This window comes from Coturnix japonica, chromosome 4, assembly GCF_001577835.2.
Source record: "Coturnix japonica isolate 7356 chromosome 4, Coturnix japonica 2.1, whole genome shotgun sequence".
Lineage (NCBI taxonomy): Eukaryota > Metazoa > Chordata > Aves > Galliformes > Phasianidae > Coturnix > Coturnix japonica.
In genome coordinates, this window is record NC_029519.1 from 823,266 (window position 1) to 894,637 (window position 71,372).

The window sequence follows — 71,372 nt, forward strand, 5'->3', positions numbered from 1 at the left end:
GCCACATGTCTGCGGCTGGCTGCCGGCCACCGCCTTGCAGGCAGCGAGTGCAGCTGGGCTTCCAGCCCTGGTGCTGCCAAGTGTCTGCCTGGAGCCAGGCTCTTCCTGCCAACAGCAGGATGCCACACTGCCCGGTGCTGCATGACCAAGCGGCTTTTGGGCCCATGATGCATTTCTTTCCTGCTCATCTCTTTTCTCCCCCTTCGTACAGTCATATATTGAACCTTTTAAAGGTTCCTTCTCGTTGTCTGGAAGGTTCCTCAGTGCTGTGTCCCCATTTGATTTCCACAGGCGGTGCAGCCTCTGACTGTCGTTTGAATTTACAAGGCATCCCGGCACACGAGCGCTCGCATCCATCTCTTGTCCATGTTTTTGAAATTGAGATTCTGCCTCCCTGCATGATCAGATCTTTTCTTTCTGATTAAAGCTGTCAAAGGAACAGATTTCTGCCTGCTGAAAATTCAGATTAAAAAGAAAAAAAACAAACCACATCGGGCAAAGAAGTAACAACACCATTTTCATTGAGCTAAGGAAAGGAAAGGAAAACACCATCAGCAGCCCCAGTTCTTTATCTTTGCCTTTCCTCCTGCTACTCTCCTTTTTGCTGTGATGAGCACTTTTTGGAGGCACAGCCCCACATCAAGTTCTTCCCAAAGGGGAATCTTCATTTTCCAAGTATTCAAGAAAAAAAAACCCTCCTGGAAAATTCAAAGGCAGATTTCTCCTGTAACGTTTGCAACAACTGCCGCCCATCCAGACCCATCCCATCACAGGGAATAAATAAATAAACGTTTCTGGTTTGATCGTGTTGTATTTTCCAGAACCATCAAAAATCATCATAAAATTCCCAGCTAGCTTCCCATTGCTCAGGCTATCAATTACCGACACCTTGGCAGACAGCACCCTCCTGCTTTGCACATTCTTAGTAGTACAAGCTTCTCTGCAAACAATAGGACTAAAAGGGAAAGAGGAAAGGACAAATTAAAAAAGCATGCTGTGAGCTTAAACTGGAGGCTTGACACTGTCAGCACAGCCCATATGGAAAAAATAGACCTTTTCCACGGCATAGCAACATGTTTCTTCATAAAGGGGATTGCACACACATGTAAAATATATGTGAGGATGAGAAAAGCGCACATGTAATAGATGCTGCATCACCACAGTGCCAGGTAGTTCCAAGATTACGAAAGCTGGGCAATTTGGTGCAGATATTTTATAGGCTGTTACTTCGAATGGCTTAAATATATTGTGTAAGAGAAGATGGCCAAGGCAGCGGTGTTTGCGGCCAATCTTATTAAGGTAATGAGGAGGGTAACTGAATCTGCAGTCTACAAGGGGCAAGTTGTTTGTCACAGGTTGGGAAGGGGGAGATTTTCCAATGACACCTGGCACAGGTAGCCGAGGGAGTTATGGGGTGGGAATGGTTGGCTTCAGTAGGGATGTAGGAGTTGGCCACTGCTGGTGGAGGCAATCAGCAGCTGTGGTGTAACAGTCTGACTGGGAAACACAGTAAATCCTGTGCTCTTGGTGAGAATTTATGGCATCTGAAGCTGTGGTCATCTGTAGGGCAGGTTTGTCACCTCTAAGACACATGGTGGTTCATCTCTGGTAGAGGTGGCTCACCTCCACAGTTTCTTGTGTTTCATCTCCAGGAAAAGCATCCTGTATAGCCACATTCACCCTCACTCTGGTCATGGAGGACAGGAGGCTGCACAAACCATCTGCACCAAAGTAGGACCCAGCCTGTTCCATTGGAATGGTCCTGCTGGCTGCTTAGAGCTACCTACTTCTATACCAATGCAAACAGAAAGTGGTGATAACTCACTGTCACCAATCCTATTGCTTGTTTACAGAGAAGGGGACAATTCCCATTCTGATCCTTTGTGGCACTGGAAGTCAAGCAATGGGGTGTTCAGAAGTGCTGGAGCTGCAGCAGGGATGGCCCCAGAGGATGCTCCAGCCCTGCACTCTCTGTCAGAGCAGGAAGGACCCATCCTGACCATCACAGACCCCAGAGCAGCACTCCTGACAGGTTCCTTGACCCAGGTGACCACAGGGCAACATTCACAGCTTCTGGGTTTAATATATGTATTTATAGTACATGTGCATTTATTTAACAGGTCTGGACCAAGCAGGCAGCATTTGCCAAGAAGAGACAATCATCTTTCATTTCACAGCTGTGACATCATTAGGTCATATTTCACGGATATGATGTCACTACTGCGCAATACGACTTCTTATTTTCAAAAGGTTTTTATTAATGCTGAGGTTTTTTGTTTCTTTTCCTCTGGTCTGGCCAGAACATCTGGAGCCGGGAAACTTCAGAGTCCAGAAATATTCACAAGATGTAGCAGACAGAATTACAACCCACAATATTTCTTTTGAGAAAAAGAGAACAGATAACAGTGTGGGGAAGCAGAAGTCACAACCAACTGCTACAAGTCCCAGGTCTGTGCAACGTGGGAAGGAGCAGTAGGTGCAGGGCCAAGGGTGATCCCATTCCTTCAGATGGCTGCTCTGCCACAGGGGGCTGCTTGCTCGTCAGTGATGTGGAACTGTGGCCATGAGATCGTGGGCCCTTCAGTGTGGACACCCAACACCACAGTAGAGACAGCACCAGGATATCAACATGGGACAGTATTTGTTTCTCAGCACCTGGGGACAGTGGTGGCACCTGAGGTCTGTCCCTCTCCTTGGTGTTGGTCCCGTCTGTATCCAGCCCAGGAATGTGGGACAATGTCCTGCCGCTCTCCTGAGGTGGATGCAGGAACATGAGGGTCATCGGTGTGGTATGGAGGTTATCCAGGGAGCTCAATGGGGCTGGGACCAGGGCACCCGGCCACCAAAAAGACAACACAGGGCATACTGGTGCCTCTGGAGATGAGAGGTCTGTCCCTCTGCCTCCAAATTAAAGCATCAGTCCCTCCAGAAGACCAGGGGAAAGGGAATGGGAAGCATGCTGGGGACAAGGCAAAGGAGGGGAGATGGTGCCCCTGGTAGGCAGGGGGGATTAGGGGCACTTCTGGAAGAAGCAGGGCAGCATCTGTGTGCATAGCTGCTCCACAGGGCTCAGGGGTCCCTGGGTGGTCAGGGCTCATTTGGGCCAGCCCCATGGGCATGGCTTCCCTGTGGGGCTGCGAAGCACAAGGTGGGAGAAGGGCTTGGGTAAGCATTTATCTGAAATCTCTAATTAATATATTCCAGCTGCATCCCTTTTGGGTTCCCTTTCCAACACTGCTCATGCAAGTGAGCACAAAGAGTCCCAGACAATAGGTTTTAAAGGCTTTTTCCATAACCCTGCACAGCAGAAGCAGGAACTCAAAAGCGTTACTGTCAAGGGAAAAGACCACATCTCTGATGCAACCATGCACAGCCCTTTTCAGGCTCCAAGCAGCGGGTCACCTACTGAGTGCCAGTGCTGATAAATGTCACTGCCTAATTCTGAACAATGAAAAATGGCCTGAGAGCTGCAGCCTTTGTGGCATGCAGCTGTGCTATGCCAGCTCCAAGCACGCTGTCACCCAGCACCGGCTGGGCAGAAACTTGCCACCTTGGGAAAGAAGATGCCCTGGGATGCAGAGCGGGTTGAGTGCAGCCCGGGCAGCTCAGGTGGCTGCCGTATGCTGGGAGAGGAGATCAAGGCTGAGGAATTAAGACTGACAAGCTGACGAGATAAACTGGTCAGATAAAAGGATGACAGAAATAATTTTACACGACATTACTGTGAAAAGCTAATTTATACACAGATGAGTCCATGACAGGCTCAGTGGAGGGTGGCAGACGAGTGGGGAATGAAGAGCACTTCATTTATTGCCTGGAACAGGAGGGGGAGTGTGAGGAGTTAGCTGCCTGGGACATCTCTCTCTCTTCCTCTTTCTTTTTCTCTTTGCTGAGTTATCAAACTTTATCTGGGTGATTTTCTGCAAATTAGGGAAAGAAAACCGCTGCATCTGTCAGTGATCCTTCTCTGTCCAGGCCCACTGGTGAGAGCTTGGGTTAGCTGCAAAACACAGTCCTGATTTCCCCTGCAAAATACAACCAAAAACCAAAAGCCAAGCAGAAAGGCAGCCGTATTTCTGCACAGCGTGAAGCTTCTTCTTTGCTTTCGAACTGAGCCAAAGTCACCATTCTCCTTCAGCTTTTTTTTTTTCAGCTGTGTGGTGTGACCAAGCACTGAGTGCTTCCCTTCTCCCGGGCACAGCAAACCTCCCTCTGGATCCCCACCTCCTTACCCTTCCCCAGCACTGCAATCCTCACCACGCTCTGGGGGAACCCTCAGCCCCTTGTTTGGGGCTGCACATCCTGGAGATGCTGCAGCCAGCCCAGCCCAGGCACCAGCTGTCCCACAGCCCCAGCCGCCTTCTCTCACCTTGCTCTTGGAACCAACGTTCAGTGCCGCACTTCATATTTTATGCAGACCTGACAGCCTCAGCCCTCTTGCTTTTCTCCCAGACAGCAAAGCCGTGCCCAGCCCTAGCCTGCTGCACAAAACAGGCAGAGTGGGATTGCTGCTGGGGATACTGTGTGCCCATCCCCTCCCATCACTGTCCCTGTAGCCTCCTGGCAAACAGAGCAGCTCTGTTGTGCCCCGCACACTCTCTCAGCCATCCCTGAGCAAGCTTGCTGCTCTGCAGCTGCCAGAACAATAGTAATAATACTAATAAACATCCTTCGTGCCGAATACTGCAGGCTGTTGGCAGGTCCTTCTCACACAATTAGCATTTCTCGTCAATCAGGGGGCTCACAGATTGCACATGCTGGTTAGTGTTTTGCAGAACAGACTGAAACCAATATGGCCCTCCCTGCGCCATCAGCTGAAAGTGGCTTCCCACTGGGCCTGGCCCAGCACGCCGTCCCCCAGCACAGCCCCAAGCTCTAGGGACAAGGCAGCTCTCCCAGCTCCCCAGATGCTCCTCTCATGCTTGCACCTTCCCCAGCGTGCACAGGCTACAAACAGCAAGCGGAATGCTCAGTCTGCATGGCTGCAATAAGTGATGTTGCAGGACTGGCTTCTGTCACTGCAGGGGCAAAGATGGCCATACAGGCAGAGAGAACTCCACCAGTACTTCACTGGGCTCGGGGACTGCCCTGTCCTTGCTCAGAAAAGAGTGTTCTGGTGGACTGCAGGGCTTGGAAGTAGCACTGTGACTGTGGAGATCTTGGGTTTGGATCCCCAGCACATCTCCATGGGTTGCAAGACTGCAGGACGCATCTTTGCAAACCACTGCTTGCCATCTTGCTGCTGATCGCCTTGGTGATGACAACAAGTACTGAGCAGGCTCTGAGCCTGCTGCAAGTGTGGGATCAGGCAGGTAAGATAAGTCTCATGTTGGGGCCTTTGAGTGCTGTCGTGGCTCAGCTTGTGCACAGTCTGCTGGTGCAGCTCAGCAGATGCACAGTAGCTCTTTAAACCAGAATAACCCCAGCTCCATCCTCAAAGTGACACTTGAAAAAAGCCTTAAACTTCTGTCTGCCTGCGTAGGCTGGACCTGTAAATCTCACAGTAGATGCTGGACTTCTCTCCACACTGCTAAACCAATGTAAGCCCATCCAGACAGCAGCATGCACCATGATTAATTGCTTTGCTTTAAAACTCCTATTTATAGACAAGCACTGTGAGCCCAGTGCCAGTGATAAGGGACTGGCCAGGCTCCTCCCTCTCAGAGCAGCCAAACCCCATTGCTAATCCATGGCTTCAGGCTGTCCTCTTGGCTCCTCAGCTCCTGCTTCTGCCACAGGCTGAGGGTGACAGGGACAGCATCAAACCCCCACAGGGCAAGGAGCTTTAGAGCTCAGCACTTGCAGGAGCCAGGAGAAGGATCCAAGGGTACGTGTGATCTCTGAGCTCACATCATTTACCAGCACTGGGATCCCATAAGGCTCACACAGCAGCTCTGGGTTTTGCATGCAGCTGCTTCTGGGGCCATGTGCTCGCAGGGATGTCCCAGGCCCGTGGCAGACCCGGGCTGCAGTAGGCAGCTGGGCATGCTGCTCTGGGAGCAATGTGTTTGGGGAGTGATGCTCCACATCAAACAGGTTCCTACCCTACAAACATTTTTTCTTTACCCTGCATTATTCTTTTAAAAGAAAAGTCGGAAGAAGAAGAAAGAAATCCATTCCACCCTCCGCTTTTATTTTCTCAAAAGCTCCAGATCTTATCAACAAAGCCTCCTTCCTTTCTGACCGGCCTGCGGCTGCTGACTGACAACACGGGGGATGAAAAGGACAGATCCCTTTGAATGCCAGCAGCTGGAAGAGCCGCAGCCACTCCCAGGGCTGATTCCTACAGGACGGGTTTCTTCCTCCTTCCCACTGGGGCGGATCCCTCCCCGTGGGTTCGCTGGGAGCGAGGGATGTGGGCATTGCTGTCCAGGAGAATCGCATGCTCTGTTCCTTCTCCCATTCTTAGGGCAGCAAAGCAGCCCCAGCACCGGGATATCCCTGGGGCAGGGGAGAGGGCGAGCAATATTTCCACCCCGTGAGCTCGTGGTGAATAAATAGCTGTGCTTGTGCTGGTTGGCTTGGGAGGGATGAGGACATGTTCAGTGGGGAGCAATGCCCTGTGCACGTGCATGCACACACACACACACACACACACACAGGCTGGGGGAACAAAGAGGGAGGGAGGCATTTACACACACACACACACACACACACACATACACACACGAAACAATCCCTATTTGTCTCTGAAGACAGACCCCACTGTTGGGTTTCCTGGGGTCATGCAGCTGCACGAACATGTGGAAAAGAAATGTATCTCTCCTAAGTACTGGACATACATGTAATTCAATACATTGCTCCCATGTGCAAGAAATCCACCAAACCGGACCCATTTCAAGTCACAGGGAAATACAGACTATCAAACAAGGAGGCAAACACACTCTTAATTCAACTCTTCATTTCACTTTAATTGGGTTGGACCTGCAGCGTGGTGTCAGAGGCTCTTGGGATGCTGCCCCAAAGGGGTGCCCCCAGACCCTGCCTGTGTCCCACTGCAGGCAAACCTCAAGGGTCCCCCCCCGGCTCCATCATTGTCTCTTGGGTGCACCACAAAGCCCTGGGGGGGGTCCCTGCCCCACAGTCCCACACCCCAGCCCCACACCTGCTCCCAAGCCACAGCACAAGAAGAACCCATCTGACTTCCACTAACGATGCGGTGAGGACATGAACTGCAGTTACCTCATCTGAGCGTTAAATGGATTTTTCCATTAAGAGGGGATTTTTTTTTTTTTTTTTTTTTTTTTTTTTTTGTTCTTGTTTTATTGAAAAGGAATTTGCTGTAATTAGCTCTTACGGGGGATTTCACTGTTCTCTCTCCTCCTCTAAAGCATAAAACACTTATTACAACACATTGTTTAACATGATATCCACTCCCAGAGATTTCTCTTTCCTCATGCGACGATCAAGCCCTGCTTTTGGACTTCAAGGCCCTAAATCTTCCTGCAGACTCAAGCCATGCTCTGCTCCCCTCTGCCTGGATCCACATTTATCTTTCCCCTGCAGTCCTCTGTGAGGCTCAAAATGAATGAGCTTGCAAAATGAGGTGCTTTCTTTTTAATTTCCCTCTGCTTTGCTGGATTATTGTTGGTACGGACTATCCCTGCCCTCTTCCACTGTCACCGACGGAGCAGCCGCCCATGTGGTGGCACAGGACAAATTCTCCCTGTGGCCATTTACCCCTCCCAGAGCTTTTGCCTTTGTTCCATTGTCCTATATTTAGACCACTGGGCTTCAGCTTCCTCATGGGAGAGCACTGGGAGTGGAGCAATAAATCACTGCCCTGGTTCCCATTGCTGCAGGGGGGAGGGATGTGGTGGCACAGCTTGGGTACGTGCTGTTCTCTGTGATGGGGCACTCTAATACCATGGAAAAACCCATCTCCATGTCACTGCTGTGTCACCACCACTGCAGGACACCATCAGGTCCTCATTCACCCCTCTTTCCCTGCTGCAGGCCAGGTTTTCCTGATGCTCATCCTACATTTGTCTTCTCTCATTACTATGCCTGTATGCTGCTCTCCACAGCCCCTTGGGCCAACCTCACCCACTCCCCTGCTCTGTGACACTTGGGCTTTGAGGTGCCTTGCAGATGGTTCTCATGTCCCTCTTACAATCAGCAGGCTGAGCTAGATGCAGTTAAGTTGTTAATGCAGTTGGGCATAGTACAAGTTAGCTTTGTTCGAGTGCAAAGATGAAAACCACTATGTGCTGTGAGCGCTTATTATTGTTGCTATTATGCAGCCCTTTTAAACTTGCCATATAAATCATGCCCTCCAGCTTCTTGATTACGTTCCCAGGTCTCCTCTGAACTCTCTCCAATCCATCAGCATCGTTCAAGCCCTGAATGCAATATTGCAGGTGCAGGTAGGGAAGCTGAGAGCCCCCCATCCTCAAGGGTACCCATGCAGGGTCCCTGTGCCCCCAGGGAACGTGCACTGCCAGAGCTGCTGCAGACAGTGCTGTGCCTTAACGGCTGCTCTGGTTGTGCTGTCATTTCCCATTAGAGGCCTTGGTAACTGGTGCTTCATGAGGCTTTGCAGAATAATTTGTATGTTTAATACACCTCAAAAGCCCATGTTGGGCTGCAATTAAGGCAAGGGGGAGGGATAAGTGAGACGAGGAAAAGCCACCTCCTGCTGGCTGCAAAGAACCTACCGCTTTCTGTGGAGAGCTGCTGCCATAGAGGATGCCAGGCAAGCTGGAATTAGAGGCAGAAACATAATCTGTCATTTGGAAAGCCTGGGCTTGTGGGAAGAGAAATGAGGGGCTTGGGAGCTCCTATGGGCAGGTCACCATGTGAAGAGATGCACTGCTGTGGGGGTCCAGAGCCCAGAACATGGGGGGCAGCAGGGCATAGGGCTTGACACTGATCCTTGCAGAGGGGATGCTGCTGCAGGTGGAGCTGGAAACCACACCAGGGATGGGAAATTCATCTTCCTGAGCACCGCTGGGCATCTTTCCTCTGGTTCATTTTTGCTTCTGTTATACACAAATGTTTGAGAAAATAAACAGCAGCAAATACGAGTGCCCCCTCAGCCAGCCAGCTGTCGGGTTCGGAGCGCACCCCGGCACTGAGTAATTCATCCAGGCGGCAAATAGAGAAACTCCTGGGGACTCAGGCAAGGGGAAGCTGCACAGCTCTCCTTATTTCTGCAAATGCAAACACTGCTCCACATGAAGAATTATGAACTGCCTGGAGTAGAAAAGTCTCAAGTGAATTTTTCAGTGTGAATTACTCCTTTAGCCTTATGCCGCTGCAGCATGCACTGCCAATCGAAGGGAGTTTCCTCTCATTTCAGCTAGTGTGGGTCAGGTGCCTTGGCTGGAAGATGGCAAAAGGCAGAACAATGGGCACATGACCATGGGCAGCACTGAGCCCTTGTCTGCTCCCTGCCTCCAGCTGGTCCCAACCTGCAGCTCCCGGCACAAGCTGCTGGAGCTCAGCATACATAGGGAAGCTGGGTGAGGTGCTGGGGCACTGCGAGGACAGGGACAGGGGGCTGCAGCTCAGTCACACACCAGGCAGGAATGGAGCTGAAACCTTGCTATAGAAAGACTGCAGATTAAATATTCCTAAAACCTGATCAAGTGTAGCAGTGTGTGGGAGCTGAGCATTACTTGAAACCATCAGAAATATTCCCTATATTTGCCAGGTACTGCATCTATGGGTGCTTCCTCAGCATCCCTGTCCAGCTCTGTGGGAATTCATCTTGGACAGAGACATGACACTGCTGTTTGAGGAGTGCACAGAGTCCATCAGGAACCCTCATCCCCAGCAGCTCAAGCGGCTCCAGAGCAGCAGAGCCACAAGGCCGTGCCAAGACAGTTTGCCAGCGAACCTCACAAAATCACTTGAGCTTTACCCTCTGGTTCTCCAGCCTAGGGATGCTCCCTGCATGAAGGCAGCTCTGCCATCATCTCCTGGATGCAGTTGGACATCATCAGCCAGAGATGTGATCCCCCTGCAGCAGCCCTGAGCCACCTGAAGAGTTGACATATGCTGCTCTTACTCAGTGGGACATGCTCAGGTTGTCCCATTGGCTCTGAGGTGCTTGTGTGAGTGGCACTGCTCTATGAGATCAAGGGGAACGAATCAGCTTTTGGTGTTGGCTGCATCATGGAAAATCCCAGTGAGCTTTTTAACAAGCTTCCATCAGGCCTCACATCTTGTACCTAGCACCAGGCTGTGGAAAATCCAGTTTCCACAGCTGGTATTTTCTTTTGCTTTGCTGCAGATCACAGCACATGGGGAGCTGCGCCATCCCTGCTGAGATGGGCACGTGTCCCTATCTGCCCATAGCATGGCACTCTTCTTCAAGGCTGCACTTAACTGACAGAGGCTTAAGCCCCTCAATTGCAAGCATCTCAGCCTGTGTTCCCAGGAGCTGGAGGGATTCTTAACTCATTGCTGGTGCTGCTTCAGGGCTGGATGTGGGTTCTGTCCCTGTCTCTCCAGCCCAGCAGCTCTCAACAGATCTCTCTTAGATGATGCTTTTTCCTGTGCTCCACTTACAGCTGTTGCTGCCAGTAATCTCACAGGGCTGCCCCCCACCAGTCCCCCAAGCTGTGATTTACGCACCTCATATCCTTGTAGATAGTTATCAGATCTCGCCACGGATGTTGGGTAGCCTAGCTAGACATATTTAGCTCTTTTAATCTCTCCTCATAAATCAATCCCTCCAGCCCCTTAATCATTTTTGTTGCTCTCCTCCAAATTCCCAATGAGATGGTTTGTCTTCCAAACTCCTGGTGCATGGCCGTATATTTACCAAAACTTCAGCAGCTTAACATAGAAATACCATTGAGCAGAGCAGATTTCTGACTCACCTGCACCCCAAGGAGCAGATGAGCTCCTGCTGAGGTGCTGAGCAGATCCATGCACTACTGGCACAGCCCCCAGCATGCAAGTTGGGGATTGGCTGCAAGAGCACAGACAGGGGATGGAGTTTGGTGTGTTCAGGGGCTGTTGGGGGACACACAGCCAAGAGGCTCTTAGCTCTGCCTCACACACAGTATTTGATGACTGCAAAACGACCATCACTGCCAAATCCAGGTCCCTGTGGTGGTAAGGATGTGGTGCAGAGACACAGGGATGGTACAGTGAAGCTGAGTGGCTGCCACTTACGTGCTGAGCCCTGTACTACATGCACCAGGTTTGTCCCTGTGCTCACTTTGGGACCCCTGGTGAGAAGGTGTGATAAGGGACTTGCATCCTAATTGCTCCACCAGTCCCACTTTACTGTGTTCCTTTCAGAGATGGGAGACCTGCAGGCAGTGTCTGAAGGCTGGCAGCATCCACCCGGCCCAGGAGCCCATCCTAGAGCAGCAGGGCAGATGCAGAGGACTCAGGCTGGCTTTGATCCTGAGGAGCTGCCATGAGGACAGGCAGTGGTGGGAGTAGCACGAGCCGGAGGGAGCACAGAGCTGCCCCCGTCCTCAATCCCAAACCTCCAAAAGTGTACTTATAGCTTCCTGAGCAAAACATTCCTCCTGCCCCCGCTGCTCCTCAATTCTCCAGTCAGCAACATGCTCGTGCTTGAAATTACAGCTGGGAGCCCATGGGATGTGAGCTGACCGCACATGCACCTGCTGCTTGAGTGGGAAAGCTTTCCCTGTTCTTTTCCACCTCTGAAAGGCAGAGAGGAAACCGCCTGCTCCTAGCAGGGGGTCATGAACAGTCCATGGACATGGGAAGAGTCAGTCCTGAGCTGGGGATGGCCCAACCTGCAGGCATGGGGCTCAGGGATTGTCCAGAGTGCTAAAGATGGTTGTTGGTCTCCACATGACCCTCCTCACTGAACAAACAATTTTAATGGGTGCTGAGAGGTCTCAGAAGTGGCACATTACTGCTGGAAGGGGAAAAGAGAAGACTGTGGCTATGCAAAGGGATTTGGGGCAGTGATTTAGACCCTACACAGCTACCCTGGCAGCCTCAGCCCCAGAGAGCTGCAGCCCCAGCTCCTGGAATTCGCCTGTGTTTCGGGCAAGGGTGATTGCTTCAGCAGAGCAGGGTTAGGGTTTCACTGAGCCCCAGCAACACAGGGCTGGTGGATGGCAGAGTTCACATTTTTTGTCCATATCTCCCTCCCTCTTCCTTCCCTGTTCCCTGATATTTATTGTTTCCCCTCATAATGCTTTTTTCATTACGCAATCAAAATCTCTCCCACCCCCCTAATTGGAAACAACAGCAAAGCTGGGGGCTCAGCCACAAGGAGCTCCCACGGTGGCCATGTCCCACACTCGAGATGCCCCCACAGAGGCCCAGCTCCTCCATCAGCCCGGAGAGGCAAATTATACCCAAAGGAATTACAAACCTGTCAGTCTGGGGCTCTTCACAGCGAAGCTGCAAAGGATGGGCAATTTCCTCTGTTCCAGAGAAACCAGAGCTAATTTAGAATGGAAAAACTTTGAGGCACAGTATGCCCGCTGCCCCAAACCCTTACCTAATGGAAACCCCATCTCTGCACACATTTGCTCCCTTTACATCTCTCTTCTATTTCCCCCCCTTTTTAAGAGACCTTTGAGGAGAGGGAAGAGGAGAGGGCTGGCACCTCCCCCTCCTCCTTGTCCGAAATAAAGGGATGCAGCTGGAGAGGCAGCGGTTCCTGCTACAGTATGGATGGGGTGAGAAAGTCATTACCTGCCTTGGGTTTCACTGTGAGAATGGCTGCAGCTTCCACTGGGAAACACTGTATCTGAGGGGGTTCAGAGGGGGGCAGGAGGGAATGGGGGCAGTGGAGGTATGGGGCAAAAAATGCCTGTCAATAAAAAGGGGAAGAAAGAAAAAAAAAGAGGTTGTTTTTTTAATTTTTTATATATATTTTTTGCATGCAGACATGTAGAATCTGAAATAAATTACCTGTCTCCAAAAACACTGCATTAGGAGGAATAATCGATTGAACACGCCACAAACTCTGTTTTATGGCACTGTAAGGTTGAGTGGGGCTGGGAGCTGCGGAAGGGAGAAGCTGTCAGACACAGTGAGGGGATACTTCAGGGGAGGAGGGCTTTGTCCTTTCCTTTCTTCTTTCTTTTTGTTCCTCTCCTCTCGTTTTGTGTTTTTTTTTATTTTTTTATTTTTAATCTCCCCTTGGGGACTTTCTCTTTTGTTCTGTTGTGGGGGGAGAGAACTGGATTGTGTTTCTCCTGCTCCTGACTAAAAGAGATGACATCAGCTCAGTGCATGTTAGCATCTCTTCCCTCTGTGTTCCTTACCCCCTCATGCCCTGTACTCTTCAGTAACTCAGAATTTAGCTCAACAGGAGGGATGGGCTGAAGGACAAAGGCAGGAGTGCAGCACCCCTCTGTAACTGGAGCCTTGCTGGGTGGGACAGCAGCAAACAGAGCCCTGAGGTGGTTCAATGGCTTGGATTCTTCATCCATTTGGGAACAAGGAAACAACCTGAGCCATGCTGAGTTATGTTATTGAGCCTTGCTCAGCCATGTTGAGTTATGTTGAGCCATGCCAAGCCATGATGAGACATACTGAGCTACGCTAAGCTGTGCCAAGCCATGATGAGCTGACACTGATGACCCAGAGCCACCTTTGCCACCCCCTGGTCCTACAGAAGCCTCACATCACCCGAACTCTGCTCCACAGAGGGCACTGCTAACCTCAGCAGCATGGCCGCCTCAATCCCTGCTTTGCATTATCCATAATTAAAGTCACACGAAGGAAATAAATCTTGCTCCCCACTAATATGACAGAGAAGCATGTTAAATTATGGTGCCGTTTATCAAATGATTGCTCAATGCAGCTACCTTCTCCAGTAACTTATGATAAAACATGTCATAAACTGATTTGGGAATTAATACCTACTGGATGATGTGGTGACAAATGGCTGTAATATGCTCTGCTACAGAAAGAAGTGAGTTCTTGTTTTATTTAGGAAGCTGCAAGTGGATTGTGTATTCACGAAATAGGGGGCTGATCATTGGGGTTTTCAGAGAGCAGGGGAGTGATATTGGCACTGCCCGTGCTGCCTTCCCCTGTTGCCTTCTGCTGCTCCCATGCTGCACTGCACCCTGTTGGGTCCTTCTGCATCCCTTCCTTCCATACTCACCAATCTCTGATAACCTCTGGGCCCACAGCAGCCATTCCCACCATTTTATTAGTGATAAGGAGATGAGGACAGCCAGGCTCAGCTCCCTGCCCTGCTCCCCAGCCATGCTCCTGCCTGCAGCAAGGCGCTGTGCTTCCCACCTCCTTCCTCCTCGCTTATAAGAGTTTACAAGTGGTTGGAGAATCCGCATCAAAATGCACAGGCTGGGAACTGCCGCCAACGCCAAATGGAACTGGAGAGAGAGAAGGAAACAAAATGAAAAGAAAAAGGAAAGAAAAACATCCTGTAAAAATACCGCTCTGTTACACAGGTCACATCTGATTATCTCCTACAGAAACTGAGTTCTCAACAGGAGACGTAGATTTGTCACAGTGGAAATCCACTGTTGGGCTCAGTGGGGATGGAGCCCAGCTGGCAGCATGCTCCCACCCTGTGATAAGGCTGCATGCAGCCCCTGGGTTCTAGGAGCAGTGCTCACCCTGCCAAGCAGTGCCCCCATGCAGAGAACCCCATGCCCATCACTGCCAGCAGCACAGCTATCCAGCTGCAGAGCAGCGCTTAGAATCAGCCCCTGCTTTCCCGCCCTCATAAATGTCCAGACCGTTTGTATTGAAGGCTAAAATTCCCCGGGTTTAATCTCTGCCCAAAGGGGAATGCCTGCGGGAAAGTCTGAGCAAATTTCCTTCATCCATTTGCAATTGATCAGCAAAAATAAAAGAAAAAGCAAAAAAAAAAAGGGGGGGGGGGGGGGGGGAGTCACTCTTATGCTCAAGTAAAAATAGCCTAACCACACGTTTATAGGAAAATCGTGGCTGAAGTAGAGCAGTAAAAGTCTGTAACTGGAATCCTGGATCCCAGATAGACCCACAAGCTTTAAAAGGTTTAGGGGTGGGATTGGGGGAGGGGTGGTTAAAAATAGATAAATAAAAATCCCCACGTTGTAAACTAAATCAGATGAATACTGTAAAACAAACATTGCATGTACTTGAGCCTTCAGATGATCAGTTCCGACCCTGCCCAGCACCCTGTTTTGTCTCTGTTAGCCATGGAAATCCCAATAAGTGTGTTCTCTGCCAGCAGCCCCCAGCAGAAGCAGCTCAATTTAAGTAAATATTGCAGAACATCCATAGGAAATGCATTTCAAGTAAATACACACACACAGAACCAACCTCACTCAGCAACCTGTGCCACTTATATGCCCTGCGAAGCGAAATACATGGGGCAATCCCTAATGAACGTGCCCTAAACAGATCCATGTTGCTCATTACAAACACTCAGAGAAGAAACAAATTTAAAAACAATTACTTAAAGTCACACCACAGGCAGTTTCTGTACAAGGAATAACCCTTCAGCCTGTGGTTGTTGAATGCATTGTATGAGCAATTGGTGGCTGCATGTCCAGAGAGGGGCAACCAAGCTGTGAGGGGTCTGCAGCACCAGTCTTGTGGGGTGCAGCTGAAGGAATGGGACAGGTCAGTCTGGAGGCTCTGGGAGACCTCATCACTCTCTACAGCTGCCTGGAAAGAGTTCAGAGTGAGGCATGGTGGGTTTCTGTTCCCAGATAACTATGATCGGATGAGAGGTGCTGGCCTCAAGTTGTGCCAGGGGATGGTCAGGTTGGATGTTGGGAATAAATTATTAGTCAAATGAGCGGTAATGCAGTGGCACAACTGCCCAGAGAGTGGTGGGATCATTGTCCCCAGTGGTGTTGCAGAGCTGTGGGGATGTGGCACTGAGGGACATGGGGATGGGCATGGCGGGTTGGGGTGGGCTGAGCAGGGTCTGGGTTCAGGGGTGCTTCAGCCCTCCCTGTGACACACCTGGTGCCCCACCTGGTGAGCACCGCTGCAGGGATCCATGTGGCTGTGACAGCGCAACTAGAGCTCGGTGTGATTCGCTAAGCTAAATATCAGGAAGAAAATCAGGACCATATATTTACAACTTCACATGCCATAAAACCTTCTCCCCTCTGTTTTTCATCTGGGGAAAGTTTTGAATTTCCCTGTACTCATTTCCTCTCCGCATTCCGGGCTCTTCTCCCCACTTTGCAGTGATGCTCACTACCCAGATGCCAGCAGCTCATCTGACACAGGGATGTCATCCATGGGGACACCACAGGGCCACCTGCCCCATGGCCATCCCTTATCCATCCCATGGAGCTGTGCTGGGGGCTGCCACTCACCTGAGAGCTGGGAGTGAGATAAGGGGGGTGAGTAGAGAGCTGTGCCTTGCCTTGCCTGCATCATCAGCTCCAAAAACAGCTCATGTCACAAGAGGATACCTGAGCACTGCCTAAGTCCACTTAAAACCTGATATGATCCCATAAACTCTGCCTACCTTAACTCGTATTAAACGGAATTGGCTGAAACTGTGTTGTAACTGAGCTGTAAGTCAGCTCATCTAACTCCTTCCCCATCTCTCCTAAATGGGGGCTTAGGGGAAAAAGAGCCATCAAGGAGCTCGAACCAGTTATAACGGTGTTATGTTGCAGTAGAGAAAATTAAAGTTAAACATTAGGGAAACCTTTGTAACTCTAACTAGAGTTCAGACACAGAACAAGCTGCTCAGGGAGGTTGCTGAATTGCTTTTCCCAGAGACATTCAAGGATAAGGCTAAGTACACCTCTGACAAGGATGGTTTGCCAGCCTGATGCAGGGGATGAAGCGGAACAGGTGAGCTGGTGGCAGTGCCTTCCAGCCGCAGCAGCTCATATTCAGAGTGATCGATGCTGGGCCCCGTGCACCAGAACACCGTAACACACAGCCTCGTTTTAGCATTGCCTTGTTTCTCACAGCATAGCAACGCGCCCTCAGAGCTCTCCCAGTGCTCAGTGACACAGAAACACAGATCAGGCTCTGCAACCATTAAGTGGCCAGTGCTCAGGAGCTCAAGAGGGCTGCAGGAAATATAAAAGCTTGGAATAAAGAAATCCACAGTCAAGTGTGTCTGGGGGAACGTCTGGGATGGGAATGCCTCCAGGAGGACTCTCAACCTCTCCATCCAGAAGGCTGCACTGCTGGGATGGCGGAAGCACAACTCAGCATTCAGAGCAGCCAGAGCTTTCCTCATGAAAGCACTTCAACAAATACACAGCCCATCTGCCTTCCTGTCTCTCCATTTATAAGCTGCAAATACAGAGTGCTGCTGGGGCTGCTTGCTACAGGCGGTGTGTGGAAGCCCTGGGTGCCAGCAGAGGGGCTGCTGGGCACCGAACCCTGATCCGTCTGCATTAGCCCCAAAAAGTCTTTCTGAGGGAGAGGACAGGAAAACAGAGAGCTTCTGGGCATCACAGCAGATTTGGTGGCACTAGGAGGGTTCCCCATCCGGAGACAGAGCTCCAGGGGGGGGGGGGGGGGGGGTTGGTGGAGGTGATGGAATCCCGGGGCAGCAGATATCTCCCAGTCAACCCTAGCTCATTTGCAAGGCATTACTGAAATGTCAACTGTACATATGTTAGTGTTAAGTCAAGTGGAAGGTATGCTCAAAATGTGATAAAGTAGTTGCTCAAGGAAAGAGGAGGAACATGGGAGATAAGGAGCAGGACCCAGAGCCAGGCTGTGGCTGCAAGTACCTACTGATGGCATGATGGGGGATCTGGCCCAGGGACTCCATGCGGTGTCCTGGGATGAAGTGCCTCATTGCTCTGCTGTTCCTGGCATGGACAGACCCCTCAAAGGGTGCTTTATCCAGGTTCTCCCAGCCTTGCACCACTGGGCAATCCATGCCCTAGGCTCAGGAGCATGGTGTGGGCTCCTCTTCCCCACAGCAGTGCAGAAGCCCTCTCCTTGGATGCATCCCAGTGCTGCAGCTTTGAAATTCTGGGATAGAGGAGAGAAAGATTGGCCCGGCCAGCAGATCTCTCCCAGGACTTCAAAGCCTCTTGGATCCATCCCAAAACAAAATAAGATTTCTTTAATTTTCCAGCAGGATGAGGGGCGACCTCCCTGCCAACCCCTGCCGAGCACTGTGCACAGCCAGCACTGAGCAGCCGCCTGCATCCCTCCCCACAGCCCAGGAGGGGAGAGCACATCGCCTCCTCCCCTGGCTCAGAGCAGGCGCTCAGATGCCGGAAAGATTGGCAGCAGGAAACTGGATTTCTTCTTCATTCCAGCAATTTGATATATACACGTGCAGGCTGACTTCGATTTCAGTAGCTTTGGGCTCCAGAGGTGGGTGTAAAGCCCAACTCCCAGCTGCTGCAGAGGCAGAGAGCGCTTGTGTTTAATGGCTGTCATATTAGCAGTTGCTATTTAATATTTGATGTTTAGTCTGGTTTGTCTGCTTTTCCCTTTAGATTCAGGTCTATTCCAAACAAACAGAGCCAAAACAGGCTTAGGGAGGGATCGGGTTCAAAGATAGACACAAACTGGCTTCAATCTGGGCTGCTCTTTCTTGCCCCACCAGTTGCAGCTTCTGTTGAGCCCTTTGTTCCTGTGCCCAGGAGCTGTGTGTGGGACCCAGAACACTTTGAAGGCTCATGATCCTGGCGGACACCAGGTGCCACCTGCCCTGTCCCACCCTTGGGTGCGTGGTGAGGAATGGGAGATTGGACCCCACCAGCAGCAACAGCCACAGTCCTACAGAAGTACCCCCAGTGTCAGATATTTCCCACAGCTTTTGGAAACCTGTGTTTCCAAAATTTCCTTTAAGAAGGAGAATGAAAAAACCCAACAGAGTGTCACTGGCATCTCCTTCGCAAGGTGTGGAGGTGTAACATTAGTGTGTTTTACAGTTCATGAGCTGCAGACAGCTGGAAAAATAGTTAACGTTCCTGTTTTACGTGCTCTTGCCTGGCGTTCACAGGGAGCAGGTCTCACAGCTGAGCTCTGCCAAAACAGGCAACTGCGGGTATTTAGCTTAGGGATGGGGTTTGGACCACGATGCAATGAGGCCTCGGAGGTTTCTTGGCATAGTGGAAATGACAGAGTGGGTCTGGCCTGAGTAGGCTCAGCCTTAAGGAATAGAGGAATCCAGTGTGTCATGGTTTAGAGTATGGCACGGGAACCAGCAAGGGTAGGAGTACATGTACATGATCCTTGAGGTCCCTTCCAACCCAGGTCATTCTGTGATTCTGTGATTCTGTGATGAGGAGCAAATGCATCGGTTTTAGAGGGCCATGGGCTAGGATAACGACACTGCTTCCTCCCTCCCAGCTGCCCTCAACCTGCAATGCTGTGGGAATGCAATGCTGTGAAATGCAGTGGCTGTTTGCAGACCTGCATTGCCCAACCTCTATACCTTACCCCTGCCTCCCTGGACCTCAGGGGAGGAGCAAAGCATTTAGATTTTCTCTCCTAAATGAAGAACAGGGTAACCCTTTGGTGACCCCAGATGCCTGTGCTGACCTCCTCACCCAGCAGGCCTTCCCAAGCTGTGTTAACCAGCAGCTCCCCAGCCCAGCCAGACACTCAGGAGCCACCAGTGGCCAGGGGAGGATTAGGAGCCAAAGTGTTCCCATTGCTGCAGGGTGAGCATGCAGCAGGGATGTGGTCAAGCAGCCCCTGGCTGTACAACACTCAGCTGCTGCAATCAGCACCATGCTGAATGTTCAGCAAGCATCATCCTCAACCCTCTGGAATGCCAAACCAGCCAGTACTTGGCACTTAGGACAGAGTGGGGAGTGTGGGAAAGTCATGTTTTGTCCAAACCAAGTGCCCTTTGGTGCCAACAAAGAGTGTACAGACCCTAGTGGCACAAGACTCACCCTCTCTCCATGTCCATATGAGATTTATGTACCTGGGCCAATGCCTGCAGCAAAGCAGGATGACAGCTGTGCATGTTGGGTGGCACTCAGAGCAGCTCCATGTGGTCCACGAAGCAGTGATGCTGCGCTCTGCTGTCTGTTCTCCCAAGCTTCCCCAGGAACCAGGCTGGGAGCTCACCCAGCTGAAGTCGGCCTGGTAAAGAAATAAAAACAAAAAGATAAGGGATTTGATCATTCACTCAGCTCAGGCTCACAAAGCAGCTCACTGCTTTTCTACATACAGCAAAGGAGATGGCACATGGGGGTGACTTTAATTGACACCAAGCACGCAGGCAGTGTTCCTCAAGCAGTGCCACAGGATAAACCCACAGTGTGGCAAAGCACTGCAAAGATCCCTATAATGCTTCACAACCTGGTATAACATACAATTTTAACTAGGAAGCAACAGCATGAATCATGGTGCATTTCAAACAAGGAGAGGATATATTTAATTTCCAGTTTATGCCGCCAGTTTTATTTATTTATGATTACGCTCTAGCGTTTAGCTCATGTACAAAGTAATGACTCACTGCTGAGGAAACTACAAGTCATCTTCAGAATGGTACATTTCCTCCATAAGGAAATGAACAAAACAGTAGTTCTCCCAGCCCCATCATCTGAGCATCACAGGGAATGGCTTGACTTTCACATCACAAGATTTCCCTTCCCACATATCTCCTCACTGTGGAAGCCTCCTGTCCTCTGGGTAGGGAACTCCTGTTGTTAATACTGCACCAGGGAGAGCAGCAGCAGGGAAACAGGCTTCTACAGAACATTCCTTACGTAGCATCAGCTGAGTTATCCACACAGGGTAACATGCTGGAGCCAAGCTGAGTGCACACAGGATGGGACACAACTTTTCATTGTGAGAAATAATATCAAAGTGAAGAAAGTAGGTCCAATGCAGCTGGTGAGGCAATGGGATTCACCGAGCCCTCCTCTCTGCCTTGTACACATCACTTCTGCCCTTCAGGAAGAGTCTTCTCACTGCTTTTGCCCTTTACCGGCTGTTTGCAGGGCTCTGAGGAGGCTCACTTGGGAACAGCAGCGTGGGGGCGTTGGGAGCTGTGATGGCATGGGGTGACAGAGGAACACCACCTTGGGGAACATCACCATGAGGAGCAGAGTGCTTTGCTTTGCTCCTACAAGCAAGGGATCCAGCAGCATTGGAGCAGTATCCAACCAGGGCAGGGCGGAGGGCTTGGGAACCCCAAACACAACCATTCCACTGCACACCCAGAGCTGCACCAGGGGCTGCAGGAACGTCCATGTCCCCACCTCACCTTGGCCCATCGTGGGGTCTAAGCCCAAGTCCCGGCACTGTTGCAGACCCGGCAGGCTGCTATTTCAGGCTCATTATCTCAGCACAGCTCCAGGCTTCTTGATAATTCCCTGAATTAGCTGGGCAGCTTTGTTCTCGAGTGTTTGTGTCAGAGAGATTGGACGGCACCTCGGGGAGGGGGTGGGACGGGACGGCGAAGGTGGGGGGAAGGGGACGACAGCACCGCTGCTGCATGTTTACAAGTTCCCAGGCAGGAACTACAACGCTAATTAATTTCTCATTAAGGAAGAAGTTGAAGGATAAAGAAGCATAAAACCAGAGCTCTGGGAGATGCTGCGGAGCCCAAAGACGTGCACACACTGCTTTGCCTTTCATCCGAGAGAGTAAGGTTCTTTCTGTATTGAAAACACCTTGCTGGCTGCTGCTCCCTTTTATCACTAACTTTGCTTTCCCAAAGACCTTGTCTTCTTGCGACGTGGCTCAGAGAAAACGGTGAATCAGCACAGCCTGGGGGCCGGGCAAAAGCAGAGGGTTGCTGCAAAAAGCTCAGCTCCAACCCCAGGGTGACACAGTGGCAGGAACTGCTAGCAGTGGCTCAGGTGCTGTTCAGCATCACCCAGACCTGGCCTTCCTTCCCCACTGCATCACTTGGGAGAGGCTGTAGTGCTGCTCACACCCTACAGAGAGCCAAGAGCAGCCCAGGTGACCCAACTCCTGCTGTGCTTGGACGAACCCTTGCTTGGGTGTGCCCATACCATGGGCATCTCCTGGATGCTGACCCCTGAGCATTCTTCTGCAAGCAGGGTGTAATGCAGAACCACAGGCAAATGGGCTGAGAAATAACTCAGGTAATTTTATTTCCCCTTTCTGTGGCCTTTTTTGCAACTCTCTCACCAGCAGTACAGGATCTCATCTCCTCTCAATATAATCAGAGCCATGGGGTGACCTGAGTCACTCAGCAAGGTGTCATTCTAGATCAGGTTTGTGTCATGCAACAGGTTTTAAGTACTTTGAAAACTGTCCCATTTCACAGTGCCCAACAGACTACGTGCTTTATAAGTTACCTTGTCTCAAACATATTAATTATGTAAACAATATGTTTCATCAAGCAAATAGTGAATGAATGTGAGGAGGCTGGATATGTATTTCCTACCTACATTTCTAAGCACACAAAAGGGGAAATGGGTTTCTTTGCTGAAGGTGGCTGGGGTCTGCAGGGCCATGATGGGTGCAGGGGGACATCGTAACCCACTGCACTGTTGAGACTCTGGCTGCTCATAAGGAAGGAGCAGCATCCTTCTGTGCATCTGTGTGATGAGGAAGGGTGCAGCCAGCAGGGATAAGGAGGGAGGAGGTGCAGCCTTTCTCCTCCCCACCATCCCAGCCCCAAAGCACATACGCAGAGCTCATGAAATGATTTCTCCTCTCATTTATAGAAGGTTTTTCCCAGCTTGGAATTCAGTTAGCTGCAGTTTTCATGCACAAAGTGCCAGAGTTGGCCGGAGTTGGGGAGGTGCAGCCCTCCCTGCTCCCCAGGTGTGGAGGGAAATCACGCAGTTCATTTTTTCTGGCTGCAGAATGCCTTTTCCTTTGCATTCTTCATCCCTCAGGTACTTAATCACCGTGCTTCCTATTCACATGTCTGGTCATTTCACTTGTGTCAGGGCTCCTTAACTAGGAAATATCAAGATGTTTTCACCCTAGAAAGCTGAGAAGCATATAATTAGCCACCCAGGTAATAAATTACCTGCGCTGGCGACAGCCCACTGGGGGAACCTTTATTCTCCATCTCATCCTATTATGCTGAGCCAATTTAGCACATCTGTAGTTGTTTTAAAATAGTAATTTAGATGGAATCATAGCAAGGGGAAGCTTATTAACAACTTAGCTGCCAAGAGAAGGATGGAAAGGACAGTGGATGTGGGCAGGATGAGGCTCATGCAGGGCTGGGGACAGTGCAGAGAGGGGCAGGGAGCTCCCACACTGGCTTAGCACAAAGCTGTGCAAGCCCTTTGGTCAGTGTTTGCCACCAGAGTGCATTCTACAGGTTCCTCCAGGCAGCCTCATAGCACTGCTGAAGGGTGTTGAGCAGAACCAGCCACACTCTGCCAGGCAATGGGTCAGCCCACAGCTGAACCTACCATGTCACGAGCGGGAGCCAAGGAGAGCCACTCTTAAGTGCTCCATCACCAGCAACAGGAGCTCTGCCTGGCAGCAGCTGGGGCTCCCAGTGCTGGCCAACGATGTCAAGTGTGAAGCCCAAGGGCTCCATGACTTGGCACCAGCTGCTGAATAGACAAATAGTGTGTTTTGCCAAATGAGCCTCTCCTCCTTCCTCCCTGCTCATATCCACCACCTGAACACTGCACAGCAGCCTCCTTTGTTGCCGTGGCCAGTGCTGTTCCATTGCCTGCAAGATCATTCCACTCTGGCCAGGAACAAGCCAGCTGTTAGGAAACCTCCTGCCCAACCCCTGCCAAAACCCAACTCCTCCTCCCCATGCTGCTGGTGGGGGCACTGCATGGCTACAGCAAGGCATGAGGAGCACTGGTTGTTCTGTAGCCCAGAATGAAGGGGCTGCTGATGGACTGGGACATGCTGAGCTCTAGGTCTGGTGGTGCTCTGGGAGGCAGTGAGCAACAGCTCATCCAGAAGCAGTGGGATGCATTCCTGACCCTCTCCCAGCTCCCTGACCTCATGCTGCTGGCCCCAGCCCGGCCCCAGTAGGAGAGCCCAGGCACCCGCAGGAGGCTGCAGGCCTGGCTCTCTTCCAGCAGGACAACTAATCCTAGCCTGGCTCCTCACAACAAGGAGCAAAACCCACATGAAAGACACTCTTTTTCCAATTTCCTTCCCTGTCTGGCAGCCTGGAGAGCATATCTACTTCGAATAAAACACCCTGGCATTTCCCCTGCCATCAACCTAACCTCTGCACACTGGGAGCTCAGCTGTGCAGTGACCTGAACTTGGGGCATCAACTCAAGGCCTTACACTGGTTTGCTTTTTTAATTCAAAACCAGTCATTAGAATGATCTTTTTTCGTTGTCTGTTTTCTTTTCTTTCCATAAATAAATAAGGATTTGCAAAATATGTCACCATAGCCCTCTCCAGAGCACTGCTATACACGAGTACAGCAGCAGATTACCATCAGAACAGGTCCCCATGTCACAAAACAGGACTGTGCCCAGGTCAAACCTCAGCCCCCATACAAGGGGCAGCTCCTGGTATGGGGATGCTGCAGCTCGGAGGGAGCTCAAGGGCTCTATGAACGAGTAGCAGATTTGACTAAAAAAGGAAGAGCAAAGCAGATGAAGGGAAGCTGTTCCCTGCGGCTTTATTTTTCCTTTCTTATTTCTTATTTACACAGGTTTTTTGAGCTCCGCTCTCATATTTTTGCTCTTTGCAAATGGAAAAGTGCAACACAACATACCAAAATCCTGACCCTGAATAGCTGTCTGCAATAACCCTCTGCTTCAGTCCCACCAAGCTCACATTCGCTTTATCAGCTCCCAGAAAACCAGGTCAAACTGAGCATCCCCTCTCTGAGCTCCAAAGAGGATATTTCATAGTTCAGAGGCCAGCCAAGGCCCCTCTTCCTCATAATCCTAATGCGATGCATGGCTATGGAACAGGCACAGCCCCCCACAGCCCACCTCACACATCTTAAACCCCAGCACTCCCTTTCTCCCATCCAGATGGCTCAGCACAGGCTGTTGTCAAATTACTGAGCTCTGGAGCTGCTCAATATATCATTTGCCTTATGCTTTCATTGAACGGATCGTTGACCCCACTTCTCCTCATTGTCTTTGATTATCTGAGGACATCCCATTCACTGTCTCAATTATAGTTCCCAAGAGGATTCCAGTCCATTCCACGCATAAAACCAAAGTGAATATTCTCCCATCCCTGCTGAATCACCATCTCTCCACACCCACATTGCACTGAAGGGAATACGGAGCTATGGCTGTGGGTTCAGCCAACTGGATTCAGGAAAGCAGGAGAAGAATCTACTTTACTCAAACATTAGTTAGCAAATCCGATTACTCTCCACTTAATCTATATTATTTAGGCTTAATTGTATTACTGGGGCTGTAATACAGTGAAAATGCAATTATTGTCGGAGAGATTGCAAGAATGGCATCTCCAGGAAGGCAGGAGGAAGGGTGTGTGGCTGAGGCTGATGAGGAGGGAGCTGAATCTACCCTGTGCTGAGACAAGGGCTTTTCTCCTTCAGGAATCCCAGCTTCTCTTCTAAGCCAGGTTGGAGCTGATGAGCAGAGGGCTTCTCCTGGACACCTGACTGCAGAAGGGAGCAGAGCAGGACAGGGCTCCCCTTGCCCAGAGGCTTACCCATAAACCATGCTGCCCGTAACCATCCGACTGTCTTGCAACCTGCCAGGGCCATGGGATGCACCAGCACTCTTTCATGCAGTTTTGCATGTACCTTTGGTTTTGGCATCCCAAGCAGCATCACACAGCCCCTCATGGCAGCACAGCCATTACCACAGCACTCCAAGGCTGTATTCCCCTCTTACTCTCATTAGGGAGTGGCAAATTCCACTCAGCATGAGCAAAAAAAGCCTTCTTTCTAGGAGCAGCCCAGATTTGCCATGGGAAGGGGCCTGGCCACCAGCCCAAGTCAGTGCTGTGGCAGCACCTGTGAGACTGCTGCTGCCAGGGGAGAATTTCTGCTTCAGAAGTTTAAAGACAAGACTCCAAATAATTAAAATCCCTTCTGCAATGCCATTAAATATAAATACAAATGGTGTTAATAACTCTGGTTACTACAAGAGCATTCCCAAGCACCCTCTAATTGTCTAATTAAATCACTAAGGGCTTAGGTTAGTGACAAGGTAATCCTTAATGGTGCCTTGCTTGTACATTTATATAAGGTACAGTACAAGATTGTTGTTTATCTAATTAATCCCCAAGGTCAGATTCAGAGCTGGTGTGCAAGGTAATGTAATTTAGGTCCCTTGTATTTTGTCAGGCTTGCTCAGACCTACTTACACCCAATGGCTGCACAGAAGGAGGCAAAGCAACTCAGCAGGCATGTCAAGGAGAAGGAAAGCAGACCAACACCATGCAGGTGGAGGCGGCACCTGCATTGCCCCACTCTCATCCAGGTGCTCCCCTTTTCCCACTTGTCACAGTTCTTGCACTGGACAATGTTGGGTTGGTGCAAGGGGATTGAGGAGCAGCACCTGAGATGCATATTCTAAGCCAAAGGAGGGGTTGAGGAGTCACAGGCCCAGCTTGAGAGTGGTGGGACCTTATGCATTGATGCGATTTGGATTGGATATTAGGAAAACTTTCTCCTCAAGAAGAGTGGTAACGCACTGGATCAGGCTGCCCAGGGAACTAGTGGACTTCTCCAAGAAAAGGGAAGATGCAGCAATTAGGAACACAGTTAGGTGGGTGTGGTGGGAATAGGTTGGCAATTGAACTCAAGTCCAATGACCTTGGAGGTCTTTTCCAATCTTAACAATGCTATGATTATATTGACAGTGTACCATGTTTGCTCCTTTTTTGCCACTGTCTGGTACAGATGAAAATCCTCCATCCAGCAGGGGAGGTTAGAGCAGGAGCAGATGTGTTCTTGCAGCTGGGGGGGCTGAAGCCCCTCTTCCCCACCTCCCTCACAGCTTTGAAGCCTACCAGCTCCCATTGCTCCTTCTGCAAACACCCTCTCTTGTCAACTAAAGAGAGGCCTTAATGCCACTCACAACAAGCATAAAAGGAAAGAGGGAAAAAAAAGCAACTTTTCTTCTATTTCCCTCTCTTTGAAATTATGAGCTACCCCCTCCCTGCTTCTAATATAGGATCAGCCAACTCTGATGGCTTCGGATAGTAACCGCTCGGTCTGAATTCCTGGGCAGGCTGTCAAGTTGTCACAGCCCGACCATGTGCAGCCAGTGGATGGTGCTCCATTGTCCACAAATCAGGAACAGATGTGAACATCCTGACAGCCACAGGCTCCCGCGGCAGCCTGCCTCAGAGGAAATAAAAGAGCAGCCGAGCTCCCAGCGATGCGGCGACTGCTTCCCCCCTTCCCGCCCCATTTCTCACAATGAAATATGCAAAATATTCAGAACAATGGGCAAGTTATGAATAAAGATGTGCAGCTGGGCAAATAATAACCCCTTCCCAATTGATGCCAGCCTTGACCCCCAAATCATCCCCAAACCACGCTGGCAGTGCAGCTAGAAAAATTCCCCCCTGCAAAAGGAAAGGGATGCTCCTTCATCTTCATACCCCTGTGAGCTCTGGGAACCCCTGAGGCTGTGTTCCCAACCACCAATGCCAGCACAGCCCCAGTCCCAACATCTCCAAGAGCTAGGAGAAAAGCAAGCAGAGAGCACAGCCCTAAGTCCTGCATGGACACCTCTGTGCCTGCAGCTCAAGCGCTGCCACAGCCCATCCTGCCCGAGAGCCACGGTGCCAATGTTGCGTCTCCATTTCCATGGTCAGGGTGTGTAATTGCCTCTCACATTCCTGGGTTCTCTGCTTTCTTTTCATTTGCACCACTTTAAATTAGTATTCACTCTGCTGGAATCCGTAGCAATGTAAACAGTCCCTTTGCAAGAAGAGGGCTGGCCTTAAAATCTTCGACTGGTATCTCTTAGCGGGACGCGTAAAGCAGAGAGCAGATTTCTGCTTATATTTGTTGCATTTCAAACAGAAGCAAATGTTTATAGCCGAGCTGTAAACCATGATAATGTGGGACAGATACTTTACAGAAGCCACAGTTGTAGACAGAGGGAAAGAAAGGAGAACTCGTGGCTTCGCTGGGAAGTCTGGCTGTGCCCGCAGCCCTGCTCCTGCCTCAGACACATTCACGGAGCATCATTCACATCCCACACATTTATAAAATTACACACGCACTGAAGTCATGCACCAGCAAAAAATGCACGTCCACTGAGTCACAGTCCTGTGAAATTTAATTTGCATTTGGCCCCGCATTGATGCAATTTCATACATTCATGGTTGGACACCCCAGCAGCACAAGAGCCAGTGGCACAGCCCTGTGTCTCGCTTAGGAGGAGCCTGGAACTGGGTACATGCTGCTCCTGTACTACCCATCAGGTCCTGAGCCATGGGGAGATGCTGAGAGCTCCCTGCCACCCTATGGAGTGGGGAGCACATCCACAGGAGGAAGGCACAATCCTTCAGGAGCACACCGGAGCTCTGAGCGATCCGATCCAGATCCCCACACCCATCCCTGACAAACAGCCTCGGTGACCCAAGAATGTTATCTTAGCAAATCAAAAACGTAAACATTTAGGTTCAGGACTGTGCTGAACGGATTTGAAAATGAGTTATGGTAAGGACCCAGCAAGGAGTCTGAGTTTGGTTTGGCAGTTGCCTCCTTTGCCTGGAACCTGCTTTTCAAGATTAAATATGATACTCTGCAACACATCCAAAATGTCAATTACTCCAAGTCTCTCAGGTTTGCAATTACAGAATGCAAGTAATGTTCAGCATTTTATGAAACTGCTTTTTTTGGCATGGACTATCTTTCTCTTATTGTAAAAAATAACTTTCAAATCAAAGCCTTAAATCAAGGCAAATTCACTAGAAGGGGATGCTGGGCTGCAAACCCCTATAACACTGTAACTGGAAGGGGCTGAGAGAGGCTGTTTCTACTGGGGGAAGGAAAGAGAGCATCAAGTGGTAAATCAGGGAGTAGGAATGTGGAACCATCCTGGTCGGGGAACGCCTAATCCCACTATTGCAGAGTTAAATCCCACAACCACTTGTTATACCCCCTGCGGGACGGGGAAGAGAGCCTCCAGAAAACACCTCTCCCATCGCCCTGGAATTCAAGAAGTACTGTCATGTCTCATGTGCTTGTTGCAGCAGCAGCTGCAGGCAATTTCTTTCAGGCTTTTCCAAGCTTTAGGTCTCCACTGCCAAAATCCCTCTGCCCTCTTTCTCCCCCTGCAATGAGCTCAGGAATGCTGACGGAGCCCTCGCAGCACTGAGCTGGGCAGAAAATGTGTTGGTGAAAGGCCGCATCCTTCAAGAGTTTCGCATCCCTGTGAAGCTCAGGCCCCACATTGTGCTCGTGCTGCATAGGAAAGGTGAAGCTACAGGCCAAACACAGGGAGAGCATCCAGATCCAAGTGGGTGAGGCTGATGGGCAGGGCATCACCTTCCTTCTGCTGGGATTTCAGCTTCCTGGCCTTTCCAGTCTGTCAGATCCTTCAAGGTGAGGGGAAAATCTGAGCACTGGAGCTTTAAAGGCACTTTGTTTGGTGCCACTCTGGACAGACAAGCCAGCAGACCTGTAGAACCTGTGCATCAGGAGGCACCTGGCCAGATGACAGCCTCACCGGGCTGTTAATGCATGCAGATGCTGACAGCCACCCACTCCCAGCAGCACAGCCAGATTCCTGGCCAGCAAGAGCCCTGCTGCTCTGGTTTCACTCCTATTGACAATCCCATGCAGGCCAATGACGCCTGGTTATGGTGCAGAACTAAGCCAGGTGGCTCCATGTCGGGCTGGGTGCAGCTCTGGGATAAGCACATTTCTATCTGTGCATACATTTCACTCTTACTGATGAGGAAACAGGATAGCCGTAGAGCTGTGATCTCACTTCTCTGAAGGTTCCAGGCCCGCTTTGACTATGGGATGCCCAGCAGCAGCACTGCTGTCCCCAGTGCAATCCCCAGTGCAATCCCCTGTGCCAGCTACGCACCAATCACAGCAGTGCTCCCACACTGTGTTGGGCAGCACCAGCAGCTCCAAGCGTTCCGCCAGCCCACAACTCCAGAGCTGCCATCTCAATGCTCTCTACAGCCCAGAAATCATTTACTGTGGGGTAAGGGAGAGGCAGCTCATCTGGCAGGAGCCAGGAGCTGAATGAGGGCTGATGCTGGCCAAGGAGTCTTTAAATTCTACCGCTGGGCACAGGAGCACCACTCCTCTGGACCCTGCTGTGGGCTTGGGCCCCTTTTGGATGTTGTTCCTGGAGACGCAGGTGCACAGCATTAAGAGATCATTTCCTGTTTGCACCGCAGCTCCGGGGGATGGATTTACCACTGCCCTCCTTTACTCTCCATCTCCCTCTAGGATCTCACTGCAGCACCCAGCACTGCTCAGGGCCAGCCACTGCACCCGACAGCAGCTCCCAGAGGGGACAGACTGCTCTCGCAGCAGATAAGGAGCTGAGGGAAAGTCAGGAAATGCAAAAGGCAGAACAAGCTGGAGGAGGGAGATACAAGCTGGAAAACAGGCCATAGTTCTCCCTCAGCTGAAAAGAGTTTAATTGCCAATCACACGAGGGTGATCTGTAAAACTGGCCTGAAGTGGGGAGTTCATTCAAAACACATGCAGGGGCTGCTGAAATTGCCAATGGAAGTGCAATTAAGCACAGAAGCTGGGGAATGGGATCTGCTGGAGCCAATACAGATGGCCCCGCATTACCAATGTTCAGAATACAAAACTCCTGATTGCCCAAGTTGATGGAAAGGGAGAGATTTGCCCTCTTTTTCCTCTTTTTTTTCTCCCTGCCTAGATCTCCACAAATCTTTTGGAACAAACCAGGCCATACTGAATACTTTGGCTATAAAACTTTTGTCAGCAGCTGGGAGCTGGGCATTTCAGCTGGTACATGTGTGTAAAATGGACAAGCATTGGTTATTCCAAAAAGAAGAGATGCAAAAGAGATTAAACTTGATCTTCCTCTGCCAACACAGTCACAACCATGGAGCTCTCCTCTATCCCTCTGCACTCCAACCCATACCCCACCTCACTGTCTTTCTAAGACCTATTTCATAATGAGCCAGGCTTGAATGCTTCGGACAGGTCATTCATCTGCAATTCCACACTGCAAAAGCAGTAAGGATTAATAATATCTGATTAAGAAAAAACGAGCAGTATAATAAAAACAGATAGTATCTGTCATTTAGATCACATTCTAATTTAGGGCAAAGGTTAAAAGCTTGATGACAAGAAATACCGCACAAAGAGATGACATTTGTTTCAATACAATCTCACTGGAGGGCTGTGAGCGATGTGTGCTAAAGGAGGAAGGAAGGTGTCACTCTGAGCTCCCATTTCTCATAAGGACACCTAGGGGATGCTAAGCCCCAGAATGTCCCCTGGGATTGAAGGGACTCCATTGCTGGTCTCCATTGGAGTAGCATTCAGCACAGCTGCCCCCCCAGGACAGGATGATGTGCTGCTACATCACTGTACTCAGAGACAGGACCATGCCCTGCATGGAGCCAGAGCCCTGTTTCCCTTCTGGAAGTGTTGTATTCTTGTCTGCTCAGTCTCCATCAACAGAGCTGCAGGTCTTAATGGCAAAACAAGTTATGCTCAAAGGAAATTGAAACCCTGGCTAAAAAGCAGTGTTATCTCAGTGAAGAGCATCCGCCAGCAAGGCACACAGCAGCATCTGACACCAAGGAGATCTCCCTAGTGCTGCCTTTCTCCTCAGCCAGGACATCGTGCTTCTAGGATGGGTGGCCTGGCAGCCCCAGGACGAGCCTGACCTGAGGTCATTTCCAAGGAATTGTTTGCTGCTCGGACTTGGGGCTGCCACTGTCTTACAGCCCTTCAGAGTGTTATCTCTCTTTAAGCAGAGGACTCACACCCAATACAAAGAGACCTGGCATCTCCAGATGCCATCATAGGGTAGAGAGTGACCAGGCGGCACAGGCTGTGTAACACTATAATGTGATAGAAAGCACTGCAGTAATAGCAGGGTGGCTAAGCCCTAGGCTGCAGCACAAGGATAAACCCAAACACAGCAACCACAAACACAGAAACAAAAGAAAAACATCTGCTTTCCTTTGGAAGACCTCTAGTAGGCAGGGATCTCCAGCAAGATACCCTCACTTCCACTACCAACCCATAAACAAGGGCTGGGAAGGGGTGGATCTTGACTCTATTCCTTCCATCAGTCAGGTAAACTGCATGCACCTGAGCTCCCCTGGGCTGACCCTGCCTTCCCACCAGGTGCTCCATCACTGCTTCAAGCTGTGATTTAGCATTTCCTCTACAGGCTGCTTCCTGCCTCTGGGGAAAGACAACATTGGCACTCTGCAGTCCTGGCCAGGAGAGAGCAGCTGTAGCTCTCACAGCCCCCACCCAAAGGATCAAGAGCCCCTAGACACCTAATGAATGCTTGTCTGCGTGCACAGGGCTCACAGTGAGCAAGACAACCCCACTGCCCACACCCCTTGGCACTGCCTTTGTGTGGAATGCACCCTGCTACCCTCCAAGGGCTGCCAGGAGCCATCAGCTACAGCTTGTGCTTCTCATGCACTCCCCATGGGAGGGAGCTGGGGATGGAGCAGAAAGCTCTCTGAGTAGGGCTGGGGGCTGTTTTCTGTATAGGTGTTGCTGTGTTTATAGTGGGCTGGAGAGGGTCTATTAAAATGGGGCCATCATCTGCTCTTTAAGCATGTAATTACCAGAGAAGATACTGATAGAGTGAGAGGAGCTTAAGGGGAGGCTGCAGCGATCCAAAGGCTGGAGGAATTCATACAGAAGTGTTTTAAGAGCAGCATCTGCCTGCTTCAGGCAAGCAGCAGCTGAGAGAAAGGATGACAGCACCCTGCAAACAGCCCGAGTGCATAACCACTGCAGGGGAAGAAGGCTGCTACGTGCTACTAAGAGCGAGGAGACCGCTCTTACTAAAAGGGAACTTTGGCTGAATATTGTTCAGCCTCCTGACACGCTGGTATCAGGCACTCATGGAAAGCCCATGGGAGGTGAGAGCCTGGAAGTGCCATTTAAAACAAGAAATCAAACTGAAGGGAAGCTGTCGCACATCTGAATTAAAGAAACCCACAGTGCAATCTCCCATATAGCAAAGCTGCCCAAACCCACCCTCCCAACTGTGCTCTGCTTTGCAGCACCGCCTCATCGCTCCCAGCGCCGTTAAGCGCAGCCACCAGTGCTGATACAGCACAGCTGATGGCACCAAGGAGAGATTCAGGGCTATTTAGGACCCTATTAGGTAAGTACAGTGAAAACAGGCAGTCATAACCAGGTAATAAAAGAAGCATCAAATTATTTTTATAGTTAGAGCTACCAGAAACTTCCTGCCCATCCCAGTGCAGGAATTGTTCCCTGATGGTGAAAAGATTATTTGGAGGAGGAACAGCTGCTCTCTTTCACACTGTTAATTACAAAGATGGGCTAAGAATTAATCAGGTAAAGAGAGGCATGCAAAAAACCAATCAAGATAAGGGACAAATTTAGTGGTTCCTTAAAATAAGTTAATTAGCTATTTAAACTTGTCAGAGGCCCAACATACACATACTCACAGCTTCCAAGAGCGTGAACATACAGCTCATTTCCTACCCCTGTGTAAGAGCATGGGAGGGGTTTGCATGGAAGCTGAGCCGGGGAGGACTCATGGGAAAACTGTGGGGCAGGAGCCGGGTGCCCACTTAGCACCTACTCTACAGAAAAAGGCGGGGGGAGGTGTAGGGCCAGGCAGGGCTGTGATGCTTGTAGGTCCCTCCCACCCTCATGCACTGCCAGCTGCGGTGTGAGAGCTGCTCTTCCCCAGCCAAAGCTCCAGGAAGCCAAGCAAAATCTCAGTCATCGGAAGCACAGAACCAAACCCCATCGAGCTGGCAGGCGAGCTGTGAGCTGCTGGGCTCGGAGATGGGGTTGATAAGATCCCTGGGAGGCGCTGCAAGATGGGGAGTCTGCGTGCCAAACACAGCCAATTAATGTCAGCCCTTTTCCATGCCAACCAATTAAGTTGTGTATACTTGTCACCAGCAATTGAGAAGGGGGTGGAGGGCAGAGAGGACATAATTCCAAAAGAGCCTTGAAGATATAAAACCTGCTTAATTTACAGAGGGCAGGGTGAGGGTGTAGACACCCTGCGCTAGTCCAAATGGGACCTGATTAATGTCTTTGTTAATTCAGGAACCACTTGGCTCTCGTGACCTGGGGAGGCTTCATTTAGCAGAAACCAGGCTGGCATGGGAAGCAAAGAGCAGCTTAACAATGTAAGAAGCAACAGATGGGGTCTCCAGCCGCTTTGCCAAGCACCAAAACTGTTTTCTGAGTGCTTTCTCTTCAACCTCCTCCAAATTGGAGAGGAGCACAGAGCAATAATCACAACCATAAAAGTGTGGGGCTCACCCACCGAGCAGCAGCCAAGAGTTGTACCGGCCAGGGAAGCAAAACTGTAGGAGCAAGGGCTGGTGCTGAGCAACCCGAGCCCTGGTCCTCACATTGGCAGCACAGAGTGAAGAATGGTAGCAGGGTAAGCCAGAAGGAGCACCCTGCTCCAGCACCAGCCAATGCTTTTATCAGGCAGGGTGAGCTGAGGCAGCAATAAAATACTGAACAAAGCAAGCCTGCCTGGCTCTGGAGCTTTTTAATAAAGAAACAGTAGAAAACAAATAGCAGAACAGCCCCACTCACTCTTGCCAAAGGGTTTCAGGTGCTGCACCTGGCAGAGGAAAGCACTCAGACACAGTCGTGTCTCCTCAGAGCCAACACTGTGAGGAGGGAGAGGGGAGAGGTGTCCTTGCATACACCATATGTCAGCGTGTAGATGCTAAAATGAAATACTAACATAGTCTTTTCATTTAAGAATAATCACTTATTTTTGCCACTTAAGAAATAACTATGTTTCTACAGATCCTGTTGTGCTGTTTCCCCTGGAATCCTTAGCTTGTAACAACTAAATGCGAGCAAGGACTGCTGACCATCTCCTCCCTTTTTTGTTTGCATTTCTGAAGGTATGTACATTAGAAACAGGAGATATTTATTGCAATTTCTTGCAAAGCCTTCATAAAGCACCATGTAGCCCGAGGAGCACAATAACAAAGGCAGTGTTCAAAGTCAAGTCAGAGTCTCGCCTCTATTTGAGCAGTGCTTTTTTCACCTTTTCATACAATTGCTCCAGGACAGACAGAACAATGCCTGACATTTCCGAAGCTGCCATCAGGTCCCTTTAAAAGCCTGGCGTGCACAAAGCACTTGCAGATCCCCCAACCTAAGCCAAGTCTGAAGACCAAGAGAAAAATGAAATTCTCCTTCCCCCCTCTATACAATAGGCTCTGGAGGGCCAAGTTTTCCCCCAAGCAATGTGATGCAGCAGGAACTATGACCTCACCACAGTGATGCTCACCTCCACCAGCCTGATTTTGGAGCAGTTCCTGGTACATACTGCTGGGTTCTGCCAGGAGCTCAGCTCCAACAAGCTGTCCTGGGTCAAATCCCACAGGCAGCCCCAGCACCACCGGGATCCACAGGTGCCCCTCCGCACCCAAACACACTTTTCAGCCCCAGAATGCAGTCTGCTCTTTGCCTCCCCCCTCCACAAACGCAGCCCCGTGACCCACGGGGCCCTTTTGCATTTCCAAGCTTTGGAAAAAGTGACAGGCAGCAGCTGCCTCCTCTGGATGCACTAAAAGCAGGGAGTGCCATTACTTAATCTGAAGTGAGATGTGGGTTTAAAGCAACAGCAGAAGCACAGGGCTGCCTGATGCACTCCCTGTAAAAGGCTTCATCTGGGCCAGCTCAGTGGGAGATAAAGCAGCTGTGGAAGAGGCTGTGGTGTCGGCAGGGAGTGAGGAATGGGCTGCCTGTCCCACTCTGCCTGTAATTGATGAGCAGCAGCTCCTGGCAGAGATGCCCTCCCTGTGAGTTACAGACTTAACAGCAGATTTACATGCAGCCCAGATGGGCGCACCGACGCAGACATACCTGGCAAGAGATTCACAGCAGGGAACAGTGGGAACACATCACCAAGACCCACAAATGAATTTCTGTTCTCTAAGCGTTGCCTGCTCCATCATGAATGGCTTATTAAAGAAGTCCGTGGTGTTTCTCTCCACACATAAAGTAGTTTATTATGAGTGATTTATTAAACTGCTCTAACTTGTCAGCAGCCACTTGAAACGTTCACTTTCTTTTTATTTCCCCCCCTTCAGGTTTGCAAATGTCTTTATAAACAGTGGAATAAATAGATCCCCAACACTTCTGTCTGACAGCCACATATCAAAAACCCAATCAACATCAGCCCAGTTTAGGAGCTAGGTGAGACTGAGCCCTCCCCACTTAGAAACAGCCCCACATGTGGGGGTGAAGCGATGAGAGCAGACTTCCAAACCAAAGATGCATTTTGTGCTTTCATACAGGAAGTTAGGCTTGATAGCTCCTAATTCCTCCCCGTTGCGGCTTGTTGGTGGGTGCTGCATCCCCAGGTGAGGTGAGTGGTACCACTGCAGGGCTCCCACACCCTCCAGCCAAGGTGCTCAGACAGACCCTGCTGTCTTTCTAATAATCCTCAGAGCTAATGGAGTTCAGATGCTCTCAGCTCAGCTCCTGCCAGACAAATCTCTTCTCAGGACAGGACCCCTTTCTATCATTAGCCTTACCAGTCTCAGATCATCAGCCTTAATTTATTTGGTGCAGGATCGCTGCTATTTTAATGGTTTGCCGAGCTGAAATTCCACTCGCTCCCTCCAGAAGGTTTTCCATGTGACACAACAGTCGAGTGCCGTTTCCACAGCCCACAGCCCCGACCAGATGCTGCTCTGAGCACAGCACACACTGAGGGCCGCGCACTCCCCCAGCCCAGAGAAACCCTTGAACAAAACGCATCACCACCAGGAGCTCCCCACGCTTCAGAGGGGTTCCCAGCCCAGCCCAGCCCAGCCCCGGGCACGTAGTGCTCTCCCATCCATCCTCCTGCTGGGCTAATTGAGCTCCGAGCTGCAAACCATATGCTCTGGATGCGCCTCCCTCCTCACGCTCTGTCTGCTGCTCAAGTCCAGGGAGATTCTCTGGAAGAAGCCACTTTTAATTTGTAATCTGATTAAGCCATTAGAGGCGAATAGAGCAGTAACTAACACAAATTGTCGATCGTTTCCATCAGTAAATCCCCCCAATTAATCCTGAGATTAACCCTGATTACACGCAGTAATGGTGATCAATGCACCCTAATAGGGTAAATCCGCCCACTCCACTTTCTCCCACATCCCAGAATGATCAATTTTAAATCAGCGTGATTTATCCGGCGGGATGGGATGGGGCCGGGCGAGGGGATGGGCACCGCCTGCATCTCCTGAAACAATCAGAGCAGAGCTACCTCATTAAGTTAACTGCCTCCCCCGGGGAAAGGCAGCCCAACTCGGAAATGCGGAGAAACAAAGAGCGGGGGAACGCGGAGGGCAGTTGGGAATGCCGGTATTTCATCTGCCGTGCGCCCGCCCGTCTGAATCCTCCCGGCGCTGAAAAGCGGCTGCGAGGTGCTGAGACCAAACGGCACAGAGCGCGGCTGCACTTCTCAGGGATTCCTCCGTCAAAGCCAACAAGTCGGGCTGCGGAAGAGCTGAAAGGAAAAAGCCTTCCCACGTTGTGATCCGAGCCTCTGTTCTTTCCCTTTGCTGCTCCAATCTGAAGTTCCCCAAGACCAGCCATTCCCGAGGATCCCCAAGCACTTTGCGAGCTTCAGAGCCCAGCTTAGTTCTCACTTATTTCTGTGTTATTTATAGAGCGGCTGATATCCAAATGCCTGCTTCAATGGGGATTTTGCCTTTGTACAGACTAAGTAAGAACTAAGTCAGAAGCTCAGGATCTGACCTTTGGTATACAGAAATCAATTCATCCTGCACTGAAACGCAGCCATCTCCAGGGTGAAATGCAGCAGTAGTTTAATAGCGCATGGCAATAAAGCACGTTGATTTATAGAGCCTTCTCCTCCAGTACTTTCCCTACTTCGGGAAAACCAGAACAGAAGCAAAGATCTGCCAGAGGTGTATTGGGCTCTGCACAGTGCCTCGCTCAGCCCACAGGTTCCAGGGGCTCCAGATCCATGCCCAAAGGCTGGGACGGGACAGAAGTCACATCACAATACCTGCAGGCTGTCACTGATGTGGGAGGGACCACCTGAGGATAACAAGTTCCTCATGCTCTGCCCTGCACTCTGAGCAAGGATCTTCCAGATGGACCCTTCCCAATACTCCCCCAGCAGCTTGCCCTGCTCTGAGACAGCTGTTTTCTCCTTGCAGATCACGTTACCCCCCCAGCCCCAGAGCTGGCCATTTCAGTGATGAACCAACCACATCAACACAGAGCTGTGTTTTCCATAAGAGTAGAGTGCCTCTCCTATCCCATTGCACCTAGGTGTCAAAATGAAGGATCTGGCCCTAGTGCAGGTACCACAGCTTACTCAGACCCACCTGACTGGTGAGGATGAGGTATGCAGGCCTTCTAGCTCTATTTCCATTGTAGGACCCACACTTCACTGCACAGACTGTGCTTCTCCCCTCCAGGAGCAGCACCATGCCCCTGCTCTCTGCTCTGTGCCATGGCTCAGGGAAAGCAGCCTTTGGGTTTAGCAGCCCCTCATCCCACACAGCCTACTCCAGAAATATTGTCAGAGGAGAAAAAACACACAACGAGAGGCTGCCTAAGTATCAGTCAGTTGGACAATCCCCCTGGGAAGAAAGGTTTCACTCCCTGCAGAAGCGGCAGTCAATAAACATGGCACATGCTTTATCTCCTGTCAGGGCTGCCTGCACCCATTGACAGCCCTGACACCAGCCCAAGGCCCAGAGAGGAGCCCACCCACTTCTGTCAGCTCCTTCTGAGGATGTCATGGGAGGAGATGCTGTCCTGCAAAGGGAAATAGTAAAGCAGATTCCTGCACTGTACAGCACAAGGACATCTTAGGACAAGGAGTGTATCACAGCCTAGGTACAACTTTAGACCAGACAGTTTTAGGGTCTTTCAAAAGGCAGGGGAATTTTTGTAGCACTTTGCCCATGTTAGGCTAGAATGCCAGTACACAGCAGAGAAAGCAGCTCTATTATTCAGTATAATGTATATGGGAATGGTGACCCCTCAGCCAGGGTCAGTGTCTCTCTCAGCCATGCTCGTGTCTCCCATCAATCTCCATGACCCTTTTAATTAAGATGCCATGCACAACCCCAATCCCCAGGGCAAAGTTCCACTGCTCCCCTCCCCAGGGACTCCCCAGCACAGCAGCAGGCAGCTCCACGCTCCAGCTGAGCTGCTCACACAACAAGCAACACAGACTGCTGGCTGCCCTGCTACACCTGGGATTTTCACAAGCACTAAAACCAGGGAAAACCTGAAGGAAGTACTCTGACAACTTCAGACTGCAGGACACAGGCCAGGGACGTCCCTCCAGAGCCCAGCAGGAAGGGTCTGCACCTCTGCAGCAGCCCCAGGTGAGCACTGTGCAGCACACGCCGATGCCGTCAGTGTTTCCAGCCAGCACCACAACCTCATCTGCTGCCTGAAGTGCGGGTCAGACCCCAGACACACACACAGCACATCCTGCACGTAGCAGAGCACAGGTGATATTTCACCCCGCTGCCTACAAGCGGCTCCAAGGCCCTGTGTTGCAGGATGAGGTGCAGGGCCACAGTGCTCAAGCCGCCCCCACAACCCCCACTCCTGCAGCCTCTCACAGAGGGGCTTTTACTTTCCTTTGATGTGCAGATGAATCGAGCCTCGGCCGTGAGAAGCCTCGTGGATTTATGAACTCCTCCTCTATGATGTCTTTCCAATAGCAGCCCCCAGAAGAGCAGTTGCTCTCCCTTCCTCCCTGGCTGCTCCGAGCCAAGCATTCCTTTCTCCTCCTCCATCCCACGACCCAGGAGCCGTGCTGCTCGTCCGGAGCACGGGCTCCCAACCCTGAGCTCAGCTCTGCCACTGGCATCTCATTTGCTTGATTACGGCAGGTCTGATGCCTCCTTGCTGCCAGCCCCAAGGCAGGTAATGCAGGCTCTCTTGACAGCCAGAGAAGAAATACTGCAATTCAATCCACTCCCACCCCAAATCATGCCAGGTCTGCAATTCTATAGAGGTTGCCTTCGACTTGAAAAGAGAGGGACAAATAACTGTGATGGAAACCATTCACTGGAGACTTCTGGGGGAAATTATACACCCGCAAGGGGAAAAAGGATCGTTAAGAGGTGATGGGAGAAAACATTTGCATTGCAAGTCAAACCAGCTGGAGGCCGGGAGGAAAGCATTGTGATCACTGCCCTCCCCAGTCCAATTCAATCAGCTCCAACAATTGGGAAACCCTGGAAGACAGCCCCTAGGGCTATTTGACCCACATCCCCCAAACATAGAAGTCAACTTCTACCTATAAACAGAAGTGGAGTGTTGCAAAGGTCCCACAAAGTTCACCTCCTGCATTAAACCCAAGCACAAAAGCAGAAATGTGTGCGTCTGTCTCCTTTTTAGCAGTCACCTCCATCTCGGCAGCTTCTGAGAGCCATTGCTGCATGGGGAGATTGCTTTGCTTGGCAAATAAACTGAGATTAAAGTGAGTTCACTGGGAACATCTCTATTTGGTTTCTGGGCTGAGCACGCTGATAATGTGATGGCACATTTAACTTTCACTGCTTGAAACAAGGCACAAGATGTAAAAATAAGGGAGAATTTACCTCCGGTGTGAGCATCCCACAAGGAACTGTACCCAAATGGCAGAGACAGGGAGGGGGCTGAGCCCACCGCCAGAAGCTCAGCACATCCAGAGGGGTGGATGCCCCCAGGGGACAGAGAGCTGCACACCCCACCCCTCACTGCTCTGCCAGAGCATTACACAGAGCTCTCCGAAGCCCCAGAGTAGAGGTCGAAGAAGGGGAGTGATGAAAGAAGAGCTGAGAAGGGCCATCCCGCAGCCAGATGGAGCAAGGGCTCCCCAGCAGCCCCAGGGAGCTGCTGCCTCATTGCATCCCCACAGGATGTGTGCAGAACCCCCCTCCCCAACATGTGTCCGGAGGCTGGAGCCAGAAGTGCTTGGTTTGCAGCTCTGCCTTCCAGTCAGAGTCTTCAGATATAAACAGTGTGGAATTTTGCAAAGCTGCCCCCAGTGTGTCCTCAGATGGATGCAGCACCAGAACACAGCAGCACAAGCTGCATGACATGGGAGAAATCTGCCAGTGGGCAGAAGCAGCAATATACTCAAGTGACATTTGCACTCGGGCACAATGATGTGTCATTCAGCACAGCCAGACCACAGAGCATCTCTGGGGCACCAAAATTACACAGCCAAGTAAATCCTACAAAATCCATCTGCCCTTTTCAATATTTGGAGATAATTAACTTCTCCAAGCTGAGATATTACAAAAGAAAGCTGTTAGTGAATCTGTTCAGCCATAGGTCCAGGTATGGAGCTTGCCAGCTTTCGGGACACTAAAAGGGCAAGGAGGACATTACATATTTCCACACATTTTTGATTCTTTCATAGCAAGACCACAAGGAAACAGATCTAACACAGTGAGCCAGTTAAGAGAAAGAGCAAGAGATGACTTACCAGGGCACATGCCATCCTCATCCCTCCATTGGCATCATCTGAACACATAATCTCTGGAGATGCATCCAGGCACTGCTCATCCACCAAAAAATCTGGCTGGAGAAAGCTAAAAAGAAAAATCAAGTAATAAAGCACAGCTCTAAGGAAACACAAAGCTAATCAGACAGGGCTCCTCCAGCACAGAGCCAGGTCCCAGCCCAGGGAGGAGCAGAGCTCACGCTGCTCCCAGTCCCAACACCCCACCCACAGGTGACCAACACCCAAATCAGCCCTTGGCCCTCACTCTCCAAAAAATACATAACCTCAGGTGGTGCAGCCCCAAACCAGCAAACCCCTGTTGGGTCAACTGGCTGCCACTGCCAGAGGGAGGTGGTTAACACTTTCCCTTCTATCACCATCCAGGGCTATGCATCCCCACACAGTGATGGCAGGGAAAGCAAATACAAGCACAGCTCTGCTCTTGTGCCTGATCTGTATTTTAGAATCATCCCGTTCATTTCTGGGGTGGGAGCTACTTGGAGGCACGGCTGTTGGTGCTGGAAGTCTTGGTGGGTGCACAGAGCTGCCTCACGCATCTGAGCAGATGGACACGTTTCCCTCTAAATTAAAAAGTGAGCCAGTGGCAAACAAGCAGGGCAGAAGGGGAAGTACATGCCCAGAGTGACTGAAACAGACACAGGCTGAGCAAGCTGGGGTGCAGGTCACTGGGTGGAACTGTGAACATCCCGGACAGAATTCAGTGGGCATCTCCTGCGAGCAGCTGCACTGTCTGGCAGAGACACAGCACAAAGGATGGGACCACTCACAACTATGGCATTTTGGCTGCAGGGAGAGCTAATGGCCCCTGGATTCCCAGCTGTGATTGCTGCTCATTCTACTCATAAAACTTTGGTAAAATCCCATCGGGGGAGAAGGTGAGTGGGATTCATGCTATGCTCACTGTGCTCTCATGTGTTTGGCCCCAGGAGAGCACAGTGTAAGGGCATTAGAAATGCAGGATGAGGTACTCTGTGCAGTGGGGCAGATGCTTCCTGCAGCAGCATCTCAGCTTGGAGCCACTGCTGCCTCCACGGGTCATGGGGGCAGTAAATATTTGCACAGGGCTGGACAAGGAGAAAGCAAACAGGGGTCTCTTATTTATGGGCCTTGGCAGCCTGCTCCCTGGGCAGCTCCATGGCTTTTCCATCCTAACCAGCCCTCATGCACCCCGAGAGGGAGAGGTGAGGAAGTGGGATGGGAGGCCAAAAGCAGGGAGGGAGGGGAGTGACAGAAAGGGAGAGTGGCAGTGCTTGCAGAAAAGTGAAGCAGCATTACATGGCCATCTTCGAGGCTGTGTTTGTTTTACCTGTAGTCTGGAAAGGAGAAAGATGGATGCATCTGTTGGGCTGGCTTCCTTCCACCCCAGTATCCCCTAATGCAGCATGGGGACAGCTCCATCCCAGCAAGGGACGGAAGCTAAGCACTGTCACCATGCCCTTCCCTTCTGCACTATGACATTCCTGGCTTTGAGGGGCTTTGAGGAGGGCCAGCAGGAACCTGACTCCTTCATGCACAGACACACTTGTATGTGCCAGGACACACACACACATATGTACAGTGTGTAATCAGATGACTCATGTATGCTCCAGAGACACAAAGCATGAGCATCCCATGAAGCAGCTGGGTGTCCCCAGAGTGCCTCATCTGCTTTGCATCACCACCAGAGACTGATGGCAGGAGGCAGAGGGGAAGGGGCTCCAGGTTCACTGACCCCTCTTTGTGCTGAGTGTCTGGGTTTAGGAAGGATTCAGACTTATTACAAACCTCTGGAGTGGTTGATTTCTTGGATTTCTGTCATGTCACAAGGAGCTTTCTCTGGGCTGAAAAGGGCAAGGGTGTGGATCTTATTCCATAAACTCCTCTGAGATGAAGGTAAGCCCATAAGGCCAGGGGTTAAAAGGACCCACACCAGGCTGGAAATAATAACATGAAGGACTATGTGAATAACAGGATTCCAGTGGCTCTTTAGGAGAGGTCAGGATGGATGGAGAGTGATGGATGGTTGTTATTGAACTGGAGCGCAGTGCAAGGAGCAGTGTTGAGACAGCTTCCTTCCCTACACTTGCTAATGGATAGGAAGGAAAATCTGTCCTAGCCTGTCATGTGCAGTGCTGCCCATTGCTTCCTGCAGCCTGGCTGACAGAGTGCTTTATTTATGTACCACGACCTATGCAGAGATGGTCAGTCCATCACTCACTCCAGCAGCACAAGTAGGAATTCATCCCAATGCCAGTAGTGATGGCATCCAGCCAGGGGTGTCCAGCACTGAGCTCCCTCTCCCAGGTAAGCCACAGCACTTCTCCTTCAGCCAACAAACACATGGTGGTGTGGCAGATGGCAGCAAGCAGGTACTGCGTGCCAGGTGTGGGAGAGGGGAGGCAGTGTTGCCCACTGTGCAGCACCCACCCATTCCAGCTATTCCCCATTCTACTGCCACCTCCCAGCCCAAGGGTATCAGATCTAAGGGTGGCAACATCCCAGAACAGCAGTGAGAGCAGCCCAGGATTTGGGAAGGAACTGGTTCATTTGCAGAATATCCAACCCAGCGGCCCTGGCTGGCTCTGCCTCTGCCTTTCTCCTCCTGCCATAATTCATCCCACAGCAAAGTGAGACTAAACGGTTGCCATATGGATTCGATAGCACACCGCACCTGTTTCCCACCGTAGATAACCACATGTGATGCAGTGTGATGGAGAGCCCAGGCTGTGTGCAGGCGCGCATCAACCCTGCAGCCAGCCTTGCACTGTGGGGTGCTGCTGCTCTGTGCTCTGCTGCAGCCCCTTCTCCTCAAGCTGCTGCTGGAGCAGCTTTGGTTTCCCAGGGAGCAAACCCTGAGCTGTGCAGAAGAGTCCATCTGCAGGCACTATGCGGTCCTGTGTCACTGAGCAAAGCAGCCAGCAAGACAAGGGTGCAGGGGGCAGTTTTCTCTCCCTGTCTATACACTTTCCTTTAGGGAATGTAAATTTCCACAAGGAAATAAACTGTCACTGACCTATAGAAACCATCTGACCAAAGGCCCTGGAACCTCTAGGATGAGTTTACAGAATTCTGCATAAACACCGCAGACAAGGCCCAGGCTGCAATATGAACGCATGTTTATGGATGACAATGTCAGGACAGTATCTCTGTGGCCACCTCTCTAGATCCATGCAGAGCCTCTTTAACCCTGCTGTGTCCTGCAGGGAGCTGCTGCTCCTGCCACAGCCCAGCTATCCACCATTCACACAGGCATACAGTTCTGGCTTCTTGCTTTGCAGCCCAAGGGAAAGCCCCTGCTATCTCATCCAGCCCATTTCCATCGTGACCCTCCCCTAAGGCTAAAATATTTATCTCAAAAGTGGATATTAAAATTTAAGGAAAGCTAAATAGAAATTAAACTTGTGTATTTTAAGATGAAATGAGTCCCGTAAGGTGATCATGCTGCTATGCACAGATGATTGATGTCTGTTTATTTATCTGCTACTGCTAAATGCTTGCAAAGGAGAGAAGAAAGGGACACAGCCGAGCTCTGCAGGCAGGCGCAGCTCCTGAGATGTGGCTGTGCTCCTCTCCTCTCCTCTCCTCTCCTCTCCTCTCCTCTCCCTTCCCCTCCTCTCCTCTCCTCTCCATCTACTCTCCTCTCCTCTACCTCATCCTCTCCTCTCCTCTCCTCTCCTCTCCTCTCCACCACTGCCAAGAAAAGCACTCTCACACATCAGAAGAGCTTTGATAGCTTCTGTCATGGGCTCCCTCCCTGGCGCGGACAGCCCAGTGTTGCTTGCCGCCTGCGCTGTCACACGGGTGAGACCTTGCTCTCCCCTGCCTGGAGATCCCAGCCACTTCTGCTGGCTCTATTTCCTTTTCCTTATGAGGCTGCTTTGTTGGCCTGGCTACTATTTGCATAATGGTGCCCTTAATCACTTGAGGAGGAAATCATTTCCTTTCACTGGAACTGGGGACCTTTTCATTGCATTTATTTATACATATACATCCCTGAAAGCCATGCACTGACAGATGCTGGAAGTGGCAGCCCCCTGCTCTGCAATCAGACACCCTCCGCCCCGGCCCTGCGGCTTCTTTTAACATTCTTGTTTCTCCGCAGACAACAAGGTTTGTTGATTGAGTGGTGGTGCTTTGCAAACGTCTCTCATTGGGTCCCAGCCATCTGTTAATGTGTTCAAGGTTACCCGAGGGCTGACTCACACCCGTATCTCTCCCTCCTGCTCTTCCCATATTGGACTTCCCCAGGAAGGGCTCCATGCCAGAGGCGGTAGCACCCAGTGCAGTGTTAGATGTCACCTACAGGTCGCTGGGTGACGGTATCCTTCCACCCACCACTGCCCCTGCCAGCTCCATGCTCAGGTTTCCTTGCTGCGTGGGTAAATAAATACGTGTGTATAAATAAAGTCCTGAGAGAGGCTCTGGGGGAAGAAACTGCTGCTCCAAGAATGCAGTCAAAAAAAAAAAGGGAATGTGGAAGAAGAAGAGAAATGAGGCAGGGGTGCAATGAAGTAGACAGGAAAACAGTGAGGCTGCATCCCAGGGCACAGGTGAAAACTGGTATAGAGGAAGGCACTAGTGGTGTTAGCTGCCCTGTGCAGCACGGTGCACACGAGCAGAGATGCTCTGCCTGCAGGATGGCGAGGCCAGGCATGCGCACTGCTACTGATGGGCTCCTCTGAATAGCAGCTGCCTCCCAACATGCAGCAGAGTGGGGGCTGCTGCCCACCCCAGGGCATGGGGAAGCTGCAGCACAGCCAGCCCTGGGGGTCCCACCCTGCCCTGTGCCTTCAGGGTTCATCCCTGTGAACAAGCTGCTGCCTCTCACTGCTTGGGAAGCTCAGAGTAGAAGCAAGATGGGACTTTTCCAACTAAGAATAGAGAGCTTGGAGTTTTTGTTGTGTTTTTCTTGCTTTAGTTGGCTGTTTTTTGTTTTCTTGGAAAAGAACTGATGTGTCCAAAAAAATTCTCTTTAAGGGAATGTGCTGGTTTCAGCTTAACTCTTTTCAGGAATTTCTGGTCAAAAGAGAGAAGCAGGAGAGTTCTCCCATCCCATCCTGCCCTGGCCCATCACAAGGTATAGCATGAGAACAGCTCCAGCCCTGCCCAGCTGTGTGCCCACCCGCTCTGCTTGAGCCCTTCTGCCCACATGGGCTGGGGGCAGGCAAAGGCTTTCTCCTTTTTGGGAGATGTGGCTTTGATTACAAGTTTTTGGAATAAAAATGAGTGAGTTATGCACAAGGCAGTTTGGTTCACACTGCTCTCTACTTCTGCTCTATACTTCCTGTGAATGTTCCCATATTAGTCACCACTCCTCATGAAAATCATCTCCTCCTGCCCATTCTGCCAATGCAAAATCCTCCGTTAGAGTGACCACAGTGTGTGGAGTGGAGCCCAGAATCACAGAGGTTTTGCAGCAAGTTTTTGGCACAGGGGTGGTCTGGCAGGCAGAGGTCCTCTGGCTTCTCTGCATCCCAGCTGATGGGGCACCCACCTCCCCCCTGCCCCCTTGGCATCCCCCACCCCAAAACCATCTATGGCAGCATTTGGAGGCAGTCTGCAGCCCCTCCAACTGCACTTAAGAGACTCCGATCCTATTTAATGAATGATCATTAACTGGGGACATTTCAGATGAGAAAATTGTTTCAGGAACGAGCAATTAAATCTTAACGTTTAGATCACGTAACTCATTTCTAATTAAACTCACTGTAAATTATAGCAACGGTATTTATTTTTAATGAGAAATAAAACTGGAAAGGAATTGTGGCCGTTCAAGAAAATGAAATGAGAGGAAGGGAGGGAGCAGAGTGCGTGTGTGGGGGGAAAAGGACAGGGAGCGGACTGGGTCTAAACCAGTCACAAAAAGGCTCTTAAAACCCCCCTGATAGATGTGTGTGGTGATGTCCATTCCTGCTCTGTGCCCCAAGACCTCCTGGCAACAGCTTTTTCTATGTCTGACCTATCCCAAAGGTGGGCAGAGCTCAGCAGCAGCAGCCCTTCTCCATTTGGCTGCTGCAAAGTGGATTTTCTTCCCCCTTTCTCTCCATACAGCTGCGACGTGACAAGGAAAAATGGTGCCCATATGGAGACATTAATGATCAGAGGTTCAGAGCAAGCATGGAAGGGCTGATTGCTCTCCAAGCAAGTATTAATCACATCCATTGCGGTGCAGCTGGGGAGGGCAGGGGAAGCAGGAATGGACAGGGAGAGGCTGGGGGGACATGTGGGACTGTGTGGGTTTGGTGGGAGCTGGTCAGGGAAACCTGAGGGTGCCCACATGGGTCTTGGTCCCACAGCAGGTGCTGTCACACTGCATGCACAGGGCATGAGGACAAGCAGCCCCCACACAGGGTGTCCTCAGCAGTTGGAACCCACCATCAGCTGCAGACAAAACGCATTCCACACGGTCACACCATGCTCCGCAAGGCTGCAGGGCTATGCAATAAGCCCCACGTGCATGTGTACATCTGTTGCTAGCTCCAGTAAATAATCCCTTCCTATCCAACACACCAAAGCCCTCTGGGCCAATTGCGCAGCGTCACTGCAATTGTGCTCTGTTAGTGTCTTTCACCAGAGGACCTCACAGTACTTTGCAAACTGTAATTAATTGGAATCATCACCCTTCAGTATCTCATTTATCCTTAATTTTCAGATGGGGAGACTGGGGTGAGGGCTGGGGCCAGACCCAGCCAGCATCACTGCAAGAACAGGGTCAGAGCCGCAGAGCCACTCCTGGATGTCACAGTGCCAGTCCCCGCAGGACACCCTGCTACAAAGCACTGCAGTTGTAGATGCTGTGCATGGGAATAGCCTCATTCCTCAGGCCAGAGGGCTGTTTTTAGTGGAAAACATGCCAGTTTGGATGCGATCACAATAGCTTTAAGCCCACAAAGTTGCACTCACACCAACACTGCTTGGAGAATCATTCTCTGAGTGTCAGGACTGATCAATGCCCAGCCAAGCCCACCCTTTTCAAAGGACAGACCCAGCCCTTGTGCAGTGGCACAGAGGCACGTCCCCTGCTGGAGAGGTGTGAGGAATGGGCTTACACCCTGAGCTGGTGACTGCAAGGCTCTCACGCTGGGTCCTGCAGAGGGACGGGCAGCACCACACCGGGGGCAGTCAGATCTCAGAACAAACACAACTCCTCTGCTTTCCCAGCGAGCTTCCCGGAGGGCCCCCGGGGAGCATTTCCTCTCACGCTGGCTCTGTTTAAACAAGCTCAGTGCCTTGACACCGCAGTGCACACTCCTTCCCCAAAAGCCTCACTAATGACTTTTTCCAAGGGGCCCTCTCATGCTGCTAAGCCCGTGCCGACTGGGCCGTACGGTGCGGCTCGGCAGCTGTCTGCACGCGGATTTCCATCTGATGGGCGTGCAACAGCAGCAACCACGGCACTGGGCTCCAGACAAAAGTAATGATTATTCCCCCCCTCCTGAGAGCCCGGCTGTGTCCAAAGGCTTCCTGGCAATCATGCTGCTGCTGTGTGGATGCCACGGGCACTGCAGTGAAATAGCCGTGCACAGCTGCTTAAATTGCAAATGTTTTTTCCCCATGGCTGTTATGACACTGAGATGTGACTGGCACTAGCAGTGACTGCTTGAGAGGACAGAGATGTGCAGATGGGGAGAAGTGGAGAGGTGGGGTTATGTGTTCTGCCAGCACCTGGCTGGGTCCTGTTGGAGGAATAAAGGGAAATCCTGGAAAACAGTGGTATGCACACAGCATCTCCCTGCTGCAGGATGCAGTAATAGAGATGATGGGGAATGGAGGCTCTACCCCTGCCTCTGCCAGCCTCATTTTTTGCCACCCCTGGAAAATCACGTTGGGGCTCACAGCTCAAGACTGTTCTGGTTGGGACTAGAGTGAGTGGCACAGGTAATCAGGCAGGTGGTGGGAGGTTCTGCTCTTCCCTTTCCCCCTGGTTTATTTGCATTTGCAGAAGTGGGTGGAGAAAGGTCCTCTTCTGGCTAAACAATAAATATAAAAGACGAAGAGATGAGCACACGAGGGAAATGCTGCTAATGGGAAATGACACGCTGGCTGCCACAAGGCAGGTGTCTCACAGGTCAGCAACAGCCTGCACCCAGGTGGGGAGCGATGCATCACAGTAGAGCGCAGGGGGAAGAAACAACCTGCAACCCTTCCAACTCCAGAAGTCACAAATGGCTTCAGCACCTGGAGATTTCTGCAATTAGTAGCAATTATTTTCTGATTACTCTTTACACCATACCAAGAGGATTAATCCTGGCCTGCTCCTCTCCATGCCCTGTGGCTGCAGACTACGGGAGGCAGGCACCGGCCACTGCCAAATTTAGCCCCGCTGTTTCTGTCTGCAATGGCATGTGCTTATGGGAGAGGCCAAGTAACCAGGTCAATGTTAAACACATGCCCCTTCAGAAAGATTATCCGGAGTGTGTTTTCCATGGCCTCAGACAGCTGTACTCTGGCAGTATCATCTGTCTTCTAGCAGTGCCCTGCAGAGCTCTGAGGTTGCCATTAGTTAGGCAAGAAGCAAAGTGAGAAAAGGAGCAGAGGCAGCGGCAGCACCCGGTCCTCTTGTGATGGTGTTTGCTCAGATCCTTCATGGCCAGTGGCAGCAGGCGGTCATTAGGCAGGGGCAGGTGAGAGCAGAAGGACATTTGCCAGGGAGCAACGTTCTGCCCTTCGCTGGTCTCTGGCCCAGGGCTGTACTAAGACAGAAGCACAGCCCAGAACCCAGTGCTTGCACTAAAGAAACTGTGATCAGAGGGCTCCTTGCTATGCTGAGCTGGCACTGCCAGCTCTCAAACCTGCATCAGCATCCCCACAAACCTACAGGTCCCAGCACCAGCCTCTTCCCACCCAAAGGTCCTGTCTTCCCCAGAGGATGGGGATGTTGGGGAGGGGCAGGGTGAAGATGCAGAGTGAAGGGTCGGGAAGGGAGTGGTGGAGGGAACTGCTTCCTGATGGTAACTGATGGTATTAGATCCAGATCAACCTAGGAGCTAAAACCTCCAAGCCTGTGGTTTGGATCTGAATCATGTAGGAGCTGCAGCATTAACACCCACGCCAGCTCCCCATGCCTGCCAGTCCACACAGCTCCCTGCAAGGAGCTGCAGGGGCCTTTCCCAGCTGTACCAAGCTGCCCCAGATAGATACCCGACAGCTGGAACAGAGAAAAATGGAGCCAGTTCCCTAACTGCCAGCATGAGCCAATCCATCACACTGGTCCTGGCACCTCTTTTCGGAAGGAAATCAAAGGGCTCCTTAGTGAGAAGGGATGAAATGACAGGTAGAAAGGCCAGAGGATAAATCCTGCTGCCTACTGGGACTGTTAAATATTAGGAGAGATTAGTGTCTGACAGGGGAGAGTAGGGCAGCAGCTCTGCTAAACAGCCAAAGAAATGTGTGGAATTCCTACTCCTTTGTCAGTGGTAAGGCACAACACTCAGAGTGGAATAAAAGGGAGAAGAAAAAGTACCTTTCCCTGATTTAAATTAAAAAAAAAAAGAGCCCATACAGAAGCCCATCCGGCTCAGCCCTTCCTGGAGCTGTCTGGGACAGAAGCAGGATGCTGGTGTGATGGAGCTACAGGAGGAGGGAGCAGGGCTCCAGCTCTTCACATCTGTGTCAGCATCACTGCCCATCCCGCCCCTGCACATCACCTGCTGCATCCCAGCCCCTCCCAGGGGCTCTCTTGGGAAAACACTGTGTGTAAACAGAGAAGAGGAGGAAGGATACAGTGAGCTCAGCACAAAGGGCTGGAGTGTCCCTGCCTGTACCCCCTTTCCCCAGGTCGGTAGGAAAGGCAAAGTGAACCCATTACCAGGACCACCCCTGAAGAGCACATGGGCATCTCACAGCATTTTCAGGGGGAGCCAGAGCAAAACACACCTCTCCAGTGTCTTTTACACCCCATTAGAGGAGCCCTCCCAGGAAGGAATCACTTTCTCTCATTACAGAGAAACACAAGCAGGCTGCACTCACAGGCTGCAAATCAGCCACCTCAACCCCAGCAGCTCCAGCTACACCAGTTCTACAGGGCTAAAGGCAAATCTCAGAACAGAAAAGGGAAAGAAACCCCCAGGACTCCCCCAGGGAGGACGTGGTAACGGCGTCACGGTGTCACAGCTGTGGCCATCAGGGATGAGGGGTCAATCCAGCTCTGGTAGATTATGAGGAATGATAGTTCCCATTTCCTTGCTAAGGCATCATGAAGAGCTTTGCTCAGACCAGCAAAGTACATGTGATGGGGTTTAAAATATTATGAAAATTGGCCAATTTTCATACTTTCAATGTCTGGCATGCCACAGCTTATTAACCAGGAGAGAAGCTGTTGTGTTGGACAGGTGAGTCAGGGTGTGTGTGTGTGTGTGTGTGTGTGCAGGGCTGCACATGGCTGGCACACCGCTGCACAAGGAGGAGGAAGTGAGGCAGCAGGGAGGGAGGCAACAGGGCATTGTGCAAGTGTCTGTGTGTCCTGCTGATCATGAGTGAGTGCCCACATGTGCAATGTCTGCACGTGCAAGGTCCATGTGTGCTGGCATCCGCATATGCAAGCACCCACACACACAGTGTTTGCCAGGTGTGCACTGGGGATGCTGGGGCTGCAGGCAGGCTGTAGGAGCAGACCTCTGGCCCAGCCAGCAGTGTGCTGAAGGGGACTCATGCAGGGACCTGAGCTGTCAGATTCAGCTCCCTCCTAAAGTGAAATTCAGACATGTGTCAGACTCCCATCTTGAACTCGTTACATTTCTTCCCTCAATTACCCCTTTGGAAAGCTATTTAATAAACTCCCTCATCTGCCGATTAGGAGAAAGCTTTAATTTTTAGCTGACATTTATTGGTGACAGTTTTCCACCAGTTTAGCTTTATGCTGACGGTATCCTCTCACTCAGAGTTCCTAGCACTGCCAGGAGTTTCCTACCCCATGTACTGATCACAGACCCCTCAGTCCCCAATTTTTCCAGACTATACAAGCAAACGTTTAGAACCTGTCCTTCTGTCTGTGCCCAATGAGCCACATTTGCTGATCCATTTGAGAAAAAGAATCTACAGATGCCTTGTGTTAACCTCAGATCAGCAAATCTCCTCCCTCCTTCTCATTCTCCATACAAATCCCAACAGTCGCCCCATCCTCCAGGTCCTCCCTGCCCAAGTTCCCAGTGCCCCTCCAGCCCTTAGGACAGGAGGGTGGTGGCACTGCTGCTCCTCCCCACACAGCCACCAGCACCCTGAGACCCCTTTCTGAGAACCTGAGGGTGATCCCACATCTTCCTTAGGGCAGTGCTGCCAGCTCTGGGGGTTGTGTGGTGTGATAGGGACCTTCCCCAGTGCAGAATTCTGCTGAGGTCAGGACTGACATGCAGTCTTGATGCTTCCAACCTGGTTATGGCATCATGGTCACTCAGATCACTTGGGGAGGTCACGCTGAGGACCACAAAACCATTTCACAGAAAGCCCTGAGAAAATGCAGAGGTGTTCCTTTGCGCTCCTCAAGCTGTCAGAAGCTGCTCCACGGCTGCAGCCAGACCTCAGGAAGGATGCACTTTGTGACCTGAACTTCTGGAGCAGGGCTGCCAGCAGACAAGCAGAGCAGCAGCTTCTCCAAGTCCTGGTGTCCTCTGGCTGCACACCAATTGCTGCAGGGTCACACTTCGAGCAGGTAAAACAAACAGCAGCACCCCCTGCAGCAGCACCTTGCCCATGGTAGCTACAGGCTGGCAGGTGCCCCATTGTCACCACTGGCACTGCCAATGTTATCTTTGGATGCAAAACCTGGGGAAAATGGAGTGCTTGGAAGAGGACGAGCTCTTCTGGGCTGCATTAATCATCTTTCGTTAGAAAAGACCTGCTGGTTTCTTTGTTTCTCTTGCTCTTCATTGTACCTAGATAAATACATTCTCCAATTCTCCAAGTCCCACTGAATTGGTGAGAATATAAAGGCAACACATTACCGAATGCAGACCAAGAATGGGAAGTCCAGCAGAGGGACGCTGGGGAGGGGGTTGGGGTAACCTGCAGAGAGGGGCAGAGGTACAGGAGGAAGAGGGGGGAAGGGAGGAAGAGGTGGATGGAGAGAAGAGTGTGCAGGGATAAACCAGAGGTGATGGAGGAGAGTGGAGCCGCGGGGAGCCGGGCTGCAGAGAGCTTTGGCAGCCACAGGAAGTGTTACACATTTCAATATTTAATGATTCAAGAACACAACCATTAACATGTCAAAGGCGGAGGTAAATGGTAGAGCTTTTTTTTTACAAGCCCTGATGTCTTCGAAGAACAAGTGCCATATAAAAGAGAGGCTTTTAAAGCATTTTGGCTGGGCCCTGCTGCCTGCCTCCTGCCCACTGAGGGAGCACTCCCTCTCCAACACTGCCTACACATTGGGATCCTTTTGTCCGTTTGTTTCCCTTCTATTTACTTTTCCTCCCATCCCACCCTGGGCCTGGGATCTTCCTGCTGTGACACAGACACATGAGATTGGGAGAGCTCTGCCCTGCTCACCCAGCGCCCTCCGGGGACCAGATTTGCATTGGGTGCAGACAGCGACAACTTGCAGCCACCATTCCCCGTCCTGCCCCTGTGGTGCCCCTCACCTGCCTCTCTCCAGTGCCCCTCATCTCTCCCACTCCTTGCCTCACCTATAGGGACATCTGCAAGGCAGAGAAGCAAGGTAGGGTACAGTGCTCTATGCAGGAGAGGCTGAAGAGTGATGGCCATTTACCTTCCACACTGTGCTGTTCCTGCCCATCCTGACTAACCTGTGGTGTCAGGTCAAGAGAGGAGGAGCCTTAGGAGCTGCAGAGCTCACCTCTCATCTCGCAGGAGCTGGAGGGGACATCAAGCAGACCCAGTTGCTCCTATTGCCATCAGTTCTGCTCTGAGTGCTAAAGCAGAGCACGTTAAGCACAGTTGGCACTTCTGCCAGCTCCTGGCTATGTATTGCCATGCAGATAAATGGTGTAAATCTGAAATAAAAGAAAACACAAGAAGTGTAAAACAAGACAGGAGGTACCGTGTGCCAATCGTGTATGCAAGGTTCAAATTATTTGCATTGCTCCAGTGAGGGAAGAAGCAGACCCTTAGAATCCCATCTCTGGCAATGAGAATGAAAGAGCACCGTTCTGATGGGGAGAGGTCCACAAACAGCCCTGCAGAGCTCAGCTCAGGCAGGCAGGAGAGGCCCCTGCAGAGGGCAGAACTCTGCATCACTCCTCCCCACCAGCAGCTCTCCCACCTCCCTTCTGCTGACCCCACAGTTTCTGTTCCAGCTGGAAGTGCACATCTCGGAACAGCTTCTGAGCGGCTGCTCTCACAGCATTCCTGCCCCACTCCGACATGGCAAGTGAAAGCCTCGGGAGAGAAAGCTTCCTGCCAGAGCCCATACAGTGCTGCACCCCAAAAGCTGAGCCCCATGGGGACCACCTACTGCAGGGGGGTGCTACAGACAGAGCTGGGCCTGAGAGCCTGCAGGAGGATTTCATCACTCACTCTTAGGCTGAGTGCATATTCGTCATTTATGGATTTCTTTTTAATGGATGAAATTCCTTCCCTTTAAAAGAGAAACCCCACCGCTGATGGCACAAACAGCTGTGCTGAGAAATAGCATCAGAGCAAACCTTGTCGATATTCCTCCCCGGGCGTCCTGAGGATCCTAACAACTTTTGACTTGCAGAATGACTCTGAGTCCGAAGGAATTTCAAAGAGAAGGCAAAAAATGTGCCCTGGCTGCTTCAAAACACCCTCTGCTGGGCTCCATCCTCAGGCCCTTTGGACACCCCTGGGTCAGGGCCACCCCTTGCTCCCTTCTCCCTATGCTGCAGAAGCTCCTGTGTGTCAGGGAATGCTGTCCCACTGCCACTTGGTACTGACTCCCAGCTGCTCCCCAGGGAAGCTGCTACTCAAGCCCCCTTGAACCATTATTGTGTTGGACATGTGTTGTTCTGCTCCTGGTGGATCCTGGCCACTGGAATATCCATCTGATAATCAAAAGAACAGCCCAGCCCCCCTGCATGCTGCATATTTTCTGAGCTGCTTCTGACTTCCATTGTTTCACATTGTTTAGACTATTCATCAGAACAATTTGTCATCCTGCCCTGCTGCCGAGTGGGATTCAGCACGTTGCAGGGGAAAACCAGCCCAGAGCAGGCAATGGTGACACAGAGCTCTGGTGTTCAGTTCATTGAGCTGAATCCCTGTGCCATGGGGTGGTTACATGGAGCTGGGATGAAGGCTCAACCCCTGCCCCAAAGATTACATAGGCTGGAAGATGCCAGTACCCCAGGAGCTGCTGTCAACCCTGTTCTGCTTGGGGTGCAGGGGCAGGGTGGCTGCACTGTGTGCCCTGGGATCTGCAGCCCAAGCAAAGGAGATGCTGTTCCTACTCCTGCCCAGATGCCTTCAGGGGTTACTTGCATTTTAAACACCTCCTCAGGAGACAGTGATTGCTCTGGCTGCTGTGATTTTGTATGTCAGGTCTGCCTGTCAACTCCACTCTGGTGTCAGGAGCAATGCAGTGCAGGCTTTAAGGGAGTCTGTGGATAACACCGCAGCAGAGAGCAGGAGGCTGCAATTAAGGGCAGGCCTACATCCAAAGAAGGGCAACAAAGCTGGTGAAGGGCCTGGAGCACAAAACTGATGAGGAGTGGCTGAGGGAGAGCCTGGACAGGGCAATGGGGTGGAGCTGCAGAAAGCCACTGGTAAGGGATGGGGATAGGGCAGACGGTTGGCAATGGAGATGGCAATGGCCCAGGCATGCAGTGTCTCAGGGAGGAACTGCCCCTTGCTCCTCTTTCTGTCAAAGTAGAGGAGCAAGAGGCAAACTCTGGCTGCACACTGACACTGTCATGTTGGGGCTACAATGCCATGCAAAGAGCTTAGTGAGCCAGGATACATTCAGGAACAGAAAAGCCAGTGACCAACCCTGGTAGCCTTGCAAAGGTGCTGTGAAAACTGTCAGAACAGTAGGATTTATCAGGAGCTGCCTTCTTTGTAAGGACATTACCCAACATCCACCTTCAAACAAAACATGCCAGCCAGATGCCTGTGTAGCTGAGCTCTGCTCAGAAGCAGTGGCTGCCCGTTCTCACCCTTATCTCCCAGCTGCTCATCAGAAGCCAAGTGCAGCATCCCCTGGAGCTGCATCCCAAAGCAAACTGCACATTCAGGCCTTGCCTAGGAGGCAGAGCAAATCCCCATAAAACCGCTGAATGGAAACAGAAGTGTGTGTTATTAAAAGAAAAAAAGAGAGGAAAAAAAAAGAAAAAGGAGAGAGAGAAACTCACGTCCCTATCCATGCACACAATGTGGCCCCATGGACCAAATGCCCTTTGCACCTGCTCCCAATCTGTACTGCAGCAAAAGAGGTGCCCCATTGTGCACCCCCAGAGCACCCCCATGGCCGTGCTCAGCCCCAAACCTGCTCCTCCCACTCTGCAGCACGAGGAGAGGTTAACTCCCAGCAGCTGCTCCCCAGATGCCGGTTCTGGAATTCACATTTGTGTAATAATAAACCTCGGGGTAAGCGCTGGTGATGGGGGGAGCTGTGTCCACCCCCCCCCCCAACTCCCCCCACTGGGCCAGGGGAAGCTGCCAAGCAGCAGCCAGAGCCACACAGCCCAGGTGTGCTGGGATCCCCCCCAATGCACTCCCAGGGAGATGAATTGCAGGGCTGCTGGGACCACTGCATCCCACGGCTTGGGGGGGTCTGCATGGGTTCCCCTCAAATGGGGCAGCACCATGGCGTAATTTGTTTCAGGAGAGAGGGGTGAGGAGAGATGGATGTAAATTTTCTGCAGAGGCTTTCTCTGTAATTGCTCCCATCGCTGGCAGAGCGGCACACCTGCTTCCAATAGCCAGCCCTGAGGTCCTGCTGCCTGCGGGTGGGAGGAGGAACCTAGCCTGCCATTGCCTCTGCGCAGCCATGGTGCATGTGTCCTCATCCAAAAAGATGTGGGTGCGCAGCACTGAACCATGTCTTTTCCAGTGACTGTGGATTTCCTCCCTTCCCATGTTCCAGGTGCTGCAGTAGTCTTGCCATGGCCCCACTGAGCCTCAAGCAGGAGGCTGCAAAGCTCTGTGCCCCACCATGGGCTCAGACTTATGAAGGCCCCCCAAGCTATGCTGGGAATTGGACAGAGATCAGAGGTTTTGTTGAGGTGGGAGGGTAGGGGCAGAAAAATTTGCAGGCTTGATTTGAGCCTATCTGTCACTGCATTTGTTCTGAAACCCTAAACCAGGTCATCTCTCCCAGGCGGCTTTCTGCTGCCAGCCAAGATGCCTTTCTTCTCACTCCAGTACTGTATTTCACACTGTGGGGAACAGCAGGCAGCCACTGGAGCCCTCTGCTGCCCTGCAGCGCTGGGCTGGGAGCCACCAGCACACCCCTGGCTATGGAGGGTCCTGCATAGCTCATGCCTGCAGCCCCTCAGGAACTGGGAGCACAACAGGTGGGAGGGGAATTCACCCCTCTCCCTATGGGTTCCCTGAGACCCTTGCTGTGGGGGCTGCCCCCACCTAGGTCCCCCCAGCAGATGGCATCAGCTGGGATGCCCCCAGCACCGTGAGTGGATTTACAGCTGTAAGGTTACTGTGTCATGGAAAGTACAGCAATAATAGCAGGATAGCAAAGTCCTAAGCTGCAGTAAGTGAGGATTAGCCGAAATGCAGCAGAAACAAAGGAAAAAAATCTGCTTACCCTTGGAAGACCACACATAGACAGGGATCTCCTGCAAGAAATGCTTGTGTCCACTGCCAACCCTTAAATGAAGTCTGGGAAGGGGTGATCCTGGCTCCATCATTTCCATCGCTTAGATACATTGCATGGACCTGAGCTCCCCTGGACTGGCCCTCCCTTCCCATCAGGTGCTCCATCGCTGTTCCAAGCCATGACTTAGCATTTCCAATGCAGCACCCCCCAGCCCCTCCATGGCCCCTCTGATCTGAGGGCTCTGCAGCACCTCTGCTTCCTCCTGGGCACTGGGAGCCAGGGGATCCCTCTCTTGTGTGGCTCATCCACTCCTGCTGCTTGGCTGCTCTACAGTAGCATGAGCCCAGTGCACCCCATGGAGCCAGAGAGAGCAGTGGGTGCCTTTGAAGTGAGAAGAGTGTTTCTGTGGGGGCTGTTGCTCTCTTGCTGCAGGAATCTTGGTGCTGCCATACACTTTCACCCTGCCATTATCAGCCAGCAGCACCATCCTGAGGCAGCTCTGGTACCCCAGTGTACGACCTGTTCAGCCCTGCTCTCCACTTTCCATGTGCAAAGGGAGCACAGGTTGCTGGGATACAGCACTGCTGCCTCTCGCTGCCCCTCCTGACTACACATCTCCCCTTGCAGGTTGCTGGGACTGCCCAAACCTGTCTGCCCACTGTGCAGAGCTTCAGCCCAGCACACAGCTCTGCAGCAACATTGGCAGCTCCGTGGGCTGGGGGCACAACTTGCACTTTCTGGGCAGCCCAGCAGTGTGATGCTGCTCCCAGCCTGCTGCTGCTCCCACTGCGCTGAGTGGTGTCTCCAACAGGGCAAAAAAAAGAAAAAGAAAGCCAACCCTCCAAACATATCTCAGAAGGCCTCGTTATGACTATTTTATTTGTTGGCACTGGCCCTGGAGCTCGTGGCCAAAGAGCCCTGATTTCCCCCTCCAAATGCAGCTCTTTGGGGGAGCAGCCTGGCCAGGCTCCCATGCTCGGGATTCAGAGTGGTGCGTGTTTCCTTTGGAAAGAGCCATTAATTGACATGAGAAAATAATCCAAGGCCCTTTCTCTCCCTAGCAGCAATAGTTCTCCTCACGGGGCGTCCTGAAAAGCCGTGCTGCTTTTTTGGGACCGTGCAAATGCACCAGTCAAAATAACACTCCCCAGGCCAAAAACTCTTCCCTGGGGCATGGCCGTTGGCTTCAGCAGCCGTGTTCCGGAGGTATCTGCAGCCACTTGCATTGTGGGCTGCCTGTGGACTGGCTCCAGCACTGTGGCACTTTCTGCTACCCTTCCACATCCCCTCTGCTGGCTCAGTGTCCAGGGAGGGCACAAGGATTTGCACACAGGGCTCTGTGTTGCCTCCCATGCAGCACTGCACCGATATCCAGAACCACCCTGGGGACAGCGTGATGTCACCTCTGCCTGCCCTGCCTGGGTCATCCCAACCTGGGAGTCATTGAGGACAGAGAAGGTGTTAGTGGGAGGCAGAAGCTGGAGGTGACCCCTGGTGCTCACTTGTTTGTGGGCTGTATGGATGCTGTCATTCTCAGGCACTGTTCTCCTTGTTGAGACAGCATCCGTGGAACAGGAGCTGCCAAAAGTGCAACAGAGCCTTGGGGTGCAATGAAGGCTTGCAGCTCAGGGCAACCTCTGCAGGTGCATCCTCTCCCCACGCTGCAGAAATAAGCAAAGGATGCTGCTGTTATTGCTGCAAGATGATAATTTCCATCAGCAATAAAATTTGCATTTACATTTGTATAAAATACACTTAAGTGCATGCTAAATGTGGACCAAATGAGACAAGAATTGCAAATGGAATGAATGCCATATTGATTATCAAGGATTTATTCCCTGAGGTTCAGCAGGTTTGCCATAGACACAGATCTCTTTGCACATGGCTGTCGTTAACACTCATGAAACCGGCTATTAATAGTTAATGGCTAATTTAATAATTAATCAGTATTTAACAAACGTAGAGCAGAGGAGCAGCCTTCAGCTATCAAATTCACAGAGAAAAAGTTGACGGTGGTGGCGCCCAAGCTAGTTTTGGGTGCTTTGCTGGGCTGGATGCAGAGAAGTGGGCGGCTGGGGGGGATGGCACCAAGCCCCCTCCATCCTGCTGCCAGCCCCATGAATACTGCATATCTACAAATCGATGTGTGCTGCCTGCTTCCTAATTGCTGCAATTGTGTATTAAACAGGCGCTAATCATTCCATAAATATTGATATTTGCTGGGTGGCAGTGGCTGGGATGGGCAGCCCGTGGCCAAAAGCTGAATGTCACTATATAGGAGCTACCAATGGCCACCAGCACCACCAGACCCCAAAACCCATGGGCAGCACTCAGTGCCACATGGGGTGGATGGTGGCAGTGGGACCAGGGCCGGGCACAGAGCCTATTCCTATGCCACGGGACACGCAGGCTTTGAGCCAGCCTTGGGCGTTTGTAAATTAAAGGCTTATTATTAGCAGTACTTGAGATGTACATGTTCTATCTCCCTTGGGATGTTCATTTCGTTCTGATTATCATATTTTTTAAAATGTAATGAATTTATGGAGATAATTCAATCCCACTGACTGGGAGTGTGTCTTACTTCTGCCACAAGTAAAGCTGCTGCGTGCGTAAAAATGGAAATTGCTGCGGCACTTTCCATGTCTTTTGCCTGTCTTCCCCTACCAAAGGATCCCAAAATGCTTTGCACACTCTATCTACTGGAGAGATCGACCAGAATCGCAGCACTTCATAGAAACACAGCCACCACTGGGCTGGAACACAGAAACTCTTTAACTAGAAACAGAAATGTAATCAGATTAATTAAGTAAGTACAATTCTGAGGCAAGAAAGTCAATTAAATGTATCATACGTCAATATGTAAATAAAAGGAGCTGGCTTTGAAGAAGGATTAGAGATAGGAGTGACAATCAAGAGCTCTGCTCCTTGCAGAGTGTGTTCAAACGCCCTCCAAGAGCCATTTCTTGAGGCCACCCCCTGCAGCTGGGAAGGGGATGGCTCCATGTGGGTGTCACACACACAGGCACTCTCCAGCAGCTCCATCCCCAACAAGACCTCCACAAACCTAAGTATGCTGGAAGGCACACAAGTGTGTCTGTGCTCCCTGCTCTGGTCCTGCCCACATCAGTGACTTTCCATGCCAATACCCATACCCATGCCCATACGACCTTGCCCATGTCCAGCACATGACTAAGCGTGTCACCATGTAGAAGAGACAGCCAAATCCCACACTCAGCTATTTGCCCCAGCGGTGCCCAGCTGCTCCCTATTCATCTCCCAGGATGTCCACTTTTCCAGCACCTTTCCTTTCCTTTTTCTCCTTCCTTTCTGCCAGTTAATCCCTGCCTTGGATGTCTTCCTGTACCCGTAACTATTTTGCATGGGTTGAAGTAGTGCTATTGAAGAAAGATTCTTTTTTTTTGTGTGTGCAAATTTCAATAAACGCCACAGGAACAACACAGTAAATGATCCTGAAAATACAAGGCCAAAAAGAAGAGAAAGAAATGGCAGCAGAGGGAGAAAGAGAATGAAGCGCCTGGATTTAAGACTGCCAAACAATGCATTTAAATAATTCAATTTGCAAAAGCAGGGAAGAAGGGGGAAAAAAAGGGAAAAAAATCCAGTGTGTATTGCAGCTTAATAAAGAAAGTCAGAGAGCATGAGGCTGGGAAGGAAGGACCAAGATAGGCCTTCTCCTGGTTAGAAGTTTCCATTGGACCACTAGCAAAATGGAGATATTCTGATGGATTAGGGCTATTAGGGCTGCATTTTCACTGTTGTCTCCTCAAATCCTCCTGAGGAGCACAGCTTTGCACCCTGCCCCCACTTCCCTGCAATGCTCTCAGCAAGGGGAGAGCTGGGCTCTGCAGCAGCTGCAACCGATGCAGAGCCCCAGTCTCATTAGCCCAATGACACAAGCCGTGGCTGGCACAGGACACCCGAGGTATGCAAGACCCCTCTGCCCCTGGCTCCCACTCTGGCTCATTGCCTTTTTGTACTTGCTCCCTGCAATTGCTCCCTAATTATTGTGGCTGGGGTTAACGAGCTAACTTGGATCTGCCAATACCTGCCTATATATCTTTATTCGTGACTATGTTGTTGGGGAAAATGAATCAAAATAATGATCACTCGTTACCTTTTAGCAGCGCAGCCCCAGCCAGGTACTTTGCAAAGGTACTGAAGTTTGAAGGAAAAGCAGGAACGCCACAAAGCAGTCTGGGAGCTTTGGGCTCATGGGCAGAGCCTTCTCAGAGCCACCTTGCTCCAAACCTTCACCCAGAGCGTGCTGGGGACAGAGTGGCCAGGTGAGCAGAGAGGGAATGCACCAAGGGTTGTGTAGCCCCCAGCAACTCCATGTGGGCACATCCCTGTCCCTGGGGCCAGCCCGAGCCAAGGGTGCTGTGCTCATCTGCCTGCCAAGAGCTCTCTGAAGAGAACTTAAAATTCTTTTAAACTTAGAAAAGCCACATTTTATGAGAATAGGAACAAGAGGCCTCCCTTTTCGTAGGGAGAAAACTCAAAGCAAACAGGGAACAGAAGAGAAATAAAAAGCTCTCCCCCTACCTGCCATACTCACAACGGCACAGTCCGGCTTCCACATTTGGATTCAATTAGGTTGGGGACTTGTAGAGCTGTGTCAAACTCTGCCAAAGTCCCTTCGGCTGCTGGGACGTCCCTTCTGGTCTCTGTGCTGGCTGTGCTGCAGTGTGTGCACTCTGCTCATGGGCAGCACATGGCATCCCCACAAGAATTAATAGAAACAAAGGCATTAAACAGCTCATCCTATTGGTGTGTTTGGAGCAGGGACAGAAATCACAAGGCTTTGTCAGGAGGGTGGTGGCAAAACTAGAGTGGGATTGGCCTCACCTGTACAGATTGGGCTGGGGAGTGCTTCATGTCCAACATCCTGAGCCCCTTATGTCAGTAATGCTGGGTCATGTATTTGAGGTCTATTAAACTGCTAGGGAATGTTTAATTATCTGTTTAATGATGCTTAAAGCATGTCAGAAATGTTGTTCTGCAGAGGAGAAAAGTGCACAGCCTCCTCTGCTCTCAGAGCTGTTCATTACCCCGAATGGTTTTGTGTCAGTCACAGAGCTGAGGTTCTCATTTTGTTCCTATTCACACCCCACTGCCTTTCTGGTCCCAAACTGCATAAAAAGGCCCATAGAGAGGGGCATAAAAAAATCACAGAATGAGCTCGGTTGGAAGGGACCTCAAGGATCATGAAGCTCCAACCCCCCTGCCTGGCAGGGCCACCAAACTTCATTTTACTAGATCAGTTAGCAGCAGACAGGTCCCAGCAACAAGGCTTAGGGGATACAGATTGTGTGCATCTCCTGGCAGCAGAACCATGAAGACAATTGGATAGAGATGTCCAGGGGATGCTGTGCACAGTGAACCAGATCTCAGCTGAGCCAGGAGACAGTCAGTACCACTGGAGCACCACAGGCTTGTCCTGGGTCTCACAGCATACCCACAAAGCCCCCAATGAAAGCCCAGGATCCCCCACACACATGTCCCTCTGGGGTTCTGGCTGGGGGCAGGCAGCAGGTGCTGTGCGTGATGACCTGGCAGTGCTGAGGCAGGGGCACTGCTTCTCCCTCCCAACAGCTTTACAGAGCCTACATTTCACCAGCTACAAAGCGCTGACACTCGCACTCCCACTTAATTCCGGCAGTGCAGACCATTCTGGGGCTATGAGCCTTGGAAAAAGCTGATCTAGTTCACCCAGAGGGGAAGTGTAAATCCTCATTCAGCCCCTGGCAGGGAGCACTGCCACCTCTGCAGCCTGCTTTTGTGCTTTCATCTCCCGCTTGCAGTGAGAGGATGGAGCTCCATCCCATGGAGACCAACTGGGGAACCCATAGGTTGTTGTGATGAAGTCAGTGCAGAGAGGACCTGCTGCTGGTGCCCCAGAGTAGTACCCCCACAAAGGTACTCCTGCAAGTACAGGCCCTGAAACCAACATCTAGGTCCTTCATTTGCTTATGAGCAGACTTTGTTGCAAACAGGCTGAACAAAGTTAGTTCCTGAGCAGATTCTTGTCTCGGGTGCCTGTTTCAAAGGGTTTGGAGAGCCAGCCTATTTCTGGAAGGAACAAAGTGCCATTTCCTGATTTATTTCCAGTTTGAGTGGGACTGCAAAGTTCTTTTTCAAGGTTGAGGAGGAGGGCAGAAGGATTATCTCACAAACAGCTGTGGTGCCTTGAGCCCTAAAATACTCTGTGAAAGAGGATCCTGGCCCTATCGCTGAGCCCAGCCAAGAGCTTTCCATTTATTGTTCTTTGTAAAGCACCTGCGCTGCAGGATGTCATTTATCTTCATGCAGAGGACAGAGCTGTGATTTAAGTCCCCAGAGAGCCCTGTACGTCCGATGACACCAGCTGGGCATCCCAGCATCACTCCAGACCAACACAGAAAGGACAAACTGGAACCTATGGGTCCTCAGGGGACAGGATGAGAGCAGGGCAGCAGGGGTACATCCCTTCTGCCCCATCTTGAGTCCCCAGCAGCTAAAACTGGCAAATCCCAACATTCATCTTTTGGAAGTCCCTCCATTTCTGAGGTCACTTGCCCCCTTTTTAGGGGTGAGAAACAAAGAGAGGTCAGAGCCCTGCATGGGAGAAGCTCCAGAGTGATCCCCTTTGACTGTGGGAATGGATGTATGACATCCTTGGGTCCCACAGAAAGGTCCTGAGCTGGAATCCCACCTTCATTAGCGAGGCAATTATCCATGCAGGCTCTCCAGAGAGGCCTTGCAGATCAGCTTTACATGCGGCAGAAAACAGTGACATCCCAGTGCTTTCCAAGCAATTCAATTTTCTCGTACTCAGGAGAGCAAGTGTATACTCTCTTCTCTTCCAGAACACTCCACAGCCTAGATTTTAGGAATAATTACTGCTCTTCCTCCAGTGGTACCACTAACAAGGATCCTCGCAGTGCCAGGGCACATTCCAGCTCTGTTCTCCTGAGAGCATCTCCTGCACATCAGAGCCCTGATGGTGCTCCTGCTTCTGCCCTTGCCCTGTTAGTGGGCAGGGCAGGGCTGGGACTCCATGCTGAGGGCTGGAAAAGATGGACCAGAGCTGCTGCAGCACTGCACTTGGTGGACACAATGCTCCATAACTCTTTCCTAGCTAAGGAAATAATAACAACAGAGTAAAATTAGTCTCCTGCACTAAAAGACAGGAGTGTGCATTATGGTTTGTGCGTGGTTCTCCCAGTGTCTCCCCAGGATGAGGCTCCTCCAGAAAAAAAGGCAGCCCTGTGAGCAGCCCTGGTCCAGTGTGAGGCCATAACTCAGCTCTGTCAGCAGCTTCAGCAGCCCCACACCAGGACCACCCCCACTGTGTGCTCCCCCCATCCTCATCTCCCCATCAATCCCACTCACCGCAGCCACGGAGATCTGACTGGAAATCAATAGGGCACTGGCTCACACCTGGGGAAAGCTGAGCAGCACTGCAGGGTGCAGAAAGAGGAGAGCTCTGACATATCTCACTGCAATGCTTCCAGAGGACAGCCAGGCATAACTGCCCCACTGACCCACCTCTATCCCAGGGTGACCCTTTGGGGTGCAGTGGCCATACTAAGCATGCCAGGCTGTGCAACCAGCAACACCACTTGGGCTCAGCAGCAGGCTCAGGGATGGGTCCCATCCTCTTATCCAATATAGCACACATCTACCTCATCCTGCACCTTCTTCCCATCCAACAGGTTTGTATTCCAGGCTAACAAACCAACTGCTTTTACAACAAATCCTCTCAGAACTCTCCCAGACAGCTACTTGGTGCTTGTGGCCTGCTCCGGATGCAGCATCATGGAGCTGCTGGTAACCCTGCCATAAATATGTTTTTAATGTTTAATTTGCATCTCACTCACATTCAATAACTGCTCTGGGAAATCTAAAGTGCATCTCAAAAACGGAACCACAATCATTATTGAATATTAGATACCATCACTGGAGTATTAAAAACATATTTCTGTATGGAACTAAAGTTTGCACACACAGTGCAGAGCCGCACCACACACATTGTGTGCCATGCACCGACAGAATGACCAGCTCTCTATTACAACCCTAACAACAACCCACATTCCCATTGCATTTCCCATCAGAAGGGTCCCAGAGCAAGCAGCATGCAATGCACAGCCCCTCCTGGAAGCCACTGCCTCCCTGAGCTCTGGGGACAACTCAGTGCCCAAAGGCACCAGGACAGAGCCTAAACCACATCAGCTCTGATGCTTCAGACTGATGCATGGGTAGCCACAAGTTAAAACAGCAAGCCCAGCAGTGGCAGCTGGGTGCATGAATAGAGAGATATGCTCCTAAGAGGCCACTTAGCTACATTCACGCTCTGTTTTACCTGGTTTGCTCACTCCAGCATGGTGCTGGCACAAGCAAATGAGACTTGCAGCTGAGCAGAACCTTTTCAAAGCCAGCCCCAATTAAGCGTACTCACAGGATTAGTGTACATATTCTAACAATGCAGATAATAATAAATAAAGAGAGAACATGCATTAGTTCCATCCAAGGCTCTGCAAATACCCAGAATTAGTGAGTCAGTGTAAGAATAGACCATCCAGCCATTATTTCCCCATCCTCCATATTTTCATCCCCCAACGGATGCACTCAAGGGAACGGATTGAGAGCATCTCTGTGAGACACTTCCTCAGTAATTTGACTGCAAGGGTTTTGCTTCTGTTCTCCCAAGCAATTGGAGAGGAATCAGCACTTCCCTTGATGAAGCAGAACTTTGATATCACCAGGCAGAACTGCTTCATGCCTCCAACACTTGCATGCTTTACTGTTGCAGAGGTGATGATCACGGACCCCAGCAGCTGTGGAGCACTGCTAAACAGAGGGACACTGATCTGCTGCTGGAGTCCCTTCAGATGCTGCCTGCTCTCTAGCTCTGGTTTTGTCTTTCTTGGGCTAAAATCAAATTCATTTTGTAGAGAAAGGGACTGCTGTCCAAAGGCAGCAGGGGAACAGCACAACGCTCAGCTCTCCCCATGCCAGGACTCAGTCTGAACACCAGGCTGCTCCCAAGTTCATTAAGGTTAATAAATCAGCTTTTCACACAAGGGCAAAATTATCCCTTGGTCTTTCCCAAAACAGGATTTTGCAGGGCTACAGACAGGCTCAGGTAGGTGCTGGGCAAACTGGTGGAAGAGCAACGCAACCCAGGCTGCCAGCAACCTGAATGCTCTCACTGCTTGGTAAATCCCTACATTTTAAAACCCAATATCAGAAGGTAGAAGAGAAAGGCTGATCTGGTTCTACATTATTTCTTGTATATGTTATCTCAGAATCATGCCAATATCATTTTACTGCTCCTGTCATCCTGGAATAGGAAAAAGCAAGGCACAACATATGAAGGCGTTCATGTGGCACACTGAGCCACACAGCTGGCACCAAGGAGAGGCCCATTGCCATGTGGCAATGCCTTCATCCACCCCATCACCAAGAGGAAAATGCCTTGGGGGGGGGGGAGGGAAGCAGCCCAGTGTGGGGCACAGGGACACCCCCACCCCAAAGCTGACAGGCAGCCACTGAGCCAGGCTGGCAGATGGAGAGGAAGCAGCAGCTCTCATGCTATTTCAGTCTTAGCGTGAGCTGAGAGGAAAAAAAAAAAAAAACCAAACAAAAAAAAAAAAAAATACAATCAAGAAAAATAGAAATACTTGACAGCAAAATGCAAGACTCCCATTCCTGTAAGCTGCTTCCATCCAATGCTTGTTGCAGAGCCCCATGTCCCACTGCACCATGCACCAACAGGGCTGCAGCCCCTGCTCCCTGCACCGGGCACACACAGTGCAGAACTCACTGCCGGCTACGATCTGCAGAGCTGTCAGGGAATCTGAGAAATCCAAGTGTGAAATCAGCATGTTTCGTGGGACAGCGGGCACGGACTGCCCATATGTTACCCACACACATCACCAGTCATCTGGGAAATGCGCACATCTTAAAGGCTTTCATTTCTCCATTTTTTCCCTGTTGGACTTGTCAGAGAAATTTTGCTGCCAGCCCATATACCTTCACAAAAAAACGCACGGCTCAATCTTTCACAGATGGACTTCCCTCATGTCTGGGCTTTGATCAAGGCAAGAACGCAGCAGGGGGGGGGATTATTACCTAGAAATGTCTGCGGAAGCATTTGTGCATGTAGCCACGCTCTGATGCCTTTCAGGTCGCTTTCCTCATGCACATCCATGCCATCGTGGCTGTGATGGGCACTCGGTACTGGGGTTGCCCACAGACAATGCCTACACTCAGCAGCACAGCGTGAATGAGTGTCCCTGGGGGCTTTGTGCCCCTCTCCTTCTGCAGGGCAGGCAGGGATCACACCTTGGCAGGAGCAGGGTTCTGGTTTTGCCAGAACAAAGGCAACAGAGAAAGCTGAACTGTGCCAACTGTGTCCTGTTTGTGGGCTGCTGAAGAGCACTGCCTCCTTATTGCTCCCATCCTTCTATCAGGAGGAGGAGAGGGTGCAAATCTCAGCTCAGAGATCCTCAGAGCCCCTCGGACATGCTTTGTCTTTGGGATCTGAGTAAAAGTAATCAGAGAAAGCACAGGGAGAACATTTTTAATCCCCACATGCCAGAATTTGTGGGACAGACTGGTGCTGATGGTTCACTTTCCTGGCTGTGCTTCCATCAAACTATTACTACTATTCAGCCCCTAAGGATACAGAGTCTGCACTGGAGCACTTCACAGAGGGCAATGGAGTAAGAACAGCAGGGCTGGACTTTATAGCATGGATTTGCCCAGCTTGCCTGCTTCTTCTGGCACAACATACAAAGCAACCGAGTACTTGAATCCCATGCAAAAGCAACGTGCACAAAGCACTCTGCCTCTCACCAGGCTTTTGTCACAGTGTTGTCCCAAGCACGCGGCAGTGCTGAGGATCACAGGGCTGGGGGCAGCGAGAGCTCTGCAGCCAGGACACGAGGCTGCTGCCAGCAAGGGGACATTGTGACAAAGCCCAGAGGCCTGGGCAGGCTCTGGGAAAAGCTGTGGAATCACAAGCTCATGGAAGCTGCTGAGCCTGGCCAAGCCATTCCTTGCATGCCCAGACCGTTCGCTCCAGCCTGTTTCCCACGAGGCAACAGGTTTGCTATGCGCCTTCAGCAGCCACTCGATCTCCCAGGGCCCTTCCTTCTCATCACAGCCAGAGCAGCTCAGATAGAAATCCCCCTGGCAGTGAGCACAGATCTGGGTACAGATGGCACACACATGCACACCCTGATGCTCTCCCCTCCCTTGAAGGTGACCACAACCCATCATCCTGCAGCCGCCGGTGCTGTCAGGTCCCCCTTGCCCGTCTCCGGCATGACGTTCCAGCTCATTAATTTTCCCCATTAGACTGTCCTGGGGGAGCCAAGGAACTTGGGTGTGATTTTTCTTCCTGGTTTTCAGGCCCCGAGCACATGTGAGAAGAAACACACGCAGTCTCCATTCGCCTCTTCCCTCATCACCCGCGTTAGGGTTTGACCTCTCTGCTTTCTGCCCCCATTTTTAAATAATGTTGAAAGTTTGTCACTGGACCTCTGTCATTCTTCAACCGTGATCCACTTTAGAAGGACGAACAGCACAGCCAAAGAAAACATTGTGCATGGGACCCGAACAAGAAATACCAGACCTGCTTTCTCTGGCCTTAAAAGCACTGCATGTTGGAGACCATACGTCCTGTCTGACAGGGGCTGCTCCGGAGGCTGTCCTGGGAGAGAAATGGCCTAGCAAATACCCTGAAAAATTAATTCTTGCATGTTACCGCCTCCAGAACAAATGAGATAACATTTTTTTGCACTAATTGGGTAAACGGAAACTGTTGTTTCCATTGGGAACTTGGGCCCTGTGTAACAGCCATTAATCAGGAGGAGCAGGGAGCCCTGGGGCACTGTGGTCCCCCATGACACATCCGGGTGCCCCAGAGCTGTAAGACTGCCTGCTGCCAGCACTGGGGTGAAGACCATGACCCACCACACCCTGCTGCTGGTGGGCCTTGCACAAAGCCTGCCCTGCCTTGCTTTGTGGCCATGGGAAGATAACCCCACCCTGCACCACCTCAGTGTACCACCACACCATCATTTCACTTTGCCACTGCTGGCCCCTGAAGCACCCCCTCCATCTGCCAGCACAGCCCAGAGTCCCTGCAAGCCCCAGGGCTGCTCTTCATTTTCCTCCATCCCTCCCTTCATCCCCAAACTCTCACCCTCCTTGCAGCACAGGACAATGGCTGCTGCCTGACATCCCATCTGGGGCCCATCAGCACTGACTAACATAGAGATACCACTAATAGGAACCCCGATATTTCATTTCAAGGGGCTTCTGTCACCTCCTTCCTCCAGAAGCGATAACCACTATGCAGGAACGTTCCAGGACTGCAGAGGTCCAACCAACACTCTAGGAAGCAGCAGCAGCAGCTCCTTAAAGCTGTCTGCTCAGACACCAACCCAAAGAGGCACTGAGCCCTCCCAGCCCTTTGCAATTAGCAATTAGGACCTGGGCCAGGCCCGTGGCTGCAGTGGATGAGCTGCAGTGCATACAGCTGCTTGCAATGCCCCATTTCCCAGTGTAATTCCTCCTGCTCTCCTTTGGGGATGAAACTTGTTTTTTGTGCACACGCACGCAGTCCTGAAGGATTGAGGTCTCAGAGATTAAAAGGCACCATTATGGGAGTCAAACATAAATTTTATTTTTATTAAGCAGAGTAAATGTCATCAGTGAAAAAAAGCAGAGGAGAATGGAAAGAAGAGGAGGATTTCATTCCAACTTCCCTTTACTTTAGTTCCTGCTCCTGGCCCTGGCTCGGTGCAGTTGTTTATTTTAAAGTCCAGTAGGGAAAGCTCATATCTTACCTGCGTTCTGCAGGGATTTGCTGCACCATTACCATAAAGAACAGCACATACCATGTCTGTGGTGTTTGGCTCAAATCCTGCTGCTGCAATTCTTGGTTGCTGCTTTTGGGGGAGATTGGCACAATCAGGATGGGCAGGAGCCCTTTGCCAGGTGCTTGAGCCACCTTCCCCTTATCCCTGGTGCTGTCCCACTACTTGTGACAGGGAGGAGAAGGTGGCGGCCTCCAGGTGAAGGCTGAAGTGGCCAAATCCCTCCCAGCACCCCAGAATAGCCAGGCAGCAGCAGCTGCCCCAACCAGCCAGGTCCTGCCCCGAACAATGGGAGCAGTGAGACACACAGGGACAGCCCATGGGAACACAGGGACAGCTGCAGATCCTCTGTGCTGCTGCTGCAGTGGGGGCTCCAGGCAATGCTCTTTGGTTCAA

General features: G+C 51.1%; 2 long non-coding RNA genes across 3 annotated transcripts; both read right to left on the reverse strand.

The window, feature by feature from the left end:
• Nucleotides 1–5,908: 5,908 nt before the first annotated feature.
• Nucleotides 5,909–42,298, reverse strand: LOC107312652. 2 transcript variants are annotated; one of them, XR_001554530.2, is made up of 3 exons: nucleotides 41,382–42,298; nucleotides 19,770–19,962; nucleotides 5,909–14,297 (listed from the first exon to the last, which is right to left on the reverse strand). It is a non-coding gene; the product is annotated as an uncharacterized LOC107312652 (long non-coding RNA). The 2 variants fall into 2 exon arrangements; XR_004307149.1 differs by having other exon boundaries at nucleotides 19,802–19,962; nucleotides 41,382–42,295.
• Nucleotides 42,299–63,834: 21,536 nt separating this feature from the next.
• On the reverse strand, nucleotides 63,835–65,547 carry LOC107312488. Its single transcript, XR_001554505.1, has 2 exons — nucleotides 65,479–65,547; nucleotides 63,835–65,224 (listed from the first exon to the last, which is right to left on the reverse strand). It is a non-coding gene; the product is annotated as an uncharacterized LOC107312488 (long non-coding RNA).
• Between the last annotated feature and the right edge of the window lie 5,825 nt (nucleotides 65,548–71,372).